Below are 72,089 nucleotides of genomic sequence, written 5' to 3'. Positions count from 1 at the left end.
CATCCTGTTTGTAGAGGTCCCACCTACACCAGAAAGAGCCTCAATTATCCAAGAATCCAGAACCCTCTCTGCTGCACCATTCCTGTAGTCATGTGTTCAACTCGTCTCTCTCTCTCTCTCTCTCTCTCTATTCCTTGCCTTGCTAGCGTGTGATATGGGCAACAAACCAGAGATAACAATTCTGTTTGTTCTAGCTCAAAGCTTCCACCCTAGCTCCCCTAATTTCTGCTTTAAACCCCATCTCTCGTCCTACCTATGTCGTTGGTGCCTATGTGGACCACAACTTGGGGCTGCTCCCCCTCAAGGATCCTGAAAACAAAATCAGAAACATCACGAACCCTGGCACCTGGGAGGCAACACACCAACCGCTGAGTCTGTCTCATTCCCACAGAACCTCCTATTTGTCCCCCTAACTATGGAGTCCCCAATGACTAATGCTCTGTTCCTCTTCCCTTCTGAGCAACAGGAACAGACTCTGTGCCAGAGACTTGTTCCCCATTGCTTACCCTGATAAGTTGTTTCACCCCAAACAGTATACTTGTTGTTGAGAGGAACCGGCAGACAGTGCAGAATTCCCAATGGCTGTTCCTCTCCGATGGGTAGGTAAATTGTAAACGATGTAAACGCTGAACTCCTGAAGCAAGCTTTTACATCGTTTACAATTTACCTACCCATCGGTCCTTTGGTCCTCACTGTCGCTCCTCCCACTCCAACTGCTGCCGAAAAGTTAAACAAGATTTATCCTTAACAAATCCATGATGATTTTGTATATAACTAATATTTTACAGACAGAATTAATTTGTTTCAGATTATTATTTCTGAAAATTTCCCCACCATTGAAATCAGCTTGACTGGCATCTAGTTAGTAGATTTCTATCTGTCTTCCTTTTTTGAACAGTACAAGTAGTTTTCCTATAATACCGAAGTTACATTCCAGTGAAACCTCACTTAATAGTAAATCACTTAATAAAATTAATGGGGCCTCTGGGAAAAGTGGGGTGAGGGAGTGCATTGGAGTGCATCTGGGAAAATTAACAAACAGTGAAGTTCACGACAAATCTTGGAGGAACTTGTTTGGGAGAAGTCACAGCACAGAAACAGAAGTGAATATTTAAGCATGGTGTGGCAGCAAGTCTGCAGTAGTGAGTAGAGTGGGTTCTTTCTTGATTATATGTTTTATTGAAATATGTCTCTTGATTAAACTTAAAATATAAGTCATAACTATTAATTTAACCTGGGGCAGTGTTTTGTAGAGGAATAAGATGGTGCTATTTTCTTGGTCTGTAGATTGTGAAGGAGCAAATATATGCTCTTCTTGTCGGATGTGGGAGTTTAGGGAGAATTTACGAGTTACTGAGGATTATATTTGCAATAAATGCCGTTGGTTGTGAATCCTATCAGACCTAATGGATCGGTTGGAGAGACAGTTAGAGGCAATGAGGAATTTACAAGTGCAAGAGGATGTGATGGATGGCAGTTATAGGAAGGGGGAAAAGTCGCAGATACAGTCACATAGATGGGTTAACTCCAGGAAAGGTAAGAGAGTTAGGCAGTTAATGGAAGTGTCTTCTGTGGCTATCCCCATTTCATACAAGTATGCTGTTTTGGAAAATGTAGGGGATGATGGATTCTCAGGGGAACGTAGCACAAACAGCCAAGTTTCTGGTATTGAGACTGGCTCTAACGTAATGACAGGTACATCGGGTTCCAAGAGATCAATTGTGTTAAGGGCCTCTCTAGTCCGAGGCATAGACAGACGTTTCTGTGGCCAACAGCGAAAAATCAGAATGGTGTGTTGCTTCCCTGGTGCCAGGATCAAGGATGTCTCAGAGCGGGTGCAGAATATTCTCAAGGGGGAGAGGAGTCAGCAGGAGGTCATTGTACACATCGGAACCAACAATATAGGAAGGAAAAGGTTGAGATTCTGAATGGAGACTACAGAGAGTTATGCAGGAATTTAAAAGGTCCTCAAGAGTAGTAATATTTGGATTACTCCGGTGCTACGAGCTAGTCAGGGCAGGAATAGGAGGATAGAGCAGATGAATGCATGGCTGAGGAGCTGGTGTATGAGAGAAGGATTCACATTTTTGGATCATTGGAATCTCTTTTGGGGTAGAAGTGACCTGTACAAGGAGGACGGATTGCACCTGCATTGGAAGGGGGCTAATATACTGGCAGGGAGATTTGCTAGAGCTGCTTGGGAGGATTTAAACTAGTAAGGTTGGGTGGGGGGGGGCGGGGAACCCAGGGAAATAGTGAGGAAAGAGATCAATCTGAGACTGGTATAGTTGAGAAAAGAAGTGAGTCAGTCAGGTCAGGCAGGGACAAAGCAAGGAAGGACTGATAAATTAAACTGCATTTATTTCAATGTAAGGGTCCTAACAGGCAAGGCAGATGAACTCAGGGCATGGTTAGGAAATGGGACTGGGCTATCATAGCAATTACAGAAACATGGCTCAGGGGTGGACAGGACTGGCAGCTTAATGTTCCAGGATACAAATGGTACAGGAAGGATAGAAAGGGAGACAAGAGAGGAGAGGGAGTGGCGCTTTTGATAAGGGATAGCATTACAACTGTACTAAGGGAGGATATTCCCGGAAATACATCCAGGGAAGTTATTTGGGTGGAACTGAGAAATAAGACAGGGATGATCACCTTATTGGGATTGTGTTATAGAAACAAATTTGTAAGGAGATCTCAGTTATCTGTAAGAATAATAGGGTGGTTATGATAGGGGATTTTAATTTTCCAAACATAGATTAGGACTGCCACAGTGTTAAGGGTTTAGATGGAGAGGAATTTGTTAAGTGTGTACAAGGAAATTTTCTGATTCAGTGTGTGGATGTACCTACTAGAGAAGGTGCAAGACTTGACCTACTCTTGGGTAATATGGCAGGGCAGGTGACTGAGGTGTCAGTGGGGGAGCACTTTGGGGCCAGCGATCATAATTCTATTAGATTTAAAATAGTGATGGAAAAGGATAGACCAGATCTAAAAGTTGAAGTTACAAATTGGAGAAAGGCCAATTTTGATGGTATTAGGCAAGAACTTTCCAAAGCTGATTGGGGGCAAAAATTCGCAGGTAAAGGGATGGCTGGAAAATGGGAAGCCTTCAGAAATGAGATAACGAGAGTCCAGACAAAATATATTCCTGTTAGGATGAAAGGGAAGGCTGGTAGGTATAGGGAATGCTGGATGACGAAAGAAATTGACGGTTTGGTTAAGAAAAAGAAGGAAGCATATGTCAGGCAGCATCGATCGAGTGAATCCTTGGAAGAGTATAAAGGCAGTAGGAGTATACTTAAGAGGGAAATGAGGAGGGCAAAGAGGGGGATATGAGATAACTTTGGCAAATAGAATTAAGGAGAATCCAAAGGACAAAAGGGTAACCAGGGAGAGAATAGGGCCCCTCAAAGATCAGAAAGGCAGCCTTTATAGATCACAGAACATGGAACAACACAGCGCAGAACAGGCCCTTCGACCCTCAATATTGCACTGACCTGTGAACAATTCTCAGCTCGTCCCCCTACATTATCCCATTATCTTCCCTGTGCTTATCCAAAGATTGTTTAAATCTCCTTCATGTGGCTGAGTTAACTACATTGGCAGGTAGGGCATTCCACACCCTTATCACTCTCTGAGTAAAGAACCTGCCTCTGACATCTGTCTTAAATCTATTACCCCTCAATTTGTAGTTATGCCCCCTTGTACTTTCATTGTCTACCCTATCTAATCCTCTGATCATCTTGTGTGTCTCTTTCAAATCCCCTCTTAGCCTTTTTCTTTCCAATGAGAACAGACCCAACTCTCTCAGCCTTTCCTCATAAGACCTTCCCTCCAGACTAGGCAACATCCTGGTAAATCTCCTCTGCACCTTTTCCAATGCTTCCACATCCTTCCTGAAATATGGCGACCAGAACTGTACGCAATATTCTAAGTGTGGCTGCAGTAGCATTTTGTATAGTTGCAGCATGATATTGCAACTCCAGAACTCAATCCCTCTACCAATGAAACCTAACACACCGTAAACCCTCGTAACAGCACTATCAGTCTGGGTGGCAACTTTCAGGGATCTATGTACATAGACTCCAAGATCACTCTGCACATCCACACTACCAAGAGTCTTACCATTGACTCAGTACTCTGCCTGCCTGTTATTCTTCCCAAAGTGCATCACCTCACATTTAGCTGCATTGAACTCCATCTGCCACCTCTCAGCCCAATACTGCAGTTTATCCAAGTCCCGCTGCAACCTGTAACATTCTTCCAAGTCCACTACTCCACTGACTTTAGTGTCATCTGCAAATTTACTAATCCATCCACCTATGCCTGCATCTAACTCATTTATAAAAATGGCAAAAAGCAGTGGTCCCAAAACAGATTCTTGTGGCACACCACTAATAACTGGACCCCAGGCTGAATATTTTCCATCAACCAACCACCCCTCACTGCCTTCTTTCAGAAAGCCAGTTTCTAATCCAAACTGCTAAATCACCCTCAATCCCTTGCCTCTGCATTTTCTTCAACAGCCTACCATGTGGAATCTTATCAAAGGCTTTACTGAAGTCCACATTTACCACATCAACTGCCCTACCCTCATCCACGTGCTTGGTCACCTTCTCAAAAACCCAATGAGGTTTATGTGGAGCTGCAGAAAATGGGGCAGATACAAAACGAGTATTTTGCATCAGTATTTACTATGGAAAAGGACATGGAAGATATAGAATGTAAGGAAATAGATGGTGACATCTTGAAAAATGTCCATATTACAGAGGAGGAAGTGCTGGATGTCTTGAAACGCATAAAGGTGGATAAATCCCCAGGACCTGATCAGGTATACTCTTGAACTCTGTGGGAGGCTAGAGAAGTGAAAGCTGGACCTCATACTGAAATAGTTGTATCATCCATAGTCACGGGTAAGATGCCAGAAGACTGGAGGTTGGCTAACGTGGCGCCACTGTTTAAGAAAGGTAGTAAGGAGAAGCCAGGGAACGATAGACCAGTGAGCCTGATGTCGGTGATGGGCAAGTTGTTGGAGGGAATCCTAAGGGACAGGATTTACATGTGTTTGGAAAGGCAAGGACTGATTAGGGATAGTCAACATGGCTTTGTGTGTGGGAAATCATGTCTCACAAACTTGATTGAGTTTTTTGAAGAAGTAACGAAGGGGATTGATGAGGGCAGAGCGGTAGATTTGATCTATATGGACTTCAGTAAGGTGCTCGACAAGGTTCCCCATGGGAGACTGGTTAGCAAGGTTAGATCTCACGGAGTACCGGGAGAACTAGCCATTTGGATACAGAACTGGCTCAAAGGTAGAACACAGAGGGTGGTGTTGGAGGATTGTTTTCCACACTGGAGGCCTGTGACCAGTGGAGTGCCACAAGGATCAGTGCTGGGTCCACTACTTTTCGTCATTTATATAAATGATTTTCGTACCACCCTCTGCGTGAAAACATTGCCCCTTAGGTTTCTTTTATATCTTTCCCCTCCCATCCTAAACCTATGCCCTCTAGTTCTGAACTCCCTGACCCCAGGGAAAAGACTTTGTCCATTTATCCTATCTATGCCCCTCATAATTTTGTAAACCTCTATAAGGTCACCCCTCAGCCTCCGACGCTCCAGGGAAAACAGCCCCAGCCTGTTCAGCCTCTCCTTATAGCTCAAATCCTCCAACCCTGGCAACATCCTTGTAAATCTTTTCTGAACTTAAAATATAAATATGAAGTATTTTTCATAGCTCGGTTCTTGTTGTAGTCACTCTCAGAAGACCATTCCACCCAGACCCACCCTATCCCTGTAACCCTGCATGTTTTTGGACACTGTGGGCAATTTAGCTTGACAAATCCACCTAACCTGCATATTTTTGGGAGGAAACCAAAGCATCTGGAGACGACACAGGAAGAGCGTGCAAACTCCGTACAGACTGGCCTAAAGGTGGAATTGAAGCTGGGTCTCTGGAGCTGTTAGGCAGCAGTGCTAACCATTGACCCACTTTGCCGACTAATTACATTGCTGTTTGAAGAATCTTGCTGAGCATGTTGGCAGCTGCTTTAATCTGTGCAATGACAGAATATTTCAAACTGGATTTGAATGCCTTGGAATTAGAGTGCAATATAAATGGAAGTTATTTCTTTTAAATATTTTCCTTGCATTAAGTTAATCTCTATCATTTGATCATTTTAAAATTTGCAAATTGACTTTTGATTCAATCAGAAGTTCATATAAAATTATGTACCCATGTTCTGAGTTAATTATTTATGGTTCCTCTGAAATTAATAAAACCAGTTGTAAAATTTCTTTTTCTAAATAGTTTGAATCCTCCTTTTTATAGTGTGTACGTCATCTTCATGACAAGCATTGATACTTTGTTCCACTACGGACAACTGGCTCAAAGGTAGAAGACATCCTTGGAAATCTTTTCTGAACCCTTTCAAGTTTCACAACATCTTTCCAATAGGAAGGAGACCAGAATTGCACTGTCAATATTTCAACAGTGGCCTAACCAATGTCCTGTACAGCTGCAACATGACCTCCCAACTCCTGTACTCAATACTCTGACCAATAAAGGAAAGCATACCAAATGCCTTCTTCACTATCCTATCTACCTGCAATTCCACTTTCAAGGTGCTATGAACCTGCACTCCAAGGTCTCTTTGTTCAGCAACATTCCCTAGGACCTTACCATTAAGTGTATAAGTCCTGCAATGATTTGCTTTCCCAAAATGCAGCACCTTGCATTTATCTGAATTAAACTCCATCTGCCACTTCTCAGCCCATGTGATGGAGGCTGGTACAATTGCAACATTTAAGAGGCATTTGGATGGGTATATGAAGGGTTTGGAGGAATATGGGCCGGGTGCTGGCAGTTGGGACTAGATTGGGTTGGGATATCTGGTCGGCATGGATGGGTTCGACCTAAGGGTCTGTTTCCATGCTGTACATCTCTATGACTCTATGATTTTGATGTGAGCATAAGATGTATAATTAGTAAGTTTGCAGATGACACCAAAATAGGAGGTGTAGTGAACAGCGAAGAAGATTACCTCAGATTACAACAGGATCTTGATCAGATGGGCCAATGGGCTGAGAAGAGGCAGAGTTTAATTCAGATAAACACGAGATGCTGCATTTTGGGAAAGCAAATCATTGCAGAGCTTATACAATTAATGGTAAGGTCCTTGGGAGTGTTGCTGAACAAAGAGACCTTGGAGTGCAGGTTCATAGCTCCTTGAAAGTGGAGTCACAGATAGATAGGATAGTGAAGGCGGCGTTTGGTATGCTTTCCTTTATTGGTCAGAGTATTGAATACAGGAGTTGGGAGGTCATGTTGCAGCTGTTGTGAAACTTCTAAGGGTTCAGAAAAGATTTCCAAGGATGTTGCCAGGGTTGGAGGATTTGAGCTATAGGGAGAGGCTGAACAGTTTGGGGCTGTTTTCCCTGGAGCGTCGGAGGCTGAGGGGTGAGCTTATAGAGGTTTACAAAATCATGAAGGGCATGGACAGGATAAATAGACAAAGTCTTTTCCTTGGGTGGGGAGCCCAGAACCAAAGGGTATAGGTTTAGGGTGAGAGGGGAAAGATATAAAAGAGACCTAAGGGGCCAATGTTTCATGCAGAGGGTGGTACATGTATGGAATGAGCTGCCAAAGGAAGTGGTGGAGGCTAGTGAAATTGCAACATTTATGAGGTATCTGGATGGGTATATGAATAGGAACGGTTTGGAGGGATATGGGCCAGGTGCTGGCAGGTAGGACTAGATTGTTTTGGGATATCTGGTCATCATGGACAGATTGGACCAAAGGGTCTGTTTCCGTGCTGTACATCTCTATGACTCTATAACTGAACTGATACTTCATCCACAAATATCCACTCCTTCGATCACTGATACTCAGTAGCAGTAGTTGTGTACCATCTGCAAGATGCACTGCAGAAATTCACCAAATAATCTTTTGACAGCACTTTTCATATTCAAAATCATTTATTTATTTCATTCAAGGTTCTTTTCTGTCAAAACAAAAACCTGACCTCAGCTTAAAATATAGGCAGATTTGGAGTGGGACCTCACACCTAAACTGCACTGTCTAACTTGAGATGTACATTGATAAAATCTTCAATTTTCTAGGGACAAAGACTTGAAAGTAATTTGGATTTTACATTTTAATCAGCAGTCTACCTCCTGACTGATTAAAGGATTCAACAAGAGCAACTAGTTTTAAAGTTGGTCACTACTGATTTACAAATACTGTGTCTTATTGCTCTCCATCATACCATACCTGAGGAATGAGCTGAGCTCCAAAACCTTGCAATTTCAAATAAACCTGTTGGACTATAACCTGGTGTCATTTGATTTTTGTCCTTGTCCACCCCAATCAAACTCCAGCATCTCCACATCATCACTACCATCTGGAAGGACATGGGCAGCGGATGCATGTAAACGCTGCCACCTACAGGATCCTGTCAAAGTCATTCGCCATCCTGACTTGGAAATAAATCACCATTCCTTCACTGTCACTGGGTCAAAATCCTGAATTCCCTCCCAAACAGCTTTATGAGTGTACCTACAGTTCATGGATTACAGTGGTTCAAGAAGGCAGTTCACCATCACGTTCTCAAGGGAAACTAGGGAAAGCCAATAAATGTTGGTCCAGACAGCCATGCCGATGTCTTGAGTGAATTAAAACAAAATGAATTTGTTGCATCAACAATTTATCGTGAAATTTCCTCTTATATGTGAAATATCCATCCTCTATTAATCAATTATGAATTATGTTGGTTTTAATTGGTTTGTTACTCTAGGTTTTCAAAAAATGAAAATTTGTTTAGCAGTTTTCTCTCCACTGATGCTGTGAAAATTTGTTTCTTCCCAGAAGTTCTTCATGGGGATAGTAATATACACTGAACCCACAGTGCACTCGTGGTAGAGGGAGTAAATGTTTAAGATTGTGGCCAAGTTCTGATTAAGAGGGCTGCTGTGTACTGGTAGAAAGTGAGGACTGCAGATACTGGAGATCAGAGTCGAGTGTGTGATGCTGGAAAAGCACAGCTGGTCAAGCAGCATCCGAGGAGTGGAAGAATCGATGTTTTGAGCATAAGCTCTTCATCAGGAACTAAATGGTGTCAAGCTATTTTAATGTTGTTGAACCTGCAGTCTTCCAGACAAGAAGTTAGTTTTCAACACACTTTTGACTTGTATTTTGTATTTGGTGGAAAGACTCTGGGAGTCGGGTTGAATCAGTTGTTGCACAATTCCCAGCCTATAATTCTTTTTGCAGCCACATTGTTTATGGGTCTGGCCCAGTTATATTTCTTGTCAGTCAAAACAAGTGTTTAGAATTACTCTTGTTGAGATGGTCATTGACTACAACTTTTGTGGTGGAAAAGTTACTTGTAACATATCTACTCAAACATATGTGTTAGGAATCTTACTGCATGCAGACATAGATTGCTTCATTACCCAGTGTTTGATTCAGATTGTAAAATAATTTTCAAAATGGAATTGGAATACTTGAAGGAGGGAAATTTTGAGAGGTATGGGAAAAAGGCAAGCAATGGGACTATTTGGAAAGCTCTATCATAAAGCCAGCACAAGCATGATGGTCTGAGTGGCCTCCTTCTGTACTACGTCACGTCATGCTTACATTAGAGGTTGCTGGGTTTCAACCTGAAATCTCATGCACTGCAAGGAACTTAGATTATTCAATGACTTTAATCATAAACCTTAATTGAGCATTTTATAAGGCTTATTTTGAGCTATCAGCTTTTCTGTGTTTTACAGTTTTGCACGTATGTAGTTCTTTGGCAATAAGAATCCCCAGAGAAAACATTCTATCTGGATCTATCTCAGCTTGGTACTGGAATTGCTCTGCCCAGGACCGCAAAAAACTATGAAGAGTTGGTGAACACAGCTCAGTCCATCATGCAAGCCAACCTTCCATCCATTGACTCCATCTACACAACCCACCTTCAGAAAGGCAGCCAACGTCATCAAACACCTCTCCCACCCCAGTTCTAAACTCTTTCAACTTCTTACAGAAGCAGAAGATAGAAATGGTTAAACACACGTACCAACAGGTTCAAGGACAGCATCTTACCCATAGTTATTAGACTTTTGAATGGACCTCTCAAGTTACAAACCTGATATTGATCTTGCTTTTTGTACACCTTTTTTGCAGCCATAACATTGTACTCCTTGCTCTGTTCTACCACCCTCTGATCTCTGTATGGTATGATCTGCCTGTACTACACGCAAAACAAACCTTTTCATTGTACATGTGACAAAAATAAATCAAATAATCTCTGTGGCCCTTATTTATGCTGCATCCAAGGTGTGGATACCTACTTTGCAGTTTGGTGATCAGAACTGAATGGAGAATGAGGTCATACCAGAGCTTAGAGCACAGTGTAGTATAAGACATATGCTCTACTTAGTTATTATTCAGTTGAGCAATCTGTGCTTGTCTGGAATAACTGAACATGGTTATGATTGAAAGTACGATAATTGCTGGAGAAATTCAACAGGTCTGGCAGCACCTGTGGAGAGAAAGCAGTCAACATTTCATGTCCAGTGACCCTACTTCAGTTCTGACTTTGCTTTCTCTTCACAGATGCTGCAAGATCTGCTGAGTTTTTCCAGCAAGTTCTGTTTTTGTTTCTGATTTCCAGCATCCGCAGTTTTTTGTTTACTATAATTCTTAGATCAGTCTCATACCAAGCCAAGTCTAAGCTAGGAAAATCATTTTATATTTGGGAAAATTAGTTTCTTTTCAAAAATGAAATGGCTTCCCTGCTTGGAGAATCTCAAACAGGCAATCAAGGAGAAGTAGCAAAGAGCGGGAAGGGATACCCAATTCCACTAATGAAGAATGCTTCCCTTTATTGGTCAGAGCATCAAGTATAGAAGTTGGGAGGCCATGTTGCAGCTGTACGGGACATTGGTTAGACCATTATTGAAATATTATGTGCAATTCTGGTCTCCCTCCTATTGGAAGAATGTTGTGAAACTTGAGACGGTTCAGAAAAGATTTACAAGGATGTTGCCAGGATTGGAGGGTTTGAGTTATAGGGACAGGCTGAATAGGCTGGGGCTGTTTTCCCTGGAGTGTGGGAAGCTGAGGGGTGACCTTAAAGAGATTTATAAAATCATGAGGGACACAGAAAGGGTAAATAGTCAAGGTCTGGAGGAGTCCAGAACTAGAGGTTATAGGTTTAGGGTGAGAGAGGAAAAATTTAAAAGGGATTAGATTAGATTCCCTACAGTGCGGAAACAGGCCCTTCGGCCCAACAAGTCCACACTGACCCTCTGAAGAGTAACCCACCCAGATCCATTTCCCACTGACGAATGCACCTAACACTATGGGCAATTTAACATGGCCAATTCACCTGACCTGCTCATCTTTGGACTGTGGGAGGAAACCGGAGCACCCAGACATTTCAAATTTGATGCATTAGTTACAAAAGTTTTAAATACCAGTTGACTTATATCTCTAAGCTTGAAACCTAATTCATGAAATAAACATAAGGATGTAAGATGTTGTGATTGTGAGAGTTGGTGGTCACCAGAGTGAATCATGGCTTACGGAACTTTGAATCCCACTTGATGAGTGGGAGGCTGAGCTTCAGACACCTCGCTGCATCAAGGAGTAGAAAGATTATGTGGACATTTCGTTCATCTTAAGGTAGATTCTTCTGATTTGGTCCATAGTCAGGGATATGAGGGCATAATTGCATGTGAAGCAGGTATAGGAGCCCAAAAGATAACATTGGAGGATGCTTAGCCAATGCAATTGTCAAACAGATTTGAGGTTCTTTCAGTTTGTATGGATGAGAGCAGGGACTACAACAGGATGTGTAATATGATTAAGAACTCTTGGTGTAGGGCCCCATTCAGAAAGGGGTAGTAAAACGGAATGTAGTCATAGTGGGGACAGATTAGTTAGGATAGCTAAATAAGGGGGATAGATACTGTTCTCTGAAACGGAGAGGGTGAGTCCTAAGACTGTCCAGTGGCAGGGTTAAGGACATCTCATCCAAACTGAAGAAAAACTTAAAAGTGGGAGGGGAAGGATCCAGTTGTTCTGGTTCATGTGGATACCAACGATACAGGGATCTAAGGGGCAACTTTTTCACACAGAGCATGGTGCATGCATGGAATGAGCTGCTAGAGGAAGCTGGCATGATTACAACATTTAAAAGGCATGTGGTTGGATATATGAATAAGAAGGATTTAGAGGGTTATGGGCCAAGTGCTAGCAAGTGAGACTAGATTATTTTAGGGTATCTAGTAGGGATAGAGGTGTTGAACAGAAGGGTCTGTTCCGTGCTGTACATCTGTATGACTATATGACATGCATCCCTTTACTAGCTCAAGTTATGGCAGTTACCTAATGTGGAAAATATGTCTAAGTGTTGCTTCTGCAGAAGTCAGGTACTCAGAAGTCATAAAGACTCAGTGTGCAGAAGTGGTAAGACCCAGTGTTGCATCATCAAAAGTAATAAGACTCAGCTATCAAGGGGAGTTGCACGCTAACAACAGGCCACAGACAGATGTGGTAAGCCGATTAGATTAGCAGCTGCACAGAGCAATACAACTGTCACATACGAGGTAAAAGGGGAGGTACAGGGAGCCTCATAGAAAACTGTATAAATGTGAAATAATATTATTCAGAAGTGTGCCGACTTTGTGGTCACCCGGGCTTGCAAGAACGTATGAATAAAGACTACTTCGGAATTTGACTCGGACTAAAATTATTTGGCAGTGAACTTCGTTTCTCACACCTAATTCAGACAGTGTTAGGGGAGAAAGTGAGGACTGCAGATGCTGGAGATCAGAGTCAAAAAGTGTGGTGCTGGAAAAGCACAGCCGGTCAGGCAGCATCTGAGGAGCAGGATAGTCAACGTTTGGAGCATAAACTGGAATATGATTCCGGATGAAGAATTTATGCTCGAAACGTCGACTCTCCTGCTACCTGACCAGCTGTGCTTTTCCAGCGCCACACTTTTTGACTCATCAAGCCTTACAGCAGATATTTGAATGCACAACCTCTCAGGTGAATGTAAAAGATCGTGTGGAACTACAGGTATTTAGAAGAGCAGAGTTATTATTACTGCCTGGTCCAATATTTGTCTACCAATTCCAAAACACAGCAGAAACAGATTTTCTGGCACTATAGTATTTTCGTTTGTGAGAGCTTACTGTGTTCAGATTGGATGCTCTATTTCTTATACCACCACAGTGACAAACCTCAAAAGTACTTGCTCATTGGCTTATAAAGTGATTTGGAAACGCTTGCTGGTCGTGAAAGGCGCCACATAAACGTGTGTTGTCACCTTTCGCAGCTGTTAAAATCTAATTTTAAATACGTACGAATATTCCTTGCGCTGACTCAAAACTCGTGGCAATATTACGTAATTGAAAAGGGGGTGGGGAGAAGATTTTTCGCTGCGTGTACACTTCGTTACATCGAAAAATTCCGTCGGCTAAATTCTGTCTAGCGGATTGGCCGTTTTCCAGAAGCTGTTGCGCCTTTAACAGAAGCGGTTGGAGTCGCTTGGAAGCGCAAATGACGCCTTCAAACAAAACCGGGGTAAAGGGAGGAGGAGGAGGAGGAGAGACCGTGGGACAAATGAAGTCTAAACCCTACAAGGTGTGGTCGCTGATGTGTGTGGGTTGGAGTCAGGCGGCTGTGAAGTGTTGGACGGTGTGAGCAAAGGGAAAAAGAGACACAGGAGAGTGGATGCGCTCTATTACCATGGCGAGGGGATTGCTTTCCTGGGCCTCTTTGAGGAAGATCTGTGGCAGCCACTACTACATTCAGGTAAGGTTAGACCGACGTATATGAACAACATATCCCCGAATTACATGCTTAAATGGAAAGCGCAAGCTGAATCTGGGAAAGTGGAAGTCTTGAAAAAAAACCTACTGGTCGTTTTTTTTTGAAAATGTGAAAACGGTCAAGCGGCACAATCACGTGACCTGCCTCTATCCCGCCGGCGGCTCGCGCTCTCCATGGAGACCCCTGGAGTCAGTGAATGAATGAATGAACGAACGGCTGTGGCGCAGTGGGAGGAGAGCAACCTTCACATACTCTCACCTTTGCGATGGATTGACAATGTGTTCTTTGCACACTTGGTGTGTGCAGAGAAAATACCCTTGGTGTGCGCGCATCACCGGTGTGACCAGTCTCAAGTGTCCCTGTTTACATGAATTTATGTATGAAAATGTTAGTTATCTTTGCACCTTTTCTTGACATAAGAATTTTCTCTCTCTATTAAAAGTCTGTGAATTTTCATTTTCCTGCGGTAGGTATATAATGCATGAATGAATGAATATGGATTTGTGCTGAAAATAATGTGGCTTGCGGTCTTTGCAGTTAGATTGCAGCACACTCCATTTTATGGAGTCTACTGATGATCTGTGTGAAATTAACCTAGATTTTTCTGTTTTACGACTTGTCTTCGATTTCCTTAAAATATACTTCGTTTCTTTAATTTCATTTAGTTGTTAGCGAGTTCATTTGGTTATTTCTTTGAACTGGTTAGACGCCAGATTGCATTAAAGTGCGATGTTTCCCCAAAAAGGGATTTGAATCATTATGGCACAATGTTGTAAACCCTGAAGGGGTGACGCACTTCTAACTATGAAATGTTCGTAGCAAAGATAGGTCTCTGTTGCTATGCCGTGATTTAATTTTTCTGTCAGTTCATTTTGCAAAAAATATTCAAACAGATTGTAGAATGATAATCCACATTGGTCTTGCCTTAAGCCAAAGGGGAAAAAAAGGGCTAGGATTGAACCTGAAATCTTGTTTCCCGTTCACGGTCCCAGCCTGTGGAGGAAACCTCAGATTTAGTTTGAGCCCCGGACCGTGCTTCAGATACAATACCAGAAAAGTCCTGAATGGCCCTCTTTCAGTTAAATTCTTTTTACTTGGATTCCTGTTGCTGATGAAGCATTACTGGGTTTTTTTTTGTTTGCAAATGTGCATTTACTGGTAAATATAAAATTGGACTCATCTGTGGGGTGAATAGAGTGGTAATATTTACAGTTACGCTGACCTATAAATAATGACCAATAAACAAGTGTGGCGCTGGAAAAGCATAGCCAGTCAGGCAGCATCCTATGAGCAGGAGAGTCAAGCATCAATAATGTGGGCAGGCCCGAGGGGGCTGAGAGATAAATGGGAGGGGAGTTGGGCTGGGAAAAGGTAGCTGGGAATGCAATAGGTAGCTTGAGGTGGGGGCTGATAAGGTGGAGTGGATAGATGGGCAGGAAAATGGACAGTTCAAGTGTGTGGTACTGAGTTGGAGGATTGGATCTGGGATAAGGTGAGAAGAGATGAGGAAACTGGTGAAAATGACACTGATTCCGTGTGGTTGGAGGGTCCCAAGGTGGAAGATGAGGCGTTCTTCCTCCAGGTGTCGGGTGGCTAGAGTTTGGTGTTGGAGGAGGCCAAAGACTTGCATGTCCTTGATGGAGGGGGAGTTGAAGTGGTCGGCCACAGGACAGAGGGGTTGTTTAGTGCGTGTGTCCTGGAGATGTTCTCTGAAAGTTGGCATTCAACAAGTTGGTGTCCTGTCTCCTGAATGTCAAGGAGGCCACATCAAGAGCAATGGGTAAATAATAAAAATTATTATTATTATATTATTATTATTTAAAAATTGGCTGCTGCATTACTACAGTTCAATGGTGATTATGTTTCAAAAGTATTTTATCTGACTATAAAGTGCCTTGGGACATCCTGAGGTGTATGAAAAATGCCATGTAAAAGCATTCTGTTCCAATCTGAGGCCAATACCGTTTTTAAAAGTAAACTCAAATTTCCAGTTCATAGCTGAAAGGATAGCATGTCAATGTTCTATATGCTTACTGTAACCAAAAATGAAAAGCACTATTGACTAAACACTGCCTTTGGAGGCAACTAACTAAAAACTTTGAATACAGAATGCAACATCTACCCACTCTGGCAGAACCGAAAAACACATTTCCCAGGCGTATGTTATTCTGTACTTTAAGAGACATTGAATTGTTAATTCAGGCCAAAGTCATTGTTGAATCTCAAGGATTTATTTCTGTTCTTTTAATTTTCTCAACCTATTTCTAACTGTAAGTGTCTTGCACTCAGAAATTATCGCAGACTTTCCTAATGCAAGCTAGGCAACTCTTCCAAGTTGATTCTAAATCCTCAGAATTCTTGATTATAAGGCAAGAGAAATGGAAGGTACAAAGTGAAAAGTTCATTTAGAGAGTTGATGCAGACACAATGGGCTGAAGGGCTTCCTTTTACACAGTAGTAATTCTATGATTCTGGGTTTTTTTTCCCCTCTCTCTGTTTAGCATTTGTCTTTACACTCATTCCAGTGCAGTGAGCTATGAGGTTTTTAGTCTCTGGTTGCTCTTTTAATTTCGGTACCTTGGCAGACTAACATCTTTGAGTTTTCAGGGTTGTTTTCTTCCCCTCTTAAATTCAATTTCTATAACTTTGTGTATTCAGGTAGAGATTCTGTCTAGCTATCTTTTGAAAATGCAATTATTTCAGCTTGTATCTAAATGGATAGTTTAAAGCACAATCCAACATTCTTAACACTTTCATTTGGTAGTTTGGTTATGTGGATGATTCAACTTTATTAATTTTTGTGGGCATTATTTTGAAATATTGTGACGATGCCTGGTTTATTTATCTAATTTCATGGTTAATGAGGAAAAGGCACCATGGGGGGGGAATTGAAACTTCTTTTTGAACTATCTTTGCAGTTGTTTTGTATTTGGATTTTTTTTTAATTTGGAGAAAACCTGCTATATTACAAGCTGCTTAGTTCACGCATCTACTTCTGAAACATGTTTGCTTCAAGATCAGGTGCAATGTAATTGTTCCTTTGGAAGAGTTACTGAAAATTTTTTTCAGTAACTTGTACTTCTTGACTAGACTGTGGGTGTGCTAAGATCCCAGAGATAACCATGCATGATTATTGACCTGGCCACATTTATCTTTAAGAATAACCACAATTGGCCAGAAAGTATATGTTGAGAGACCTTAGGGCAGATACTTGTTATCCTATATTAAATTCACAAGAGAATATGGATCCAGATCCCACCAAGGCAGTTGATGAACTTAATAAATCTCGTCATGACTCACTAGCACCCTGGAAATCAACTCCGTGTTTCCAAAGCCATTATGAAAGTTAGTTTGTAAAAGAAACATACAGAACACCCAAACTACCAGATTTTTCAGACCCAGGTTTCTGTACTTTGCAGACCGATTGATGGTTCTTCTGGTCTGACCAGCTTCTCATTGTCTTGCGTACAGTCCAATCTAGTCAACTACCTGACATTTAATCATGTAGTGATTGACAAAGATCCTCTGCCTGTCAATGAGAATTGCTTCCTCATCCTCAATCCAATCACCTTCACTCGTACACAAACTCTCTGCTCTAGTTTGTTTGTGTAGCTGCAATGTGTCCTCCATAGGTATCAAATACTTCACCCCTAGGTTTCAAAATAGTTTGTCTTCTTTTCTGTCTACAGTCCAAAATCACAAATAAAAGACGCTATCTTTCATTTCTAGAATAGAAAGCTGACCTGGGGTGAATCTGTGATCATTGATTTGTGTTTTTTTTTAAAAAACCATGTGGTTCATGAGCATCCTTTTTTTTGGGGGAAGGAATTGAGCTATCCTTACCTCGTCTGGCCTACAAATGTCACCAGATGCACTGCAACTTACTTGGCTGTTAGACATCTTCGCTGAGCAAGTCATTCATTTAAAAGATAATTATAGATAAGCAACAATCTGGTCTTTATAAAATGCAACCTTTTAAACTCATAATTTTAACTAAATATTTTCTTAAAACCCAGTCATGAGATATCTGTAATCTTGAGCTCTGTGACCTGTAGTTAAAGTTTATGGTAGTAGGGCATGATGGTTTGGGTGGCAATGTCAGAAAGTCCTATTGATTATAAGTATAGCAGCCACACCACACCAGTAGGGGAGGAGTGGAATCTTAAGTGTGTCAATAGGACTTTCTTTCTTTGTTGTTTGGCTGGATAGACCAGAGTTGCAATATGAAAAAAATGGAAGTCTAAATGTTTTGTAAGTCCACGTAATTGTGATTATGACATTAATGTATCTTTTGAATGTCATTTTGTATTTTAACTGTTTGTGATTCACCAGATCGTAACGAATAAAGAGTTAGAGGACAATCTGGCACAAAATCTGTTGTGGGGCAACATGCTGCAAAACATGGTGTTAAGGAATACTGAATGAAATTAATCAGTGCTACAGGCTCCTTCGTATATTGAAAGGGCTGCTTGGAAACCCATTTCTGTCCCAGCATTCAAACTGTTTGTATTTTCCAACAAATACATTAAGGACAAAAGGGTAACTAGGGAGAGAATAGGGCCCCTCAAAGATCAGTATTTTGCATCAGTATTTACTGTGGAAAAGGATATGGAAGATATAGAATGGAGGGAAATAGATGGTGACATCCTGCAAAATGTCCAGATTACAGAGGAGGAAGTGATGGATGTCTTGAAACGGTTAAAGGTGGATAAATCCCCAGGACCTGATCAGGTGTACCCTAGAACTCTGTGGGAAGCGAGAGAAGTGATTGCTGGGCCTCTTGCTGAGCTATTTGTATTATCGATAGTCCCAGGTGAGGTGCTGGAAGACTAGAGGTTGGCTAACATGGTGCCACTGTTTAAGAAGGGTGGTAAGGACAGCCCCGGGAACTATAGACCATTGAGCCTGACGTCAGTGGTGGGCAAGTTGTTGGAGGGAATCCTGAGAGACACGATGTACATGTATTTGGAAAGACAAGGACTGATTTTAGGATAGTCAATATGGCTTTGTGCATGGAAAATCATGTCTCACAAACTTGATTGAGTGTTTTGAAGAAAGTACCAAAGAAGATTGAGGGCAGAGCAGTAGATGTGATCTATATGGACTTCAGTAAGGTGTTTGACAAGGTTCCCCATGGGAGACTGGTTAGCAAGGTTAGATCTCACGGAATACAGGGAGAACTAGCCATTTGGATACAGAACTGGCTCAAAGGTAGAAGACAGAGGGTGGTGGTGGAGGGTTGTTTTTCAGACTGGAGGCCTGTGACCAGTGGAGTGCCACAAGGATCGGTGCTGGGTCCACTACTTTTTGTCATTTACACAAATTATTTGGATGTGAGCATAAGAGGTACAGTTAGTAAGTTTGCAGATGACACCAAAATTGGAGGTGTAGTGGACAGCGAAGAGGGTTACCTCAGATTACAACAGGATCTGGACCAGATGGGCCAATGGGCTGAGAAGTGGCAGATGGAGTTTAATTCAGATAAATGCGAGGTGTTGCATTTTGGGAAAGCAAATCTTAGCAGGGCTTATACACTTAATGGTAAGGTCCTAGGGAGTGTTGCTGAACAAGAGACTTTGGAGTGCAGGTTCATAGCTCCTTGAAAGTGGAGTCACAGGTAGATAGGATAGTGAAGAAGGCGTTTGGTATGCTTTCCTTTATTGGTTAGAGTATTGAATACAGGAGTTGGGAGGTCATGTTGTGGCTGTATAGGACATCGGTAAGGCCACTGTTGGAATATTGCGTGCAGTTCTGGTCTCCTTCCTACCAGAAAGATGTTATGAAACTTGAAAGGGTTCAGAAAAGATTTCCAATAATGTAGCCAGGGTTGGAGGATCTGAGCTACTGGGAGAGGCTGAACAAGCTGGGGCTGTTTTCCCTGGAGCGTCGGAGGCTGAGGGGTGACCTTTAGAGGTTTACAAAATTGAGGGGCATAATAGGATACATAGACAACGTCTTTTCACTGGGGTGGGGGAGTCCCGAACTAGAGGGCATAGGTTTCGGGTGGGAGGGGAAAGATATAAAGAGACCTAAGGGGCAACTTTTTCACGCAGAGGGTGGTACGTGTATGGAATAAGCTGCCAGAGGATGTGGTGGAGGCTGGTACAATTGCAACATTTAAGAGACATTTGGATAAGTATACGAATAGGAAGGGTTTGAAGGGATATGGGCCGGGTGCTGGCAGGTGGGACTAGATTGGGTTTGGATATCTGGTCGGCATGGACGGGTTGAACCGAAGGGTCTGTTTCCATGCTGTACATCTGACGTTAAGCATATGCATGTAAAACTTAAAAATGCATCAATTTGTTTATGTGCAAATAACCATCTCAATTTTTCAACTTGTCTTAGGAAGACATTGTGGGAAGTGAAGGAATAGATAGAAAGCAACTCTTGACATTGGGAAGTAGGATAAAATTTAGAGCAGCGGAGTTGGAAAATATTTCTAGCTACCTGTGTAGTGGTAGAAACTCTTCAAATAGCAGTTTATAGTTGATTTGGTTGTAAATTTCAAATGAGATGTGTGAACAAAAAGGTTTTGAGAGATATTGAGTTCAGCGTACGTGGAGTCAATCATTAACTAGCCATCATTTAAGTGAATATTGGAATAGGCTTTTGGGGCTAAATAGTCTTTGTTCCTAATGCACTGGATCATTTAGTACTGGTCAAATATTTGTATTCAAGTCTTCAGTATTTTATTTAAATTGAGACCACTGTCTTAGAATTATTTTTTGTACTAGAGCTTTTAACTAGAACCTGTAAAATATCAATATTAATCAGTAGTACTGTTGCCTTTTCTATGGATTTGATTTTGTAGTAACAAGGACAAATCTGAAAATAACAGACTGCAATAAATTTGTATTTTTTAATTTGTTCACAGCATGTGAACATCACTTGCTAGGCCAGCATTTATTGCCTAAAGGATAGATTAGGGTACTTCAATAATATAAAGTTTATACTTGCTATCTGAAAAAGAATGATACTTAGCTGATGTGCATGATTATAAACTGGACTTAATTGCAATCATATCTTACATGTAACAAAACTCAAAGAGCAGCTGAAATGAAAAACAGATTGGAGATGCTGAAGAAGGGTCACTGGACCCAAAAGGTTGACTCTGCTTTCCCTGCAAATGCTGCCAGACGTGCAGAATTTCTCTAGCATTTTGTTTTTGCTCTACTTTATTTGCTCTGACCTGGTTATTAATTATCAATGAACCCAGTTTCTAATTGAGACTTCTACTTTCCATTCCATTTTACTTGCCTAGCAATAGCTATATCTTAAAAATAACTGGGCTGTGAAGTGATTTTTGGGGTGTCTTCTGCACGCTGAGTTATTTTGTTCTCTAGTCAGTGTCCTTTCTCTTTTATTTTGTTTCTGTCCTCACGATTGATATAGACAGCATCTGGGAGAATTTCAATTTTGGTCAGGTATTTGTGACAGGGTAAGTAAGTCTTTTTCACCCATATCATTCCTGAATGGTATGCACCAGCACACAGTACCAGAAATCATTTGTACAATGCTGATGCTCCTTGGAAAGAGGAAGTTAGTGTAAATGACTAAGCGCTGCAATAAGGAGTATATTTAACTATATATCAGATCAAGTTTATTGTATCATAAAATCCCTAGAGTATTGAAATAGGCCATTCATCCCATTTGAGTCCACCCCTAGAGCATCCTACCCAGAGTCAGTCACCCATCACTTCCTCTCCCCTCCCCTTAACTTGTCTTTGTAATCCTGCACTTCCCAAGGCTAATCCACCTAGCCTGCACATCTTTGGACTATGGGAGGAAACTGTTCGGGTATTCCCCAGGAGCTTAGTTATCAGAGGATGGAATCGAACCCAGGTCCCTGGTGCTGTGAGACAGCAGTGCTAATTACTGAACCACCATGCCCCATATATATCATACTTTGGGAAGGATCTGAATGCAGATGAGATTCAAAAATGGTTCTAGGGATGATGAACTTCACTTGTGACAATAGCTTGGAAGGCTGAGAATGTTTTCCTTGGGAGAAGAGAGCTGAAGGGAGGGTTTTTTAAATAGAAGATTTCAAAATCGATACAGGTCTGAACACAATGGATTAAAGAAACTGTTCCTGCTCAAAATAGAATAAAAAATCAGAGGGTCTATGTTCTACAGACACACTTTTAAAATCTTTGGCAAAAAAAAGCAAATGTGAGAACTTTGACACCACATGGTTCAGGTTTGCAATGCACTACCTGGAATCGTGGCGGAAGAAAGTTTGTTTTTATTGAAGCATTCAAGAGGACATTGTGTCAATTTAAGTAATCATCTCGTGCAGGATTATGAAAGAAGGCAGGAGTTTTGTATTAAGTCAAAATCCACCATGCAAAATGATGGACAGATGGTCTTCTGAACAGTAATAATCTGATTCTGAAACTTTTTTACAGATGAACAGCATACATGTTTTATAGTAACTTCAGCTGATTTTAATAAATGCAGCTTTTTGAGAACTATTGTGACAATTTCTAGTTGATCCTGGTAATATAGATTTGTAAATATCTATATTAAGTTGAGCCTTCTCTCAGACATCTGGTTTAAACTACAATAAAATTCCCTTCAGGATAAAGGATCATTTTGTTGATTGAATTATATGCCCATAAGTTTTAAATAGCACCATTCAAGTTCATGTACAATCCTTGCCATGTTTCTCGGAGAACATGCAGTGCCTTGACTTGTATTACGATACATTCTTCCGTTTAGGACATGTACGTTATGTGACACATTTTTAGCAAATTCTATTGTATGCTGTGAATCTCTGTAGACTGAAAAGAAGTGAATTGGAGTACAATAAGTTTGACAATTTACTATTCAGCCCAAGAGACCTGAGTGCTCTGGAAATTAAATAATAGGCAGTTGGTTACTGAGAGCAAGTGAAAATAAGTGATCCTGTAGCAATCTACAGCCACAATTCAAATTGGGTTTGTCAGGCAAGTGGGATTCCATCAGATGGTTGAGAGAGTGATATTGTCAGGGAATGATGCATGCTTCACTAACTGATCAATTGTTTTTAATTAGGTTTTGGTTACAGTGTTAATCAACAGATTATTTATTGCTTTATCCTTGCTGTATGCTTTGTATATTTGCAAAGCTCCAATAGTACTTCCAAGGAAGTAATAGTTGTAAAATACTTTGAGGAAGTAATACACCACTTGTGTTTCCCTTGAAGTTGTGTACACACATCAAGCATCATGATTTCTACTTCCAGAAAACCCCAGCGCACAGGGATCTCATGAGTTTTGCACAGGATGAAAAAATGTTCAAGGGGATGCTGCCATGCCCAGTGTATAGTACCTGATCAACAGAAGCCAATCTGGTGCCATGGAAAAACTTGGCAACCACAGAAGTAACTTCCTCTGCCTCCACACTTAATTCCAATTTGTTCACAAGGTATGAGCATTTATTACCCGTCCCTAATTGCCCAAAGGGCAGCTGAGAGTCAACCACGTTACAGTGAATCTCGAGTCATGTCAGCCAGACCAGATAAGGATGTTAAGCTTGAAATGTGTTGCTGGAAAAGCGCAGCAGGTCAGGCAGCATCCAAGGAGCAGGAGAATCGACGTTTCGAGCATGAGCCCTTCTCCTGTTCCTTGGATGCTGCCTGACCTGTGCTTTTCCAGCAACACATTTTCAGCTCTGATCTCCAGCACCTGCAGTCCTCACCTTTCTCCAAGAAGAATGTTAAGCTTCTTTCCTTTAAAGACAGTGAACTGGGTGGGACTTCTTTCCCCTGACAAATCAACAACAGTTTTGTGGTCGTTATTTAACTCTTAATTCCAGCTTTTTTTTAAAATTGAATTCAGATTCCACCATCTGCTGTAGGATGATTTGAACCTGGGTTCCCAGAACGTTACCTGGATTTCTGCATTAATATTCTAGCAATAATATCACAAGACCATCCCCATCCCGCTTGAAAGAAGCTAACAACATCCTGGATTTTCCAGCGGCATGGATTTACAGGCCTACTTGCAGCCTCACCAGTAGCAAAATGACATCCCATACTATAAGATGAAACGAGTACAGGGTGAAACTGCTTCCAGGCCCACATTTTAAACTCCTGATGGTTGCAAGTGCAGAATTTAAGTTTGAGTTCAACTGATGGTTAAAATTGTTTTTAAAAAAGAAAACATTCCATTTGGTGCCTTACCATGTACAGTGCACATCTCTAACTGAATGTACGTTCACAGTTGTACCTAGTTGCTCATTTTTGTATTTTACATTTTTTTTTAAAATACATCCCTGACTCGCGATTAATGAGTGGTGAATCTGGATCTCGTGTAAGAAACTGAAAAAATATTACTTCCACACAAAATGGGGAAATTAATTTCTGTTCACAATTATAAAAATATTTGCCTTGTTTGTCACAAGAGTATTGATAAGGGGAATTTGTAATGACACCACTCAACAATAAATAGTATATTCAGTGATTTGTTTTTCCTTTAACATGCAACTGATTTGTTGGCATGCTTTGCAGAAAAGTTTTGAGAAGCTGAAAGATATTTTGAAAGCAGTTTTTTATTCACACTAGCAAAAAAAGTAAGGCCTGCACATGAGTATCATTTTTGAATTTGCCATCTCTGGAAAAGAACAAGAAATCACTCAGATGGTCAAGTAGTTAAAGAATCAATGACTGTAGCCACTGTTTGATTTGAAGATTTTTAGAACAAAGAAAGAATAATAGCAATGGAACGTTTGTGACTTGATGCTTCCACAATAACAAAAATAGGATCTCTGTCCAAAGATGGCCTTCAGCAAGTATAGTAGGACCTGAAAGGCTGAATGCTTCTCAGCAGTTCAGGGAGCATCCAAGGAGCAGCGAAATCGACGTTTCAGCCAAAAGCCCTTCATCAGGAATAAAAAGCACAGGATGATAGAAGCAGCTACTTTTCCTGTTTGTATTCCCAAAATCACTGTTCCACAGCTGTAATTTCAGTTCAATATGATTTTGCCGAAAGATTATTACCATCATCAACTCCATTAATTTGTAAATCAAACACCTGATAGAATTTGATAGTCAACCCACCAATACCTATTGTAAGAATTTGATTTTAGACAAACACAATGATTTGTTCTATCAGATTTAATTTCTGAAATTTCCTGCTGAATTCCTCAGTCAGCTTCCTCAGGATTCTGGGTGGGAGCATCTTGGTCTTTGATTCTTCTTATAATTTTTTCCCAGACATCAAGTGTTGGAGCATTTTGGTTTTGAATGAGACGACTACTTCAATTTCAATTTGAACACATTCGCAGCACTGATCAGACATGTTAAATTCATCCTTTCCCTGCATTTTACTGTTAATGTTTGACAATGGATCTCTTACAAAGTTGAGCAACCATGTTTTGCCGAATAGTTCACTGCATACTTCATTCCTTGATTCAATAAAAATGATAATTTCAGGAATAAGATTTAAAAATCTCCGCAGAACTTTCCCTTGACTTGACTTCATATCAGCACAAAGGATTAGTTTACCGTAGGTAGCATTAAGTTTGTCAAGTAAAGATTTAAACAAGTAAGGTTCTTGCTTGAATTGAGCTTACATTCCTAACGAGAAATTTCAATACAGTAGAGATTCCATAACTTCATTTGCTGATACTTGCTGGTGGACTATTGTCAGAGAAGGGAAATCAGGAACATACTTGCAAAAGCCCAGATTTGCACTAAATGTGGGGTGGTGCACAACCAGTTTCTTGACTTAGTTTTTTCTCAAGCACATATCTCTTGATTTCATTGTAAATATTCTCACATCTCGTTCGTTATCGAGAGAAAAGATGAGAAAACCCACTTTAATTGTTGTTAATGTCCTTAAACGCCATGCGCAAAAAGGAAAATTAAAAAAAAGCAAAAACACAGCAGGGCTGCATAGTCATGTCAACAGATTCATCAAGCTGCACTGAGAAGCATTCAGGTGGTAAAAACAATGACTGCAGATGCTGGAAACCAGATTCTGGATTAGTGGTATTGGAAGAGCACAGCAGTTCAGGCAGCAGCCAAGGAGCAGCGAAATCGACGTTTCGGGCAAAAGCCTTTCTTCAGGAATAAAGGCAGTGAGCGTGGAGAGATAAGCTGGTGGGGGTGGGGAGAAAGTAGCATAGAGTACAATAGGTGAGTGGGGGAGGGGATAAAGGTGATAGGTCAGGGAGGAGAGGGTGGAGTGGATAGGTGGAAAAGGAGATAGGCAGGTAGGACAAGTTATGGGGACAGTGCTGAGCTGGAAGTTTGGAACTAGGGTGAGGTGGGGGAAGGGGTTGAAGGGTTCTGAGGCGGAAGATGAGGCGTTCTTCCTCCAGGCGTCTGGTGGTGAGGGAGCGGCGGTGGAGGAGGCCCAGGTCCTCCATGTCCTCGCCAGAGTGGGAGGGGGAGTTGAAATGTTGGGCCACGGGGCATTGTGGTTGATTGGTGCGGGTGTCCCGGAGATGTTCCCTAAAGCGCTCTGCTAGGAGGCGCCCAGTCTCCCCAATGTAGAGGAGACCGCATCGGGAGCAACGGATACAATAAATGATATTAGTGGATGTGCAAGTAAAACTTTGGATGTGGAAGGCTCCTTTAGGGCCTTGGATAGAGGTGAGGGAGGAGGTGTGGGCAGAAATGTCAGTTGCTAGAGGATGTTGCTGTTTGGGGAAAGGGTAAGTTTAAAGGAAACATGACAGGTGGGATTTTTATACAGAAAGTGGTAAGTGCCTGGAATGTGCTACCCGTGCTGGTGGTGGAGGCGGATACAATAGCAACAGTTTAAGAGGCATCTGGTAGGTCTGTGAGTCGGCAGGGAATAGAGTGATCCGCACAGCATAGAGGCAAAAGGTTTTAGTTTCGACAGGCAGTATGTGTCGGTGCAGTCTTAGTGGGCCAAAGGGCCTGTTCCTGTGCTGTATTGTTCTTTGTTCCTTTTTAACAATGCTGTGGAATGTAGTAAATCTTCTGGTTAGAATGTGACTGAAAAGGATTTGCTAAAAGGTCATTCGTGAAGGTTGAATAGTGGAACTGGATGCACTTGAATAGGAATCATTTTGTCCTAGTAGATGTTCTTTTTTTAAAATAATGACAAAGCCTGGTTCAGAATTTAGTTTTCATTAATTGTAACATTTATGCAGATAACTATTCTAGTCATTCACAATTAGACCTTCTAAACAAGGGATCACCACGTACTCTTGAATTCTCGAACAAAATCAACAAGAACCATACCAACAAAAAGATGTCTAAAAGCTGTAAACAATGTTCTGTTCACTGATACCAAAACAGAAATTGCAGCATAAGCTCAGCAAATCTGGACTAAGACCAGAGGCCTGACAATGTCTAAATGTTGCCCCTCACTCCCCCCAATCTACACCCCATCCTGACTTGACACTACATTTCCATTCCTTCACTGTTGCTGCTTCAAACCCAGTAACTCCCTACCTAACCGCACTGTGGGTGTACCTGTACCACAGTAGCAGTTCAAAAAGACAGATCACTGTCACCACCATACCAAGGTCACTTAAGGCTGGGCAACAAATTGATCCAAAGAATCACTCTTTACAATAAAATGTTGAAGAACACAGCATTTTTAAAAACTTAAAATGAAGTTGCAATAATTAAATTCTTCTTCAAGAATATGGTTCTTGTAGTGTTAGTTCAGGGGACAAATATGCAAATCTGAGTGGTATAAGATGTGAGGATGAATACATATATTCTGACATTTTTCATTGTCCTTGGTGTTCAGATTAGAACTCTCTCTCAGGAAATTGTTTTTTCCTCTAAATGCTATGTATTCAAAAGTTTCAGTGTCCTTCTCACATTCAGTGCTTCCTGCTGGAGTGTGCTGGTTTACTTTTCATAATAGATGTAAGTGTAACTACTTCGATTGGCAAGTCAATATGATTTTAAAAATAGAACTCACCAGATAACAGGATCTTCACTCCAAAATCTGTAACAGATGTTTTGCTTCAACTTCACTTGAATAGTTTGTCATTTTGAACCCCAAGAATGTTCTGCAGTTTCATTTTTGTGTGACTGGGACATATGTCATTCAGTGCAGTATTTAATAATGAATAAAATGCCCATGTAAATTTTCCCAAATGCTGTACAGATTCTGACAATGGTTTTGATAATCATCGAATCAGAGAATGTTAATAATGCAGAAGGTGCCCATTTTGCCCTTTTGAATCGGTGCTGGCATGTGGAAAGAGCAGTTCACCTGGTGCCACTCCTATGCCTCTTTTCCCATGGTTGAAAATCCCACACCACCAGATTATAGTCCAGGTCGCTGGAATCGATTGGTTTCAGGGGGCAAACACTCCACTGGTTAGTCATACCTGGCCCAAAGGAAGATGGTTATGGAGGGTCAGTCATTTTAGCTGCAGGATACCTCTGCAGAGGTCCCTCAGGGTAGTGTCCTTGGCCCAACAGTCTTCAACTGCTTCATTAATGACCTTCGCTCTGTCATCAGGTCATAACTGGGGATATGCACCGATGATTGCACAGTGTTCAGCACCATTCGTGATGACTCAGATACTGAAGCAGTCTGTGCTGAAATGCAACAAGATCTGGACAATATCCTGGCTTGGGCCAACAAGTGACAAGTAACATTCACGCTACACAAATGCCAGACAATGACCACCACCAATAAGAGGCACTCTAACCACTGCCCTTGATATTCAATGGTATTACCATCACTGAATCCCACACTGAACATCCTTGGGGGTTACCATTTACCAGAAACTCAACTGGACTCACTATGTAAACACTGGCTATAAAAGCAGATCCGAGATTGCAGAGAGTAAGTCTCCTCCTGACTCCCAAAAGCCTGTCCACCATTTACAAGGCTCGAGTCAGGAGTGTGATAGAATACTTCTCACTTGCCTGGATGGGTGCAGCTCCAACAACACTCTAAGCTTTGACACCATCGTGATCGGCACCACATCTACAAACATTCAATCCCTTCACCATCAGTGCTTAGTAGCAGCAGTGTGTACTACCTACAGGATGCACTGCAGAAATTCACCAAAGATCCTTGGACAGCACCTTCTAAACCCATGATCACTTCCATCTGGAAGGACAAGGGCAGCAGGTACTTAGGAACGCCACCACCTGCAAGCCACTCACCGCCTTGACGAGGGAAATGCTGCTGTTCCTTCACAGTTGTTGGGTCAAAGTCCTTGAATTCCCTCCTTACCAGCATTTGTGGGTCAACCCACAGCAAGTGGACTGCAGTGGTTCATGAAGGCAGCTCGCCACCACTTTCTCAAGGGCAAATAGGGATGGACTATCAATGCTGGCCAGCCAGTGACACCCAAGTCCCACAGATGAACTTAAAAAGTTTATATTTTAACCTGGTATCATGTGATTTTTCAACTTTGTCCACCCCAGTCCAACCGGCACCTCCATATCATTTTTTTTTCCCATGGCCCTGCAAAGTTGTTTTTTTTTCCCAGCTAATGAACTAATTCTGCCTTGAAGATTTGACCCTGACTTCCCCCACATGCAATGCATTCAGATCCTAATCGCTCTCTGCGCTAAAGTCTTTTTTTCCCTCCTACTTTGCCATTTACCTTAAGTATATGCCCTCTGCTTCTCAATCCATTCGCCTGATGTTTCTCCTTATCTATTTGTGTTCAGATACCTCTTCTTTTTTTTTTCCTCCACACCCCTCTCCCATTTTGAATACCTCTATCAAATCTTCTCTCAGCCTTTTCCATGGAAAACAGTCCCAGCCTCTCCAGTCTCTCTTGTTATTACCAGGGATAAGGAATTTCATTCTTGAAACTGTGTTTTCTAAAGCCTGCCTGTTGATATCCTTCCCAAGGTGTAATACTTCGAACTGGATAAAATACTTCAGATGAGGCAGAACCAAAATTTTATACAATTTTAATGTAACTTCTTAGCTTTAGTACTCTATAGTCCTATTGATAAGGCCCAGGATGATGCATTCTTTCTTAATGACTCTCTTAACTTGGCTTGCCATCTTCAATAATTTATACATAAGTACAATTTGGTCCCTCTGCTTCTGCATCCCCTTTTAAGATTGTGCCCTCTCTTTTGTATTGACTGTCTGCACTCTTCTTAACATCAAGTAACAACCTGTTAATGCACCCTCCATGGTTCTACTCATCATTCTGTTGTTTCCATTATATTGTTTTAATGTTAAATTCTGAAACTGTGCCCTTGTACACAATGGCCTAGGTCATGAATGTAAATGGGAAAGAGTAGAGGTCGCCCAATCTAGGGATTTTCACTATAATTCATCATCCAGTCTAAAGACAACTGTTCATTCGTCAACCCATTGTCAGCCATGAATTGTCTTCATGAGCAGCTATTCATTCTCCCAGACACAGCAGAAATGCCAAATTCTTCCCAGCTGCAATCATTTGTGAAGAAGGGTCACTGGGGCGAAATCACTAACTCTGCTTTCTCCCAGCCTCTTCCCGTAGGAGCGCCCTGGCCTAGCATGGTGTGGTAGCCTCCCGGCCTGGCGTGGCGGCCGCCTGTAGGTGCCTCCTGGCCTGGCATGGCGGCCTTCTGGCCTCCTGCAGTGGCCTGCTCCCGTACGGGCCAGCTGACATAGTGTGGAGTCGGAGCTTGGTACAGACTGGAAGCTAAGTGCCAGCATGTATACTGTACTGTTTTCTGTAATGCTTGACGTTTTATTTCTCTAACAAATCTTTTAACAAAAGCGGTACTTTTGTATCTGCGTTAGCGCTGTAATAGGCAACGTATAAACAGTACTCATTGAGTATATGTGACAATAAAGACTAATCTATTCTCTTCAGATGCTACCAGATCTCCTGAGTCTTTCCAGCATTTTCTGTTTTTGTTCCTGATTTCCAGCATCTGCAGTTTTTGTTCGTTCATCACTGCTTTGTTTCCTGTCACAGTCAACTTCATAACCGAAAGGCTAGTCCCTTTTTATTTTCTCTCTGGTCTTGAGCAACATTTTATTGAATGGTTGAGAATGATTGATTGTTTTTAAATGACTTGAGGGATTTTAATTATGCCATCAGCTGCAAGCTATTTAAATCTCCTCATAGAGGGAGCTCATGGAAAGTTTATGATAAAGTCAAGAAAAGAAATAAAGCTTTGAAATAAGGAATTTAGTTCACGTGGTTCTTTTTATTTAAATCCGTTAACTGAACTTTTTTAAAATTGTTGAAGTTTTCAGGTGTCTTTTTGGATCCGCAAGAGAGATTAACTCAATGCTATTCAACCTGATGTGATCTTGCTTAGCATTGCACAATGAGCAGTTATCTTGTGCAATTGATGATCCTGTCAACCATGTTACAATGAATCCTGGGTGAGAAGGTTGTGGGTTCAAGCTTGGTTTCAGAACTTGGGCCATAATCCACACTCTTGTTTCTCTTCCGCTTTAAAAGACCATTATTCTGTGCAATTTTAGCTTCCTTGCTTTTCTACTCTGTACTCTTACTGATAAAGCTCTGGATAGCGTGCTTTATTAGTGACTGTCTTAACCTGTCTTGCCATCTTCAATTGGAAGGTGCTGGAAATGTTAGGATGAGACATTTAACTCCAGGTGGTCTCTGTCAAATGGACATGATAAATGTTTTGACCTTTTTCATATTTAAAGAAGAGCAGTATAGTTTTGTTAGTGGAATGGCGATTAGTAATCCTTCAACTAATGCTCCTGGTCACTTATTTCATAGCTATTTCTCTGCAGGTCACATGTTGTCTTGTGTTTTGTTACAGTGATGTGAGAAATGTGTAATTTACCTGTTGATTGTCAGTATAAAGTTACTACTGCAGTATACCTGTATACTTTTTTTTTTGCTGTGTATCTTCACATCTGTCCACTTCCTTCACTTTCTTTATTCCAAAGATGTTTGCAATCTCCTTACACATACACTTGATGTATCTATCAACATCCAGTGCATAAGCTGATGGTAGAATAAGCGCTTGATTTGGAAAACAATGAGTGCAACCCTTTGAGGCAGCAAAAGCAAGTAAAGAAGAAGGAACAAGATAAATCTTTGGAACATCATTTTCAATTGTCAGCCTTGGGTAGTGGTCAAAATGCAAAAAAGTGGATGAAAAGATCAAGTAAAAAGTTGAAGTTGTCTTCGTAAAGAATTGAAGTTTTGATATTTTAGCCCCATTTGTTAGATTATTTTCAACCAATGCTTTTTGCTGCTTTATTTTCAACAAAAATGCACATGTTGATTTTTGAATGATGTGCACAAAAATGTAGGTAGATGCATCACTGGTGAAATTCTAAGTCTGATCAGCATTATAGCTCATGAAATATATATTTATAATGGCATTAAACAGATCATTGATTCCTATTTTCAATTGGGAGGGCTGTGTAGCAGCCTTACAGAGACGGTCTTTGATTTGGAACTAAATCTCATTTTCGAAAAAAAAACAGGCTGGTTTTCTAATAGGTAAGTGAACTTCAGCTGACCGATACTACCCAGTAAAGTAGTAATTTAATCATCCTATTACTTTAGTTCAAAACTGGGCTCACATTTAAACCCTAAGTGATTTTAGGATATAAATCATCTATTAGGATCATCAGTTTTATTTGCATGATTTATTGTTGCAATGAGCACTTTAACCCCCATTATATATTTCGCTTGGTCAGTGTTTTCTACACCATGTTTAAAAGGGATGTCACGGATATATATTTACATTTTAGATTTGTAGAGATTTACACTATTTTTGTCAGGTTTTCTGCAGCTACTCCACTGACTGAACACTTGGATGCAAGTTTCCATTGGAAACTTGCATCCTAATCATTTGCCCACATCTAATATTAGATTAATTGATTTGATAGTTATTTGGCTTACCTTTCACTCCCTTCTTAAACAAGATTGTTATGTTGCTGTTTTTTGTCTTCCACCTGTGTGGTGTGTAAGACATGACATTTTGTATTCACATTTGCAGAACCATGTACAGGTACTTTGTCACAAACAAAAAGCCAAAAGAAGAATCAGAGAGACAATTTTAAAAATTTTAAATGTCTATAATCTCCAACAACTTCAATCTGAAGGAATGAAATTCCATGCATCTCTAATACCAAATAACTCTATTTAAGATTCATAATGTTTCTACCATGTCACTTATACTGTCATGGATAAGACCACTTTTTGGACTATGTAGTGGGTATCTAGTAAGGATCCATTCCCCGAGTTGGTGCTGATTCTCTCAGCCAAATAATAAGATCGTAAGGCATAGGAGCAGAAATTTAGGCCATTCAGCCCATCGAGTTTGCTCTTCCACTCGATCATGGCTGATAACTTTCTCAGTCCTATTCTCCCGCTTTCTCCCCATAACCCTTGATACTCAACAACCTGTCTATCTCTGTCTTAAATATACTCATGACCTGGTCTCCATAGCCTTCTGTGGTAGTGAATTCCATATATTCTCCACTCTCTGGCTGAAGAAGTTTCTCCTTATCCACGTTCTAAAAGGTCTTCCTTGTACTCTAAGGCTGTGTGCTGGCGGGTCCTAGTCTCTTCTCCCAATGGAAACATCTTCCCAATATCCACTCTGTCTAGGCCATTCAGTATTCTGTATGTTTCTTTAGATTTCACCCCCCCCCCCCATTCTTCTAAATTCCATAGAGTATAAATAGCATCATGAATCTTCTAATGTGGGAGAGTAACTTAGACATGATTCATGATTTCAGAGTGTCCCTCAAATATGCACTCACCAGAAGTTGATGTCTGATTTCCCAAGTTTTGCCTAAAGCAAAATTAAAACCTATTCCTCCATAGTTATGAATGCTTTTAACATTTTGTATTTTGAATGATTTGTGCAATCGCTTCCATGCAACTTGCTCATGATCCAAATTTTCTTTGCAGATTGTTTACCTTTGATTTTTTTTTCACCTGGATTTTTGATTTATTTTTTTTCCAATCGTTGTCTAGAACAATTTTTATCCACAAAGCATGACATGGGCTTCAAATTTCAGTTTTGATTTCACTTTTCTCACTGATCATTAATGAGTTTTAATCAAACAATTTTTAGTTTCACATTAACACACTAGCTAATGTTGCAGTTTTGCTTTATTTACACTCTTTGATTTCAGCTAATGTGATAAAACCCCAATCTCGCTCTCTTGCACATTCTCATGCGCACATGCACACATTGCATCCATATCTGCGGTTATGGTGATGTGGATAACTTTAAACAAGTGGAACATAAACTTCCAACAACATCAATAGTTTTAAATGCCAGTAATGACTGGGCTTACAAAATGCAATTTCTTCTGCAGTCTTCAGTTTGTTAACATTGAGGGCAAGAACATTTGAGCCATTTGTACTACACGGACGCTTTCAGAAATATTATCCCTTCTACCTGAATGTTATGGTTTCTGACATTTATTTCACTGCAGTGAATTATTCAGGGAATGTTATAGGACCATACACACTTTAAATCAAGTTCTATACTTTGACTATGCCATTTAAAAGAAAAATCAGCTAAGATGCCTGAATGACTACCACTTGGTGGCCCTGACATCCATCATTATGAAATGCTTAGAGGGGTTAGTAATGGCACACACCACCTCCAGCCTCCCAGTTTGCCTTGATCCATTAGAATTTGCCTACTGTTGCAACTGGTCCGTGGCAGACGACATCTCCCCGGCTCTACACTCATCCCTGGAACATCTTATTAACAGAGACACTCCTTTTGATTGTGGACTTTAGCTCTGCCTTCATCCTAATTCCAGTCAAACTCCTCTCCAAACTCTGAGACCTAGGACTCTGCCTCTGCCTCTCCCTCAGCATCTGGGTCCTTGATTTCCTGACCTGCAGACGACAACTAGTAAGGGCAGGCAACAACACCTTCACAACAATCCTTCAATTCTGGTGCCCCCCAAGGCTGCGTACTCAGCCCCTCACTATACTCCTTATACTCGCTCAATTGTGTGGCTCAATTCAACTCCAATTCCATTTAATAAATTTCCTGATGACACCACCATAGTGATTTGGATCTCAAACAAACTACAAGACGGACTACAGGAAAGAGACAGCTCAGTGGTATGGTGTAAAGACAATAATCCCTCCCTCAATATCACCAAAATGAAAGAGCTGGTCATCTCCATCAGGAAGTGGAGTGGACGACACTTGCCTGTCTGTATCAGTGGTACTGAGGTGGTCAAGAGTTTGAGGACCCTAGAAGTAAATATCACCAACAATCTATTCTGATCCATCCATCCATCCATCCATCCACATCAACATTTCATTCAAGAAAGCGCACTGACATCTCTACTGCCTCAGGAGGCTCAGGAAATTCAGCATGGCCACAATGACTCTTGGCATTTTCACCGAGGAGAAAGTGAGGACTGTAGATGTTGGAGATCAGAGTTGAAGAGTGTGGTGCTGGAAAAGCACAGTCAGTCAGGCAGCATCCGAGGAGTAGGAGAATCGACGTTTCAAACTTAAACTCTTCAGCAATTAGGAGGTGGCCCAAGGGGGCTAAGAGAGAAATGGGAGAGGAGTGGGGCTGGGAGGAAGGTAGCTGGGAATGCAATAGATAGGAAGGAAGATGGTCAGGTCAAGAGGGCGGTGCCGGTTGGATCTGGGGTAAGGTGGGGGGGGGAGAGGAAACTGGTGAAATCCACATTGATCTTGTGTGGTTGGAGCCTTCCAAGGTGGAAGATGAGGTGTTCTTCCTCCAGATGTCGGGTGGCTAGGATTTGGTGGTGGAGACGGCCCAGGACCTGCATGTCATTGGCAGAGTGGGAGAGGGAGTTGAAGTGTTCAGTCACACAGTGTAGTGTGGTTGATTAGTGCGTGTGTCCCAGAGATGTTCTCTGAAATGTTCTGCAAGTTGGCATCCTGTCTCCCCAATGTAGAGGAGACCAATCGAGAGCAACAGACACCGTAGATGACATGTGTGGAAGTACAGGTAAATCTGTCAGATGTGCAAGGATAGGTAAAAATAATGACTGCAGATGCTGGAAGCCAGAGTCTAGATTAGAGTGGTGCTGGAAAAGCACAGCAGTTCAGGCAGCATCTGAGGAGCAGTAAAATCGATGTTTCAGGCAAAAGCCCTTCAGGTAAAAACGTCGATTTTTATTGCTCCTCGGATGCTGCCTGAACTGCCGCGCTTTTCCAGTACCGCTCTAATCTAGACCCTAGATGTGGAAGGATCCTTTGTGGCTATGGACAAAGGTGAGGGCGGAGGTGTGAGTGCAGGTTTTGCACTTGTGACAGGGGAGGTGGATTGGTAGGGCACATGGACCTAACAAGGGAGTCATGGAGGGAATAGTCCATCTGGAACGCACACATGAGTGAGAAGGGAAATATATCCCTGGTGGTGGGGTTTGTTTGGAGGCGGTGGAAGTGTAGGAGGATGATGCAATGTATCTGGTGAGGTGGAAGGTGAGGACCAGAGGGCTTCTGTCCTTGTTGAGATTGGAACACATGGGTTCCTCTCCCACGTAGTCAACTATGCCCTCCAGTGCATCTCCTCCACTTCCCACAGCTCCACCCTTGAACCACCCCTCCAATCACCTTGGGGAGACAGGGCGCTAACTTGCAAAAAGTTTCAGACCACATTTCCGGGACACACTTACGAAACAATCCCACTGCCCTGTGACTGAGCACTTCAACTCCCTCTCCCACTCTGCCAAGGACATGTAGGTCCTGGGCCACCTCCACCACCAAATCTTAGCCACCCGACACCTGGAACAGCACCTCATCTTCTGTCTTGGGGCCCTCCAACCACATGGCATCAGTGTGGATTTTGCCAGTTTTCTCATTTCTCCTTTTCCCCCCCAACACCTTATCCCAGATCCACCTTTCAACTTGGCACTGGTCCTACCTGTTTATCTTCCTTCCCACCTATCCGCTCCACCCTCCTCTCCAATCTATCACCTTCACCCCTACCGTAATCTACCTTGCACATTCCCAGCTACCTTTCCCCAGCCCCACCCCCTACCATTTATCTCTCAGCCCCCTTGGACCACCCCTCATTCCTGATGAAGAGCTTAAGCTCGAATTGTTGACTCTTCTGTTCTATAAATGTACCATAGTCTGTATCAATTTCAGCTGCTTGGTATGGCAACTGTTCTGCCCAAGACTGCAAGAAATTAGAGTTGTGAACACAGCCCAGCCCATCTCTCAACCCAGCCTTCCTTCCGTTGACTCTGTACTTATCGCTGCCTTGGGAAAGCAGCCAACATAATCCAAGACCCCTCCCACCCTCCTCTTCCACCCTCTTTCATCAGGCAGAAATTGCAAAGTTTGAAAACCCTATTCAAGAACAGCTTCTTTTTCTGGATTAGTGGTGCTGGAAGAGCACAGCAGTTCAGGCAGCATCCAAGGAGCAGCAAAATCGACGTTTCGGGCAAAAGCGCAAGAACAGCTTCTTCCCCACTGTTATCAGACTTTTGAATGGACTTGTCATAGAGTTTGTCTTTCTCTGCACCTTCTCTGTAACACTACATTCTGCATTCTATTACCCTGATGTACTTAAGAGTATGATTTAAAATCCCTGTAGTGTGGAAGCAAGTCATTCAGCCCATCGGGTCCATAGTGACCCTCTGAAGAGCATCCCACACAGATCCATTTCATCGCTGTAACCCTGCATTTCCTATACCTAACCACCTAGCCTGCACATCCCTGGATGCTATGGGCAATTTAGCATAACCAATCCACCTAACCTGTACCTCTTTGGATTGTGGGAGGAAACTTGCGCAGGCACCATGAGAATGTGTAAACTCTATTGGAAACCTAACAGTATAACAGATACAGTAATTATTACAAATTAACTATTCCAATATAATAAACGTCCCATAAACATGCTCCTTGGCAAGAAGGAAAAGTCAGACACCGATTCTCACATGCAGTTCTCCTGTCCTGGAAGGAAAAAAGCACAAAGAATATTCAGTGAGAGTAGCAGCCAGGAGATCTTCACAGAAGGTTCCAACGCTGCGACATAAATAGTTTTTGAGGCTACTAACAAAGTCAAAACCCAGAGATCTAGATATGAGAGAGCTAGCCACACCTAATCAGTCTGCATTTTTTTTAAAAACGCAAGGCCTCCCAAGCTGTTTACATTACCCTAGATTGTTGCATACCTCTGCCTCCCAACCTCTCTTCAAAAGAAACCAGAACAAAATGACCTTTTAAAGCTACATGATGGTATGTCACACTTACCTGTTTTTTGCCATCCTCTTGCATTTGTGGTAGATTGTCTGAAAATATTTTGTAGTATGTCATGCATTTATGTGACCCCTCTTTCTGGTGCCCTCCACTTTGTTCTTGAAGAGATCTCTGTCGATGTTTAGTCCTGGTCAAACAGATAAAATGTTAACAACAGTTGTCACTTTTTACATGTGTTCTTACTCTTGCAAATTTGAGCACCCCTTTTGTTTTATGGTCTGCATTTGCAATTTGAAGCTCATGCCTTAGCTAAAATAAAATGGTAATTTCAGCTTGAGCATTAATCTTGCATTTAAGCAGCCAAAAGTGGCACAAAGCACAAGTCAGCTTCCCACAACATGTTCCGCTGAGGCAAGTGTATTAAAACTTTGCAGCATTATCTGGAAAGAATTATGTTCAGGGCGCCTTGTTGTGTCCTTTGCCTTGGCTGGATTTTGTTCACCATCACCATAATTTGCATTGGCTATTCAGATAATTGATCCTGATTTCCCTCCGCGTATGTACGTATAAGTAAGTTTGAAGCAAAGTACGAAATACCATTTCCACAATGTAGTATAAAAGTACCACTGTCATAAATATACGCAGGAGCTCGCCATTTTTCAAAGATGAAAATTTGACATTAAATGCTAAGTCTACTTTAACATACATAAATTCAAAAATCTGCATATTGGCTTTACACTGGGCTTTCATTTTGTGCGTTGGCATAATTCTGCCTTGTGTTCCCTGATCAGTGTTTAACCTACTCTGTCACGAATTTCGAGCAGCTAACCAAGTGTGTGAAACACCACTGGCTGACTAGTTTATGCTGAAGTATTATTTAAGAAAATAAATTCTCCTATTGCTATTGATACATTTTGGATATTATGAACCAAGATGATGTCAATGTAATCCCTTCTGAAAACAGCTTATGAGTCTTAGTTACAGAATTAAAAAGGACATGAGGGACAACTATTTTAGGCAGAATGGTGAGTGTAGAATGAACTGCCAGAGGAAGTGGTGGATGCAGGTAGAATTCACATACTTAAAAGATGTTTGGATTTATACCTGAATAGGAAAGGCTTGGAGGGATATGGGCTGAACGCAGGCAGGTGGGAACATGGTCGCTATGGACTAGTTGAACCGAAGGGTCTGTTTCTATTCTATATGATTATGTATCTATTTTCCCCACTGACCTTTAATTAAAGTTGCATATGTAGGATATTCAGCACAGAAGCAGAATACTTTAGCCCAGCCAATTGAGTTGGCAGTCAAGAGTGTGCAGCTGGAAAAGCGCAGCCAGTTCAGGCAGCATCCGAGGAGTAGCAGAATCAACGTCTGGACCATAAACTCTTTTTTTCAGGAATGGGGTTTGCGGGCCAAGGGGGCTGAGAGATAAATGGGAGGGGGGAAGGAAGCTGGGAATGCAATAGGTATATGAAGGTGGGGGTGAAGGGGATAGGTCGGAGAGGAGGGTGCAGTGGATAGATGGGAAGGAAGATAGACAGGTCACGAGGGCAGTGCCGAGTTGGAATAAGGTGGGGGGTGGGGGGGGGGAAGAAGGGGGAAATGAGGAAACTGAAATCCATATTGATCCCTTGTGGTTGGAGAGTCCCAAGGCAGAAGATGAGGTGTTCCTCCTGCCAGGCGTCAGGTGGTAAAAGTTTGGTAATGGAGGAGGCCCAGGGCCTGCATGTCTTTGGGAGAGTGAGAGGGGGCGTTCAAGTGTTCAGCCACGGAGTGGTGGGGTTTTGTGTGTTTTGTCCCGGAGCTGTTCTCTGAAGTGCTTTGCAAGGAGGCGTCCTGCCTCCCCAAAGTAGAGGAGACCACATCAGAAGCAACTGATACAGTAAACGATGTGTGGAAGTGCAAGTAAATCTCTGGTGGATGTGGAAGACTCCTTTGGGGCCTTGGACAGAGGTAAAGGGGGAGGTGTGGGTGCAGATTTTGCAATTCTTGCATCGGCAGGAGATTGTGCCGGGAGGGGAGGGTAGCCTGACCAGCTGTGCTTTTCCAGCACCACACTCCACTCTGATCACCACCGTCTGCAGTTCTCGCTCTGTCAGCCGAGTCAACATTCCAGCCTCCTCCCTGTTTGCTTTTTCCTTCTATGTGATTGTCTAGACTTTTGACTTAAATTCACGGGTCATTTTAATACCAAGTTCCACATTACCGCCATTACTTAGGTAAGGAAGTTTATACTGTTAACGGCCTATAGCAATGCTCTCCTGCAAAAGGAACCATTCTTTCTGTATCCTCTGGTACCATCATTGTAAATATTTTCTGCATCCTCTCCAGTATCTCTCACAATATAATTGCATGTAGCATTTTGTTCAGCCGATGGAAGGTTCTTTTGCAGGTTTAGAATTATATCTTCTAGTTCTTGTTTCTAGTATTTTTCCCCTCCCTTTTTAGTAGGGAATTTCATTTTTAACCATCACTGATGTTATGCTGGCAGGTCTACATTTCATTGGATATGTACATGAGAAAAAAGTGCCTTCCACAATTTCAGTTCTCTGTATAAAAACCTTTTTTATTTCCTGCTCTTAATTTGATGCCATATCTAAGTCCCTCATTCTAGAATGCTCAACCATTGGAACAGTGACCTATCTCTTCAGGATTCTAAATACATATAGATATGGAGCACTTGGACTGCCAAAGGGCTTTCGATGAGGTGACTTCCAAGTGGTTTATATCCAGGATAAGGGCTCTGGAGTAGGAGTTGATATTGATGATTGATTAGCATGATTGATGATTGGTTAATGAATAAGAAGCCAAGATTGGAATATTTATTTTCTAATCAACCAGTTCAGAGACATTGTTACACACCTTAGGAGCAGGTGGGATTTGAACCAGGGAAGTATTCGCCCAACAGCAGGGACACTGGCACTACACTCGTATAGTATTGAGCTTTTTCAAGCTGTCAGGCTGTGACTATTGGAGTGCTACAAGGAGCAAAGTTGGTGCCTCAGTTATTTATAATCTTGATTAATTGTGTACATGAAATAAAAAATACATATTCAAGTTTGCACATGATACAAAACTAGATACAAATACAAGCTGTGAGGCTGCACAGCAGCTATAAAAGAGGTATAGACAGATTAATTGAGTAGGCAACAAGGCAGCAGATGGAGGAAAATATGCCTAAATGAGGTTATTCTCTTGTTGCAAAGAGTAGAAACGTAAAATAATTTTTAAAACTGTGAAACTTCTGAATAATTATGCTCAGAAATACTTGGGTACTTAAAAGTTTAACATGCAGATACAATAAACAATTAGGAAGATAAATGACATGTTGACCTTTTATTCCAAGGAGATTGAATTGCACAAGTAAGGTTTTGCTACAATTATGCAGGGCTTTGGTGTGGTCATTTCTCAACTACAGTTCAATATTTTAAAGCAAGAATTTACTTGCATTGGAGACAGTTCAGCAAGAGTTCATTAGATTGGTCCATGGGAGGAGAGTTGTTTTATGTTGCAAGGCTAAGTAAATTTGAGTTTGTATTATTTTGCCCTTAGAGGAATCAGTGGTGATATCATTCAAAAATGCAGTATTTTAAAGGGACATGACAGGCTGGGCACTGAATGGTTGGGGAATCTGGAAGAAGGGACATAGGTTCAGGATAACAGAAATTCTCTATTGCACAGGGCTGCAGATTGTTTTAAAAAATTTTCCTGCTGTGTTGAATATAACTAAGGCTATGTTAGATACCTGTGTGAAAGGTCCAGTACAATGCTGTGGAAACACAACTTCAAATCCGACTGTGGTAGCTGGTGGAATTTAAATTCAACAAACAAATGTGGAGTTCAAAGCTAATATTGTTATGGTGGCCGTGAAACCATTGTAGATTGTCATTCCCATCCAGTTCACTAATTCCTTTAGGAAAGGAAATCTGTTATTCTCACTTGGCCTGGCTTACAAGTGATTTGCACCTTGTGCAATGTAGTTGACTTTTAACTGCTTTCTGCCTTCCTATGAATTAGGTGCAGAAGTGTGCCATTCTCCCCTTCAAGCCTATTCCACCATTGAATAAGTTTATGGTTGGTCTGTTTTTGTGTCCCAAAGTTCACATTCCCATTTACCTCCCAGTTTAACCTTGAAGTCTCTTAACTGAAAAGAACTCTCCTTTTAAAACTATTTAATGGCCCTGCATCTAATGCCTTGTGAGGCACAGTCTTCTGAGGGGGAAAATAGTACCTCTCTGAGAGTGAATCTTAATTTTTGAAACAATGCCAAGTAGTTCTCTAAAAGATAAAGGTAAGGTAAATTCACCATTATCTCACCAGACATTAGGGCTGTGCACTCATTATGGAGAGAGGAGACTGTTGGTGGCTTATCCTGCGGGTCACCATGCCTCAAGAGGGAAGAGGTTGGAAAGGATTGTCCTTAATCATAACCTCAGCTGGTGCGGGAATTGAACCCGTGCAGTTGGTATCATTCTACATTGTAAATTAGATGTCCAGCTAACTGAGGTAGGTGACCCCAAATAGTCTGTACATTCTGACAATAGATGACACCCTTTTCATGTCCATTTTGTCAAGACCATTCAAGATATTACACACTTCAGTCAAGTCAGCACTCTGTGTTCTAAGCTCTAAAAGAAGCAAGCCCAATCTGTTCACACTTTGCTCCTCAGGTAACTCCTGCATTCTGGGTATGAATGCAGTAATCTTGTCTCAACTATCTCCAATGAATTTACATTGTTCCTTAAAGGGAGCAAAACTGGTCACCATATTCAAGATGTGACTTCATCAATTTCCTGTCTAAATTAAAATTATTATCCTTACGTTTTTGTTCAGTTAGTCATAATGAAGGATAGCATTCCATTAGCCAGCTCAATCACTTGCTATACCTTGCTATACCTGTGTTGGGAAGTTGGGTAGAGTAATTGTAGATTGGGAGGCAGAAAGTTAGAATTTAGTGTTTGTAAAATGGGGAAAGCATTGCTTGGTCTCTTTAAAAGATGGTGTTCTTTTCTGCGCTTAGAGATTAAAATGGATGTCTATGAGCAGCTTTGGGGTTTGCAAGTGCACAGGGAACGCAAACTGAAACATTTGTATCAAAAGGTACAGTTAGCTGGCCAAGTAGCAGTTTTTATCAAGACAAAAGGTTTTGAATTCAGCCAGTCAATTTTAACCAAGCATTTAGATGCCAAAAATCTATTCAACTTAAATCTGGTTTTGACAACATAGGACCAATCCTATGTAAGGAATATTGTTACATCGTCATGAGTATAAAAAAAGGGGGCAGTTGGACAAATATCCCAGAGCTAACAGCGCTCTGTTCTCTTGAGAGAAATTGACACTCTCATTCATCTAGGTATTACAGAAAACGTTACCTAAATAATAACGAAACCAACCTTGAAGAATCAGAGGAAAAGGTGTTTCTGACAGAAGAATCTGAGAAAGCGTTCCTAATAGAAGGACTCAACAGAGGAAGGCACAGAACATTCCAGAAGACATGTTACCTGGCTGGAATTTTGAGACACTAAATTCTTAATTTTGTTATAAGTGGGATTTTTATTTATTGAAACAGCATACCATTAGAATCTTGTTTTATTTTGGAATAGTTAGTAATTAGAAGGGATTTATCTGATTTGTTAATAGCTTAATTAATTTGTTCACTGTTAGTTAGCTAAATTGTAACTTGTTAACTTTAAGGTGAATATCAGCAATTTACTTTATTTAACTACTAGAGGTTGCTGAAAAGCAGGTTACACAACTTTTCACATTCTCTTTACACATTGTAGGGTGAGGTGCTCCTCTTTAAGTGTTTCAGTTTTAGGTCTGAGGGGAGTCAACCTCCACTTTATAACACCAGCAAACCTCCACTTTATAACACCAGCATACAAACATTTTGTAAATTATGCATTAAACATCTCGATCCCTCTGTGTGTCAGAATTGTGCAGTTATTAATTAATATTCTGCTTTTATTTTCTTCCTGCCAAAGTAAATAACTTCACATTTTCCCACATTATACTGTACCTATATTAGTCTGCGTCCTTGTAATGTTTTCTTCACAAAATACTTAGCTATCTATCTTAGCATCTGCACATTTGCTATCATGCCAATCCCTTGGATGAGGCTATGAGAATGTACATCAATCTGAAGAAGACCCATTTATGTATACTGTGCTTTCTGCCAGCCAATCCATCTTCCATCCATGTTAACATGTTAATTTATTATTTCCTGCACCAAAGAATCCTACTTTGCACCTTTTCATGTGCTTTCTGGAAATCTAAACACTGTACACCAATGAGCTCCCCTTTATCCATAGTCCATGTAATTCCTTGAAAACATTTGTAAAAATAGTTAAACATGGTTTTCCGTTTATCAAAACTAGATTGACTTTTCCCAATTATTTTTGAGATTTTCTTTGAATCCAATTTATAACCGTCTGATTCTAATACCTTCCTGATGAAGGGCTTATGCTCGAAGCGATTCTCCTGCTCCTCAGATGCTGCCTGACCTGCTGTGTTTTTCCAGCACCACGCTCTCGACTCCAGCATCTGTCGTCCTCACTTTCTCCTGATACCTTCCCCACAACAGATCAGTCCTAGCAACTTGCTAATTTAAAGAGCACTTGGGGATGGAGAACAAATTCAAGTCTTGCTAGTGATACCCTCCCTTCAGGAGAAAATAAGTGAACAAGAAGCCGGCGCAACATGTCATCCCATTCATGTCTCAGTCAAAGTAAAATGCTCAGATGCAGTCTAGTTTTACCTCCTACAACTTTATTCTGGGTCTAGAGGGAGACTGAATGAATGCCCATGTGCACAGAGACATGAGTTCTCAGTCTTCTCTTGAACAGCAAATTCTTAATGAAATTCATAGTCACCTTGCAGGGAGGAGCATCCAGATAAGGCAACATGCATATTGATTGGGTGACCATTACAATCAGCAAGTGTCAGGAGTAAAGATTAAGCCTTCTGCTGTTACACAATGAATGTTTTAACCTTGTTAACTGGCACTACAGAATGAATACTTTTGACTTTGTTAACAGACTTTACATACTGAATGTTTCTTCATCTTGTTAAATGGTTTTACATAACGAATGTTTTTCCACCTTGTTAACCCACTACCCTTGCCTCCAGCACCTCATTGTTCACTGTAAATTCTTATCTGAACTGAGTCATGCTAATTGAACCTTTTTTTGTTTCACAAAACTCAAAACTTAACTCTTTCCCAACCTGCTCAGACCCTATACACATTCTCAAACAGTCGATATGGTCATCGTCATTTCCTATTTCTAGATTATTTTTAAATTTCTATTAATCTGATATCTATTGAACTCCAAACCATTGGATACCTGTGATACTGAATTAGTTTGTATGTTTTTAAAAGGAAATCTGTTTTAGGATGTTGAAGCATGCATAATTTGTTTTGAGGTTAATAATTATGCAACATATGCCATTTTTTGTCCCCACAGGCCCGCTTGCCATGTGTACGTGTCAAATACCTCTTCTTTTCATGGCTTGCAGTATTTGTTGGGAGTTGGGTAATATATGTCCAGTATTCTACTCATACAGAATTGTGTCGGGCCCATGACTGCAAGAAAATAATTGTAAGTATTTCTGTTCTATAGCATCTGCTGTTTGGTTTAAATGTATTAACTGTATCACATTGTCACATCTAAAAGGTAAATTAATATTTTGTCCCTTTTTATGGTTTAATCATTCTGTATTAATTCAAATGCTAAATGAAAGATGTCTCCTAGTAATAGAAAAAAGTTTGCTTTATAATTAGCATCTTCATAGTGAAATGTAAAGATAGTGAAATTTTTGTGTGAATTATGCAGTAGTTCTTTCTCTGCCTGTCATTAAATTTAAAACATGGATTTATGAAATAAATTTGTTTCTAAAATATGTTTTTAGTCTTGTAGAGTTAACAGCCACATAGTCTCTTACTGCTTTTCAGTTGTATGTTCATCAGTACTTATTATAGATGTTTCAGGTCCTTGTAAACACATACGCCCTACAAAAACCCATATTATAATATGGACAGAATGCATTACTTGGAACAGCAAAAATTGTATGAAAATTACGTAGAGGTTTTGTTTAAGTAGGTGCTTTACCTGGAATTAGTTGAAGTGCTGAAATTACTTCTATGACCATTGTTGCATCATATTATTCACTGAATCTGAAGGCTTCCTTTCTTGTCTTCCCCATGCTTCTGCATATAAAAAATCAAGCCAACAAAGCCATTGTTGTAACCTGTACAACAAAAAACTTTCAAATAGAACGCTGCATCAATTTCTTCAAATAAATTATGGTTTTTGAACTTTTGTGTATATTTATTGTTACTAAAGTCTCTGCAGCAATTTATATGTATACCTGTGCTGTGTGGTCAATCTGCTGAGTAGCAGACTTGACAACAATGTGTGCTAAGTTACCAAGTTTCTGTTTCATTTGAGAAAAGGCTGTATCAAAGCTTTCTCTGGAAAAAGTACAACTTCAGTGAAGTGTAGACATCTGTTGGTGAGTGTTGTTTTAACAATACCAGTTCAAAGAAGAGTAAGACAGACCACACCTCTCTGTCCCTATGGAGAAAGTATGTGAGCACACTTATTCCTCAGCATTTTTGAGAGTGCTCTTGATAAATCTTGAATTGTTCTCATTTCTCTCTTCAGTGTCTTTGTGTGTTAGCATTATAACATAATTTTATTTATGATTTTGTTTATTAAGGTTTTTCCATGTTTAGATTTTTTTTTCCTATTCTCATTGGTTCACAACAGTCTGGTTCTACATCAAATTTGGATGTATTATCCAGTTGTTCAGGTAAGTTTGTTACATCATTTTCTTTACCTATCCCATTGCTTGCATGTTATTTCTTGGAATTATTTTTTTAAAAATGAATTTGAGAGAACCTATTAATCAATGAGAAAACTTGCAATAATGTCCCAATTTTTTGCCATTTTTCATTTAGCTAAGCGCTTTGATTCTGCACACATGAACACAGTAAATATTCTTTTATGTATGCTAGTTAGGTTATTAAAATATGAAATAATATCCTTGACTTTATTTTAACAAGGAGTCTTGTATATTTATGTATATATTCTGTCTCTATCTCAAGGTTAATCAGCATGATATTGCCACCACCTGGGAACCATCTGGAGTGATCAGGAAGTGCTATCTGCTTGATATTTGTCTTTGGGGTATGGATCAGCATGCATTTGCTGTGCACAATGGCATTTTTATTTAGAATTTGCCAGCACATGTCTGTGTAGATATATCTCTGTGTGCAACAGGCCTGCATCAACCAGGTTTTATAAAGGAAGCACTGACACTGAATGTAGCTTGCAGCAAGGACGAAGAGCCACAAATAGCACGGTTGGTGGTTTACCCACCAAAACATGCCCTGCAGTTGTTCATGTCTGTTTCAATGCAAAGCTACATGAGTACTTATGAAAGGAATCATCAGCCACAGCTGCTCAAATCTATTGAAAGTGGAAGACCATAAGGATGGTAGCACTGGATTGGTTACATGGCCATACAGGAAATGGAAACCATATTTTTAAAAGAAAAAGAAATTGTCCTGCACTAAATTCCAGATTTTTAGCAAGACACCATGTTCACAGCAAACCGTTTGCATACTAACCATAATGTGTTAATTTACCTGACCCAAAATATCATTAATTATGTCCAAAGGGAACTATATTTATGCATTTATTTTTATTTATGTATGTATGCCACATATTACATAGGAGACAGACCACCTCAGATTGCACTATGGAAAGTAAGAGTAAAACGTTCCCATGCAGTCATGTAATGGAGTGAATTGTAGGAACGTTGTGACAGATATGAAATAATGTTGCATTTAAATTCAAGTGATACTATGCTCAACTGACCGATATGTTGGTCAGCCACTCTATGTTGCTGTTTAAAGTATAAGTCTTTAGATCTCCGGCATGTGATACAAGGAAAGATGAACAAGTCTCTTTATGAACGCTATTGATGACATCCAAGCAAGAGTTATGTGCCTCGGTGTGTGCTGGTATTAAGTCTATACAAAAAGCCACTGGCCTTATCACGAGATCCCCAGTCTCTTGTCCTGTTGTTTCCTAAAGGGAGCAGATTTGCCCTGAGGAGGGGTGAGGAAGAATTGAAGCTTTGGCCATAGATTGTTCCACCAACTAAATAGTGTACTTGCATGAGGCAAGGGAACAGTGGTTACTGTTGAGTCCTTCCCTCCAAATGTGTCTTCAGTGGCCCTTCTGTTACTGAATAGAAACAACTCATCTTTCAAAAATTATTGGCCTGTCTCTGCTGGCAGTCCCCTGAGGTTCAGTGTTTTCAGTGAAACAATGCAGGAAAATTTTCAGTCACCACCAGCTCCACTGTCATTTTAGCATGTAATAAGTATGCAGCAGATGACCATTGCTACCTTAGTCACCAAAAGTTAATCTCAAATGCACTCTAGTAACGAGCATTCAAGGTGCTCTTGCCTGGAGAATGTCAAATATTCACAACGTTCTTGTGAAGGAATTTCTCCACCTGTCAGTCCTAAATGCCCCCTTATCCCAAATGATGATCCCGATCTCTGGACTTGTTAGCCAGGAGAAATGATCTCAAAGCAGTGTTAGTGTGTATTTTACTGGATCATGTAAACAAAACCTTGGAATGTGAATGTTCTTCATGCCAAATCCCTGCCCAGATCTTGTTTTAGCGTCCATCAGTGAATAAGGAAAGATTTAAGAAGATTGATATACAAGTTCAGACATGAGCTGCTTGAATAGTGGAGCAGGCTCCTTGAGCCACTGAACAACTCAAGGTGTGTGCTGACGAAAAGCATCGAGAGAAAATAGAGGAACCGAGAACATCACACACCAGAAATTGACAACTAAGTGCTCTGTCAAAGCAATTATGCTATTTGCTGCTAAGAAAATTAGGGAGGCCCACATTAATGTCATGCGCAATTCGAACCAATTTGTATTGTTTGTACAATTTTGACATCGATTTATGAATAAGTTGTCAAAGATACCATTCTAGTGGAATATTTGTATTAAGCATACTAAGCTAAATGCTGAAATGTTCTAATTATTTGATTGTATAGAAATGGATTGATCATAAAGGAGATAATAAAGGGAAAACTAATGTTTCTACCAACTCGAAGTCTGTTGATTCCATCTATTTGAAATGACCAAAAATAATTTGAATTCACTGCAGACCGTAAAAGTGCTGGAACTACATAATTTCTTGTCACCAAAAAGTTTCAGATCTTTTTTCCTTCAGCTTTTACTTCTGTAAGTGATTCACAGCACCAAACAAGCGTGCAGAGCTCTGGAAATCTTCTCTGCCACTCCACTAGAGCTGCAAGATAAAATCTAATGTTTGTACAGGATGTAAAAGTACACATTATAGCTTTACATCAAGAATGTCTTGTACTTTTGAAATCCCATCGGCAGCCATTTCTGTGGCAGTAGATGATATGTTGCCTTCCTGGTGTCAGTCATGGGTGTGTAGAATTGTTGCACTGAAGGAAGTCATTTAGCCCATCATGCCTGTACTGTCTCCCAAGGAGCTACCCAGCTTGTCCCATTCTCCAGCCCTATCTCCATAGCCCCCGTCAATTCATCGCTTTCAAATACTTACCTCTGAAATCTCCAATGGAGTCCCCCTCCACTCTCCCAGGTAGCACATTCCAAATCCTAACAACTGAGTAAAGAAATTTCTCCTCCACTTACTCCTAGCTCTCTCGTTGGCAAGCTTGAAATTGTGGTTCTTAGTTACTGACTTACAAACTAGTGGAAACAAAATATCCTCTTTAACCCTGTCAAAATTGTTCATAACTTTGAACACTTCAGTAAGATCACTTCTTATTCGCCTTGGAACACAGAAGATTAAGCTGAATTTCTCAAATCTTTCCTTGTATTGAAAATCCATAATTCCTGGTTTCATTCTAGTAAATCTCCTGTGAACCATCTCCAGGGATTCAACATTCTTCTTTAAATAGGTGCTCAGAACTGAAAGCAATACTCTAAATGTTTGACCAATGATTTGTGCAGGTGAGCCATCACTGCCTTGCTTTTATACTCTGTATCTCTATTCATAAACCCAAGGATCCTGTAAGCCGCCTTAACAACTGTTGCACCTTGCCTAGTCACCTTTAGAGAATTATGCATGTGAACCCTAAGTGTCACTCTGCTCCTGTACTCCCCTTGAAGTTGTACCATTTGAGCCTATATTGGTTTGTTTTTCAACCAAAATGCATCACCTCATATTTGTCTGCAATGAAGTTCATCTGTCAGGTATCTGCCTATTTGACCAACTTGTCAATGTCCCTCAAGTTGCTCAGCATCATCCTCGCAATTCGCTATTCTCCCTTGCTTAGTATCATCTATACATTTAAGGGATTTTGCTCACAACATCCATCTCCAAATCATTTTATATAAAGCAAAAATAAAGCAAGGGTCTCAACACCAATCCATTGGTACATCATTTTCGATTCATTTCCAGTCTGAGAAATACCCATCTATACCTTCCCTCTTGCTGCCAAGGACCCATTAATCCCAAACATTTCCAACTTGCAAATGAACCTACCAGGCACTGTAAGAAAGCATTTGATAAAGTCCAAACCACAACCGTACCATCATCCACTGCATGTGTCACCTCCTCAAAGAACTCCATTAAAGTTGTCAAACATGACCTACCCTTGATAAAGCCGTGTTGACTGTCTAGTATTACCTTATTGAAGTGTATGTTTATCTTAGCCTATATTATGACCTCCATCAGTTTATGCACTGTTGGCGTCAAACTAATAGGTCTATAATTTGTGAGCTATCCTTTTCCTCTCTCTTAATCAATAGTGTCAAATTTGCAATCCTCCAGTCCCCAGGGACTAATCCTGTGTTCAAAGAGACCTGTAGAATTTCTGTCAATGACTCCATAATTCACCTTCTTACCTCCGATAGGATGCTTTCCATCCAGGCCTGGTGACATCTACAACTAGAGTCTTGCCAGCCCTTTTAGCACCTCTTTATCTTTCATTATACTGTTCAGTTGCTCAATACCCACATTTTCTAATTTGGTTAAGACAGGCAAAATATTCACTTAGTACCTCTGTCATGCCTTTGCGACAGTGAGCAGTTTACCCTGCTTGTTTCTTTGGGACCCACTCTATCCTTAGCTAATTTTTTACTGTTAATATGTTTGAAGAACAGTGTAGAATTTGTTTTAATGCAACCTTGCCATCCTTTCCTCGTGCTTCCTCTTAGTCTTCCTTTTTCCAGCCTTGGCCTCTCTCTAGCATTTTGAGATCCTCTTTCTGATTTATACTGCTAACATTATTATTTCAGTATGCATTATCTGTCTCCTTTTACTCATTTTCTCATCAATATCATTTGTCATTCAGGATATTCTAGCTAAGGGTACCCTGTATTTATTTTATGGGTATGTACTTACCTTGGACTCGATTCATCTCTCTCCTTTTGAAAGTCTCTCATTTTTCATCTACTTCATCCATCAAAATGCGTTTTGAATCAACTTCCTCCAGTTCAACTTTGACCCCTGAAATCTGTTTTCCAGTGGGGCTCTTAATCCTTGACTGATTTGATTTTTTTCCAACTTAATATTTAATTTTATTATTATTGCTATTTCTGAAATGCACACCCATGTGGATGTGCTCTGCTTGACCTGCCTGATTTTCTAGGGCAAGATCCAGTACAGCTTCCTCCCTGGTAGGGCAGAAATGCACTATTCCATAAAGTTCTCCTGCACATATTGCAGGGATTTCTTCCTTCCATGTCCCATTTTACCTTATTCCTAGTTGACCCTAGGGTAATTGAAATCACCAATTATCGCAACCTGACCTGTCCTGCAGGTTTCCATAATCTGCCTACAAATACTGTCGTCTTGTTCCCACTTTGGAGGTCCGTAATAAATATCCAATAAAGTCACCGCTCCCTTCCTGTACCTCTGACCATATAGTTTCTAATGCAGGAGTTCTATCTTGAACAAGATACCATGCTTTTTTCACTCGCCCTGTTTCTACTAAAAACCAGTATCCAGTTCTTTTCTGGCATGAGCCTGTTTCTGTCAATGCTGTTTTGTCAAATACACATCGAGCAGTTTCTGCTTCCAGTTCCCCAAGTTTGTTCTCCATGCATTTCAATACATAAATTTAACCCTGCCTTTATCTATTTATTGCTCATTAGGAGTTGACCATTTCTTTGGTTGATTCTCAACACTTAAACCTTTCCTCATCCTTCTGTCCGCTCACCATCCCTCTTTTGCTCTCACTAGTACTTTGAAAACTAAGCCCAGTTATCAATGCACCCTCTACCTTACAAGTTCATATCTATCCTCACTACGCTGTTTACACACACAACCAAAAGAATAGTTCCATTTAGGCTCAGGTGAAGCCAGTCTCTTCCGAACAGCTTTCTCGTTTTTCGAAACTGATTGCCATGTCCCAAAAATCTGAAACCCTCCCCGTATCATCAATTCGTGAGTTCATGGACACAGGATTTTAAATTCCTAGTTGCACCAAAAACTAACAAATGTCAGTATTCATAGACAAAAATTGAGTTTCAATTATATTTTTAACCGTTTTAACTTATTTTTAATGAACTCCATTCTTTTGAATTTCATCATACATGGGAGTTCTTAGAAATGGAAGGCTTATGGAAATGGAGGAATGCGTGTACATCATCCCTCAAGCCACACATTTCCCTTTGCCTGAATGATGTGGAGATTCTGGTGTTAGACTGGGGTGGACAAGGTCAAACTCGCACAATATCAGGTTATGGTCCAACAGGTTTATTTGTTTGAGACTGGTCTACTAGTTTGAGGATGCTATCCTTGCTGATGGAGTTGCTGCTGTCAGGTGTTTGTGTCTTTGGCTCTTCTAGCAGTGAGGCCAGTGTTTCTTCTGCTAGGGTGGTGCTTATTGATGTGAATAGGACCATCACGTCGAAGGAAACTCTGACCTTCTCTTCCTCTACCTTGATCAGGAATTCCTGGGTGGAGTGGATAAAGTTGCTTGAGTCTTCTACTAGGTATTTCAGTTTACGTTGCAGTTCCCTTGCTAGTCTGTATGTCGGTGTACCGGGAAGTGAGACTGTGGGGTCTGAGAGGGGGGGCCCCTTGTTTATGTACCTTTGGTAATCCGTAGCGATATTGGATCCTTCAGGTTTCGTTATTTGAGGGTCTGTCTTGTTAACTTCACCTGTCTTGTGAAGTTTCCTCGGGTTGCTGTAATACGGTTTTCTTGCTGTGGAGTCTGGTCCATCGCCACCTGTTGGTAGATGTTGGTACCTATGAGTAGTGTGTTTGCTTTTTCAGTGTACTGTGTTCTGTTCAGGATGACAGTCATGTGCCCTTTGTCTGTCTGTTTGAGCGCATTGCACATGTAGAAGATTTGTAGCTCAGGTTGTGGATCAGGTTGTAACTTTGCTTCATGTTAATATGTGAGTTGGAGTAACGGAGCAAGTTAAGTCTGAATCAAGATTACTGTGCATTTATATGAATGCACGGAGTGTGATAATTAAGATTGAGAACTAACAGACACAGTTTGCCATGTGGAAACATGATGCCATGGTAATAACAGAAGTCTGGTTCAAGGAATGTCTGGACTGAGTGTTAAATATTCCGCAGTACTCGGTGTTCAGAAAAGCAAAAAAAAAAAGAAGTGGTGACAATATTAGTTAGGGACAGCATTGCACTACAGGAGAGAAAACATGTCCCAGTGCATTCATGAGCAGAATCAATTAATCTGAAGCTAGGGAACAAAAGGAGTGCAATAATATTGTATAGTGTAGCCTATAGGCCACCAGTTAGTGGGAAGAATGAAAATCACATCTTGAGGGAAATTAGAAGGAGATGCAAACATCATGAAATAGGGATAATTGGCTTTAATTTTTTTCAGTGTTCACTGGAATATTGATAGTGTAAGGGGCAGGGACAGCAAGATTGTGTTCAGAAGAATTTCTGACAGCTGTATGTGTCTAGTTCAACAAGGAAAGATACACAGTTGGACCTGGATTTTGGAAATGAGTTGGACCAAGTAGATCAAGTATCATTGGAAAATATTTAGGAGACAGTGGTCATTATATCTAAAGGTTTGGGACAATGGTCAATCAGAGTAAGAAAAATCAACTGGTCAAGAGTGGACCTTCGATGAGGCAAAAATAACTTGGCTGGAATGACAGGTTGGTGGGAATGGGTTACCTTTTAAAGAGAAAATGGGTTTGAATACAATAGAAGTGTGTTCCCTCATATGGGAAAGGCAGGAAAAAAAACAAATCTAGAGTTGTTTCTAGAGCCAGAACCTCAACCTGAGCTACAAATCTTCTCAAAACATGCCAAATCTGGAGCTCCTTGAATGACGCAGAAGATAGAAATTAAGGGAAAAAAGAACAAGTGTGCATCTGGGAAGCCAGGGAGGAGATTGCTGAGCCTTGGCTTTGATCTTTGTCATCTTCATGTCGACAGGAATAGTACCAGAATACTGGAGTATAGCAAATGTTTCTTTGTTCAAGAAGAGAAGTAGAGACAACCCTGGTAATTATGGACCAGTGAGCCTTGCTTCAGTTGTGGGTGAAGTGTTGGAAAAGTTTATAAGAGAGGATTTATAATCATCTAGAAAAGAAAAAGTTGATTAGGGATAGTCAACACTGTTTTGTGAAAAGTAGGTCATGCTTCTCAAACCTTATTGAGTTCTTGGAGTTGTGGATAGTGAATAAGGATGTTGTAGGTTACAGAAGACTTAGATAAGCTGCAGAGCTGGGCTGAGAGGTAGCAAATAGAATTTAATTCTGAAGAGTGTGAGGTGATTCACTTTGGAAGAAGTAACAGGAATGCAGAGTAAGATTCTTTGTGGTGTAGGCGCAAGTGAGGACTGTAGATGCTGGAGGTCAGTGTCTAGATTGAGTGGTATTGGAAAAGCACAGCAGGTCAGGCAGCATCCAAGGAGCAGGAAAATTGACGTTCCTGGTAGAAGCCTTTCATCAGGGCTGATGAAGGGCTTTTGCCAGAAGTGTCGATTTTCCTACTCCTTGGATGCTCCCTGACCATCTCGGTAGTGTAGATAAGCAGAGAGATCTTTGTGTCCAGCTACATAGATCCTTAAAAGTTGCCACCCGGGTTGATGGGGTTATTAAGAAGGCATATATGTCTTAGTTTTTGTTGGTAGAGGATTGAGCTTCGGAACAATGAGGTCATGCTGCAGCTGTACAAAACTCTGGTGCAGCCACATTTGGAGTATTGCATACAGTTCTGGTCACCGCATTATAGGAAGGATGTGGAAGCTTTGGAAAGGGTTCAGAGGAAATTTACTCGGATGTTGCCTGGTATGGAGGGAAGGTCTTGTAAAGAAAGGCAGAGGGACCTGGGGGTGTTTTTGTTAGAGAGAAGAAGGTTGAGAGGCGACTTAATTGAGACATATCTAACTCTCTGATTATCTTATGTTGAACAGTGAGAGCCTTTTCTCCCAGATGGTGATGGCTAGCACAAGGGGACATAGCCTTAAATTGGGGGGTGATAGATATAGGATGGATGTCAGAGGTAGTTAGTTTACTCAGTAGTAGGGGCATGGAACGCACTGCCTGCAACTGTAGTAGACTCGCCAACTTTAAGGGCATTTAATTGGTCATTGGCTAGGCACATGGATGAGAATGGAATAGTGTAGGTTAGATGAGCTTCAGATTGGTTCCACAGGTCGGCGCAACATTGACGGCCAAAAGGCCTGTACTGCACTGTAATGTTCTGTGTTCTATGACAGGTGTCAGGTAGGAAGTGCAACGGAGAACGAAGGAATATAGAAGGACCATAAAGGAGAAATTGTAAAAGATCAGCTGATCCTCAGCCATGTAAAGTTAATTATTAAAAAATCAAGATTGCATAAAAGGTGCACCTTAAAATTTTATGATTATAGTATTGCAAAGTTCATTGTAACCAACTGAGTACTTTTTAAAGTATAGTTATTTGATGTGGTAAAGATTATCAGAGAAAATGTCAATTACAGATTGTTGAAATTTTAGCAGACCTGGTGTTAATATTTGTTATGGAGGGAGATGGTAGCTAAGGGGACAGCAGTAATACAATTTTTGAATAATCAGAAACAATGGAAGAAACATAATGTTTCCTAAAGCATGGTAAAAAGACGATATTAATAATAGTGTGATTATACACAGAATGGTTTGCCGGAGAAAATGATTTTTCCTTGAGATCTGCAAACCCATCTGATTCACAAATGTGCCTTAGGGAAAGAAATCTGCAGTCTGGTCTGGCTAACCATGATTCTATTTAATGGCAGGCTTGAAAGGCAAATGTCCCATTCCTGTTCCTATTTCTTACAGTCTTATGTGTTACACCCAGTATACATTAAGGTGGTTGACTCTAAAATAGCCCAGCAAAGGGAAATTAAGGCTGGTCTTGCCATCCTTTATCTAGTGTGTGTAAAATTGAGAATCTCCTTTTTTGTGAATACACTTCTGAAAGGATCTTACAGTCTTGTGCTATTTCTCTTCTAGTGTGATAAATACAAGAAGGGAATTATTGATGGATCAGCATGTGGCAGCTTGTGTGATAAGGGCACTCTTTATTTTGGCAAGTGCCTCTCTAATAAACCTAACAATCAGGTAAGAGCATGGCAAGAAATCTGTCATTTTAATTGTTAAAGATTGCACACTGCTAATTTTTAAAATGTTTTAAGGAATGTATTGCAAATACTACGTTTTGGAGCAATAAGGTCATGTTAGTTGACTGCATCACTGATTGACATGTTTTAGCATTATGGAAGATGGTTGTTTAACTGGTTGTCAAGAACTGGACTGTAGAACATTTTTTTTTACATTTAATCTGTCTTTTACTTTATTATTATACACAATGACAAGTTTACATGTACAACAAAAACATTAAAGCAAAAAAAGTCATTGCTTTTGCTGTAATGTTTCAAATCACATGATTTTACATGATTTTTCCTGTGAAATCTGAACTTTTAATTCATGATTTACTGTCAGATTCAGCAAACTGTACAGTATCATACAAACTTAAACTCTAAGATATGGACTTTGGATGTCATCAAAAATTCACATCTTTGTTACTCTGTCACTAAACATGGCCATTTTAGCTCTTAGCTCTGCTTTAAATGCAAACAAATTTAAATTTGAATGTTGTTTTACTCTCTATTTAGAGGTGTGAGCAATTCCAGCAGATCAGAAATATGATCAATTATTACCTAAACATTGCAGTCATTTTTTTTGTCTATTATGTTGTATTTGGTCTTAATTACTGAAGAGCAGGTTGTTGAAGAATGTGTACCTGTGTTAGAGAAACTACTCCTCCGCTCAGAGTTAAAAATCACACAACATCAGGTTATAGTCCAACAGGACTATTGAGCTATAACCTGGTGTTGAGAGATTTTTAACTTTGTCCACCCCAGTCCAACACTGGCACCTCCATATCCTCCACTCAAGACAGCTGTTGACTTCTCAGGCTATACAGTAAAACCTTGATTATCTTAACAAGATCTCAAGATCCCAATGCTTGGGTAAACTGTGTTATCCAAGCATTCGATTGTCTAAACAAAATATTGCCCGCCCGAGTCGATCAGACAATGGAGATTGCCCTGTATTGAGAATTCAGGGCTAGAGGTATGCCACAACACCATCTGCTGGCCTTGTCGCTCCATGTATCAACCTGAACAGAACCATGATTTAGATCCTGGAATTTGAAATTATTGGCTATTCATAGATCAGGGAGAACACTGATCAAAAGTGCCAATATTACATGGAAGAAAGATTTTTCAAAATGTGGTAATTTTGAAACCATGTTTTCTTCTATGTAGTTGGGTTACTGTTTGTCCAAGAGAATGGTTTTCAGTATATTGATCTCCTCCAGAGGATTTTGGAAGTGACCTCAGGACGTCTACATTTGTTTGTGTCTGAATAAATGGTTGAGATTGTGGACTTTGCGTCGAGGAGTGCAGTAGTAAACTTACAGACAGCTTTGTTGTTTGATTTTCTCCCCTCGCTGATTTTAAAGTATTGACCAAATTGTGATTTTATTTTGTTTCTAACTTAAATTTTCAACACTTCTACTTGGTGAGAAAATGCCTGTTAGGAATGGATATCTTTTTTTTATTGATTTAGTGCTTAGTGCATACCTGTTTTTGCATCATGGACACATTTGCATGCTAGGAGAAAGTGAGGACTGCAAATGCAAGAGATCACAGTCAAAAAGTGTGGTGCTGGAAAAGCACAGCAGGTCAGGCAGCATCCGAGGAGCAGGAGAGCCTGTATTTCGAGCATCAATTCTTTGTCTGGAATGTCACCAAATCTTCATCCACCTTTGCATACGACTTTTACTTCATCGAATCCCCACGGTGTGGGGGCAGCTCATCGCATCCATACCAACCCTACAAAGAGCATCCCACCTAGAACCACCTCCCTACCCTATCCCTGTAATCCTTCATTTCCCATGTCCAATCCACCTAACCTACACATCCCTGAACACTACAGACAATTTAGCATGGCCAACCCACCTGACCTGCACATCTTTGGACTGAGAGAGGAAACTGGAGCACCTGGAGGAAACCCACGCAGACAGAGGATGTATGTGCAAATTCCACACAGACTGTCGCCTGAGGGTGGAGCCGAACCAGTATCTCTGGATTTTGAGGCAGCAGTGATAAGCCATGAGCCACCATGCCTTCTGCATTTTAAATCCACTTGACTCTCTGAGGAGCCTATGTACAGGCAGAAAATAAGAGTAGGAGGGAGCAAAGGAGTGGGAAGGGAGTGAAGAGCTAAAGATAGAGGCAAGCACAATGGAGTGAGGAGGACAGGAGAGCGAAGCAGCAAAAGGGACAGAGTGTGAGAAACATTACATGGGATAGAGCGAGGGGTTTCAGAAAGCTGGTGAATGAGAAGCAACATGTAAGAGGTAAGTGATAAACCAGTTAGTTTCGAGGCAATCAATAAGTTTTTTTTAACTTAAGAGGTTAAAGGCCAGGCACATGACTCTGTGCTGTGGAGGTGCTGGTGTTCGACTGGAATGGACAAAGTTAAAAATCACACAACACCAGGTTATAGTCCAGTAGGTTTATTTGGAAGAACAAGCTTCCGGAGTGCTGCTCCTTTGTCAGGTAGTTAGTGGAGCTGAATCATTGAACACAGAATTTATAGGCACGGTGGCTCAGTGGTTAGCACTGCTACCTCACAGCGCTGGGGCCTGGGTTTGATTCCAGCCTCTGGCAACTGTCTGCATGGAGTTGGTGCATTCTCCCAGTGTCTGCATGGGTTTCCTCTGGATGCTCCGGTTACCTCCCACAGTCCAATGCTAAATTGCCCATAGTGATAGGTGCATTAGTAGGGAGTAGGGGAATGGGTCTGGGTGGGTTACTTTTTGGAGGATTGGTGTGAAGTAGTTGGGCCAAAGGGCCTGTTTCCACACTGTAGGGAATCTAATCTAATCTAGCAAAAGGTTATAGTGTCATACAACTGATGCAATATATTGAACAAACCTAGATTGCTGTTAAGTCTTTCATCTTTTAGAATGGGTTGCAAGTTTTGATTCCTTAAAATGCAAGTCCCAGAACTTCTTTCAAGTCACATTCCTGAGGTAACTTAAGGTTTTATTCTTTTAAAAAAGTGACATTCCAGCTCAGACAAAGCAGACACTACAACAACAGATGGATGGACACCACGCAACAGTCACCAAACAGGGATGTTCCCTCCCAGTCGGGGAACTCTTCAGTGGTCCGGGACATTTGGCCTCGGATCTTCAGGTGACTGTCCTCTAAGGTGGATTTTTGGGTATGCAATAACACAGAGTGGATGAGCAGAGGCTGATAGTCAAGTTCGGGTACCCATGGGGATGGCCTCAACTGGGACCTTGGGTTCATGTCGCACCACAGGTGACCCCCAATACACGATAGACTCTTTCACACGCTCTTACATGCTCATGCAGACCATCTCTCATATACACACACTCACGCGCTATCTCTCTCACGCGCTGTGTCTCTCACTCTCTCATGTTGTCTTTCTCTCTGGCGCTGTCATACAAACCCACCCCCCCATACACACATACACCCCCCACTCTCTTCTTCTCCCCCTATCTCGACTTGTAGCTGTAGATACATTCTATTTTGTTCAAAAAGCACACAATCTGTAGGCAATCCGTGTGATACTTTATAAACTCCTACTTTGGAAATAGAACTAGTCTGACTCATGACTAGGATGGAGACAGACTCTAACCTCCCCTTTAATGCAGTGTCTGAGCTGAGACGTCACCTTTTTTTAGTAAAACCTTAAGTTATCTCAGGAATGTGAGTTGAAAGAAGTTCTGGGAATTAGGTATAAATTAATGGAATGGGAGAAAGTGAGGACTGTAGGTGCTGGAGATCAGAGTCAAAATGTGTGTTGCTGGAAAAGCACAACCAGTCAGGCAGCATCTGAGGAGCAGAAGAGTTAACATTTAGAGTATAAACTATTCCTCAGGAAGGTCATGATGAAGAGCTTATGCTCGAAACGTCAACTCTCCTGCTCCTCAGTTGCTGCCTGACTGGCTGTGCTTTTCCAGCAACACACTTTTTGACTCTTGACACAAATGAATCAAACCTGCAACCCAGTTTAAAAGATGAAAGACTTAACAGCAACATAGATTTGTTCAATATACTGCATCAGTTATATGACTCTATGATCTTTTGTTATAAATTCTGTGTCCTATGACACTGCCCCATTAGCTACCTGATGAAGGAAAAGCTCTCCGAAAGCTTGTACCTCCAAATAAACCTGTTGGACTATAACCTGGTGTTGTGATTTTTATCTTCATCCACCCTTAGCATGTGCTTTCTTGTAAGAGTTTCTTTTAAAGAACATGTTAGGAGCGCCAAATAAAGGATGATGCCAATCTCTAGTCATAATGACAAAAAATTTATGGTAGAAATGGAAAATAGTTCAGATCAGTGACAGTTAATTTACACATTGTGTATGTTTGAAGGTACAAGTATTCTGCTATAATGTGAACTTTCTACTGAACGGGTACAGCGATTTTCTAGCGTGGGTTTTCATAGTGCGATATTATTCAGCGTGAGATTGCAGAGGAACACAACTGTCGCGTTATAGCAGAACCACCCGTAAGATGATGGTCAAGGGCACTCATTTAAAACAGATGAGGCAACAGTTTTCTGAGGGCTCTGAGCCTTTAGAATGCCCTTCCTTAAAAGGCAATGGAAGCAGAAACTTTAAATATTTTTAATGCAGAGATAGATAGTTCCTTGATTACCAAACAGATGAAAGATATGCAGGAATGTAAAGTTGAAGTTGAAATCCGGTTCACTCTGATCTTGTTGAAAGGTAGAGCAGGCTTGAAGAAGACAGTGGCTTCTTCTTGTTTCTTGCTCATATGTTAGTTTTTATCAACAACATATTGATTGTGTTGAGTAAGTCAATGAGCTATGATCCAATTAAGTCTATCGTATTCAGTTGTTCCTGCACATTTTTAAGTAATTGACAACATATTAGCACAAGTAGAAAAGCAAGTTCCCTTGTTCCTTTTATCTGGGAGGAAGAGCTTTTGCAAAAGGACATCTAAAAATTAGTGAAAATTAATTTCAGTAATGTCATGATTAGATCTTGACTAGATTTTAGATTACATCCCCTACAGTGTGGAAACAGGCCCTTCGGCCCAACAAGCCCACACCGACTCTCCGAAGAGTAACCCACCCAGATACATTTCCCTCTGACTAATGCACCTAACACTATGGGCAATTGAGCATGGCCAATTCACCTGACCTACACATCTTTGGACTGTGGGAGGAAACCGGAGCACCCGGAGGAAACCCATGCAGACACGGGGAGAATGTGCACAGACAGTCACCCGAGGCTGGAATCGAACCTGGGACCCTGGTGCTGTGAGGCAGCAATGCTAACCACTTAGCCACCGTGCCGCCCAAATGCAAAGTGATGGGCTGTCAGAATATTTAGATCGCTGGCAGCGGTGGGATGTGCGATTATTTGCAAAATATTTAAAAAGTAGAAATCAAAAACTATTGTATGATATAATCAAAATTTTCTAATCTGTTCACGACTTAAATATTCTATATATAAGCCAGTTGTAATTTTGGTTGTAAAATAAGTTCTAAATGGTTTTCCAACATTCTTAAAAATCCTTATTTATGCCAAAATACTTTCGAAACTTTAATTTTGATGTTTTGTTTAGCAACTTTGACTTTTCTATTTCATTAATATAGAGAATAGGAACAAGAATGGGCCATTTGACCCTTCCAGCCTGCTCCATCATTCGGTATGATTGTGGTTGATCACTCAACTCAGTCCCCATTCCCACTTGCACCCCAAAGCCCTAAAAATAAATCTAACTGCTTGAAGATATACAATGTTTTGGTCTCAACCACTTTTTGTGGTAGAGAATTCTACAGGCTCACCAATCCCTGGGTGAAGACATTTTTCCTCATCTCCGTTGTAAATCGCCTACCCTGTATCCTTGGACTATGATCCCTGGTTCTGGACTACTCAATCATTAGGAACATCTCTCCTGCGGCACGGTGGCACAGTGGTTAGCACTGCTGCCTCACAGCGCCAGAGACCCGGGTTCAATTCCCGCCTCAGGCGACTGACTGTGTGGAGTTTGCACATTCTCCCCGTGTCTGTGTGGGTTTCCTCCGGATGCTCCGGTTTCCTCCCACAGTCCAAAAGATGTGCAGGTCAGGTGAATTGGCCATGTTAAATTGCCCGTAGTGTTAGGTAAGGGGTAAATGTAGGGGTATGGGTGGGTTACGCTTCGGCGAGTCGGTGTGGACTTGTTGGGCCGAAGGGCCTGTTTCCACACTGTAATATAATGTAATGTAATGTAATCTAATCTAATCCTATTAGGATTTCTGAGATCTCCTCTCATTCTTCTAACCTCTCGTGGATATAGCCCTAACTGATCCAGTCTCTCTTCATATGTCAGTCTTGCTATCCCAGGAATCAGTCTGGTAAATCTTTCTTGCATTCCCATCACAGCCAGAAAATCCATTCGTGGAAGACCGAAACTGCACACAATACTGCAGGTCTGGTCTAACCAAGGCCCGTTCAATTTCAGCAAAGCATCCATGCTTCTGTACCCAAATGCTCTTGTTAAGAAGGCCAACATACCATTTGTTGTCTTCACCACCTGCTGCATCTGCATGCTTACTTTCAGCGACTGATGTACAAGGACATCAGTCTTTTTACATCTCCCCCTTTCCCAAACTATCGCCATTCAGATAATAATCCACCTTCTTGGTTTTGCTACCAAATTGGATAACCTCACATTTATTGACGGTATGCCTGATTTGCCATGCATTTTCTTCATCGCTCAACTTGTCCAAATCATACTGAAGCATGTCTGCGTCCTCCACAGTTCACCCTCCCACCTAGCTTTGTGTAGCCTGCAACCTTGGAAGTATAAAATTTAGTTCACTCATCTAAATCATGAATAAATATTGTGACTAGCTGGGGTCCCAGCACTGATCCCTGCACTACCCCACTGATCATTGGCTGCCACTCACAACCTAACTTGTTTTATTTCTACTCTCTTTCCTGTCTGTTGGCCAGTTCTGTTCATGCCAGTACATTTCCCCCGATCCCACGTGCTTTAACTTTACATGTTCATTTATGTGGGGACCTTAACAAATGATTTCTGAAGGTCCATGTATACCTCAACCACTGGTTCCCAGTGATTAACTCTACTAGTTACAACCTCTCAAAATTCCAATAGATCTGTCAAGCATGATTTCCCTTTTGTAAATCTGCTGGTTCTGTCACTGTTTTCCAAATTGTCTGCTATTAAACCTTTTATGAAGGACTCCAGACTTTTCCCTACTATCAGTGTGTTGTACCTGCCACACAGTGTGTTTAAGTTCTTATAATCAGCAAAAGAACTGTGAGTCGACTCTTATAAACAATAATATTTGTTTAATGAACAAAATTAATTAGAACAATAAAGTATACTATAAACTAACAAGAAACACTACAAACTATTTTATCCTTTAACTTAACTTTGTATGCTCATATACCACTTCACCAGAACTTAGCTGAGCTCCACATAGTGATGTCGTCTTCTTCCAATGGTCTTGGACATGTCTTCTCTCTGTTATTATAGAGTTACTGCTCCGAGCTGGGTTTTGCAACAATTCTTATCCTTCCAAGTTTCCAAGTCTTCGCGCCCTTTGAGGATCTGCTAATGGTTTGATTGCCCTGATCAATCAGACCCAACCAGGTGTTGGCACATTGATGGCAGGGTGGCCCCTAGGTGTCCATTATGGTAGGTTCTGGGTGCACATAGCCTCTTCTAAATAAGGGTGCTAGGCACCTTCGTGACAAGTGAAAGACTGTCTCTGCTCCCACATGTCCCAAGGGCAACTTTCCATTGTCCCATTCATGTCCAACTTCAGGTGTGTGTTGCAGGGTCTGCAGCTGTGCGGTTTGTTGGCAAACCGACTGTGGGAAGCTGCAGCTTGTCTGGATTCTGCAGCATTTGGATTGACACAGTCACTTTGGTCAAGGCTGGGTTCTGTTTCCCAGCATGCTTTAATCATTGTCCATCTTTTGTAACTCCATGGTAAGTTTATTATTGTCCATCATGAGTTCATTATTTTGGATGACTGATCCGGCCACAAATGTAATTCCTTGTTTTCTCTCTCTACCTTCTTTTTGAAATAGTGGGGGTATGTTCGCTACCCTCCATTTTCATAGGAACTGTTCCAAAATCTTTTGAATTTTGAACGATGACCTCCAATACATCCACTATTTCTAGGGCCACTTCCTTAAGTACTTTGGGACATGGATTATCGGGCCCTGGAAATTTGTCAGCCTTTAATCCTATCAATTTCCTCTACTATTTCCCTACTGATTTCCTTCATTTCCCCTCTCACTAATCCATGTGAGACATCATTTGTGTGCTCCTTTGTGTAGACAGAACCAAAATATGTATTTAATTAAAATGCTATCTTTGTTACCCATTATAACTTCACCTATTTCTGATTGTAAGGACCTGTGTTTATCTTCATCAGTCTTCTCTTCACACACCCATAGACACTTTCACAATCAGTTTGTATATTCTCTGCAAGCTCACTCTTGTTCTCTCTTTTTCCTTCCTTAAATAATCTCTTTGTCCTCCTTTGCTAGAATCTAACCTGCTCCGAATCCTTGAGTTTGCTGCTGTTTTCTGGCTAATTTGTATGCCCCATCCTTGATCTAATACCATCCCTAATTTCCATTCTTAGCCATAATTGGGCCACCTTCTCCATTTTACCTCTGTGCCAGACAGGAATGAATGATTGTTGCTGTTCCTCCATGCAATCTTTAAATGTTTGCCTTTGCTGATCCACTGTCACCCCCTCAAGTAACCTTCCCCAGTTTATCATTGCCAGTTCACATCTCATACTATCATAGTTTCCTTTATTTAGATTCAGGACCTTTGTCTCAGAATCAACTATGTCACTTTTTTTTATAATTCTGTCATAGAGTACTAACAGTTCCCCAAGAAGCCTCCCATGGTTAGATTGCCAATTATTCCTTACTCTTTATATAATACCCCAGTCTAGGATGGCCTGGCCTCTAGTTGGTTTCTCAATAGATTAATCAGAAAGCCATCTTGCACACAATTTGGATTTGATTTGACCAATCTATATTCAGATTAAAGTTGCCCATAATTGCATCTGTGCCTTTATTGCTTGTGACTCTAATTTTGTGTTTAATGCCAACATCACCACTACAGTTTGGGCATCTTTATACAACATCCGCTATCATTTTCTGGTCCTTGGTGCCTCAAAGCTCTGCTCATATAGATTCCACCTCACTGGAGCTAATATCCGTCCTCACAATTACATTGATGAGCTCTCTAACCAGCAAAGCTACTCCACTTCCTTTTCCTCTTTGTGTATCCTTCCTAAAAACTGAATATCCCTGGATTTTCAGCTTTCATTCTCAGTCATCCTGCAGCCATGTCTCAGTAATCCCACTACCTTGCATCCATTTGTATCTATTTTCACGACTAATTCATCCACATTATTTCAAATTTTCTGCAAATTAAGACCCAGTGCCTTAAACCTTCTCGTTTTAACATTTTTAGCCCTGTTCGCATTACTGAGCATTGTCGCATGAATTTGCTACCCAATCAATTTTCTTAGTTCCAATTCTAGCTGTTCATTTTGTCCTTGTTTCCCTCTCAATTGTCTTCCCTCTTTAGGTTCCCATGCCCCCTGCCATTTAATTTAAATCCTCCCCAACTGCATTAACAAATAGTCTCCATAGGACATCAGTTCTGATTCTGTCCAGGTGCAACCTGTCCAGTTTGTACTGGCTCCCCTTTCCCCAGAATCTGAAACCCTCTCCCTTGCCCATATTCATTTGATCTATCCTGTTTTTATTACTGTAACACATGGCATTGATAGCACATCTGAGATCACTATTTTTGAGGTCCTACTTTTAAATTTGTTTCCTAACTCCCTATGTTGTGCTTTCAGGATCTCCTTCCTTTCCTTACCAATGTTGTTGTTACCAATATGTACCAAGGTCATGACTGTTCAGTCTCCCACTGAAATGTCATGTGGTCACTCCAAGACGTCCAATACCATAGTACCCAGGAGGCAGCATATCATCTTGTGGATTCACTTGTGGCCACAATCATTCATCTGTTCACCTTATAATTGGATCCCCATAATTAGCTCCAAATCTCTTACTATTTTCAAGGTTTACAGGGGAATGTGGGATGAATCACAAGTCATCTTAAAATGCAGACTTGAAGAACCATTCCACTTCGATTTGGATTCTAACATGGAGCCAAGAAAGGAGATGGTGTTATTTGATAAACCAACAAAAGGAACTTCAATGGAGGAATTTCGAGAAATGGTGTACAGCCTTTTAAAGGTAGGTCTTTGTTGACATTTTCAAATTGGTACAAACATTACTTTGAGAACATACAATATAATTATCTTTTCCTCAGGCAAAGCTTGGTGATCAGACAAACCTTCAAAAGCTGCTCAAGTTGGTTGTGACTGTAGCAGATGGAAATAAAGATGGTCATGTCTCTCTCGCAGAAGCAAAGTCTACATGGGCATTACTGCAACTTAATGAGTTTCTGATCACAGTAATCCTCCAGGACAAGGAACATACACCAAAACTTCTAGGATTCTGTGGAGATCTTTATGTAACAGAAAAGGTCCACTATAGTTACCTGTATGGACTCACTATTCCTTGGGTTTTGGAGTTTTTCATTCCTTCTGGGCTGAGGCGTAGTATGGACCAGTGGTTTACTCCCTCCTGGCCCAGAAAAGCTAAGATCTCGATAGGCCTGTTAGAATTTGTTGAGGATGTCTTTCATGGAACATTTGGTAACTTCCTTATGTGTGACGTGAGTGCAAATAACATTGGTTACAATGTTAAACATGATTTAAAAATGATAGACATGAGAAAAGTTGTACCGGAAGTTAGTTTCAAACAATTAATTGGAGGCCGCCACTGTGAGACTGATGTGGATTGTGTCTATGGCACAGACTGTAGAACAACTTGCCATCAAAGCAAAAAGCAGTGCTCCACGGAATTGGATCAGCCAAACTTGACCAAAGTTTGCACATTGCTGAAAGACTATCTTTTAAATGGTGCTCCTCCTGATGTGAGAGAAGAACTGGAAAAACAGCTTTACTCTTGTATAGCTCTCCGAGGAGTAGCAGGTCAAATGGAAATGGAACATTCCTTGATATTAAACAATCTTAAGACATTACTGTGGAAGAAAATTTCTCATACAAAAGATTCCTAAACACTAAAGGAAAATTCATATCAATTGAAAATCATTTGGGAAGTATTTTTTTTCGCAGATTGTTCTAGTTGGTTCAATTCGGCCATGTCGCACAGAACAGCATTATTAATAATATTTCTGTTTATTACTGTTAAACAAAAAAAAACCTAAAACCACTACAGAATTTGTTTTTTGTTTTGTGGTTATTAATGTTGCTGCTTTTCTTTTTGATGGGTTTTAAAAAAACATTTACACAGCATGAAAAGTTTTTAATGTCTTTTTTTAATCTATTGTTTGTAGCATGATTATTTATTTGCAGAAGAGATTGTTGGTTAAAATTGACAGTCTTTTTAGCTTAAATAAAATTACATATTAATATTGTAAACTGGAGAAAATCTAAATCAGGAAGAGATTGCCTTTACTTCTATTTTAGAATAGAAAGAATTTTGAAATGTTTTAGAATTTCAACTATATAATTAGATTACAAAATCTGGTTTACAAAAATAATTGTAATTGAGCACTTTATATTCATATTCATTTCATTAATCCTGTTGACTGTACAGTATTTAAAAATACCATGCCAGTTTTTATGTCTGTAAATGGCTATTAAAATTCTTTCTGCTCCTTTGTCCAAAAGCTATTTGATAAAGTACCACATAAAAGATTACCACACAGCTCATGATATTGAGGTAATATGTTTGTCTTGATAAAGGACGAGAGAACTATCAGGAAAGAAAGAGTCCTGACAAGTGGACCAGTTTGGCTAATAAAGTCCAGATCATTGACTTGGATGAAGGGACAAAATAAACTTGCTGATAATGATGCCAAGTGGGAGAGCAAAGTGTGAGGAGGGGACCAAAAGCCTACAAAGGGATTAGTTAGATTAATTGAGTGGACAAAAAATTGACTAGAGTCATAGAGATGTAGAGCATGGAAACAGACCCTTCGGTCCAACCCGTCCACGCCGACAAGATATCCCAACCCAATCTCGTCCCACCTGCCAGCACCCGGCCCATATCCCTCCAAACCCTTCCTATTCATATACCCATCCTAATGCCTCTTAAATGTTGCAATTGTACCAACCTCTACCACTTCCTCTGGCAGCTCATTCCATACCCATACCACCCTGTGTGTGAAAAGGTTGCCCCGTAGGTCTCTTTTATATCTTTCCCCCCTCATCCTAAACCTCTGCCCTCTAGTTCTGGACTCCCCCGACCCCAGGGAAAAGACTTTGCCTATTTATCCTATCCATGCCCCTCACAATTTTGTAAACCTCTATAAGGTCACCCCTCAGCCTCCAACGCTCCAGGGAAAACAGCCCCAGCCTGTTCAGCCTCTGCATATAGCTCAAATCCTCCAACCCTGGCAACATCCCTGTGAATCTTTTCTGAACCCTTTCAAGTTTCACAACATCTTTCCAAGAGACAGGAGACCAGAATTGCATGCAATATTCCAATAGTGGCCTAACCAATGTCCTGTACAGCTGCAACATGACCTCCCAACTCCTGTGCTTAATACTCTGACCAATAAAGGAAAGCATACCAAACACCTTCTTCACTATCCTATCTACCTGTGACTCCACTTTCAAGGAGCTATGAACCTGCACTCCAAGGTCTCTTTATTCAGCAACACTCCCTCGTACCTTACCATTAAGTGTATAAGTCCTTCTAAAATTTACTTTTCCAAAATGCAGCACCTCGCATTTATCTAAATTGGAGTACAAATGAGGGTAGATTAAGTTATCTAATGGAGAAAGGTTACAGAATGCTGCTATACAGCGGCATTTGGCAATCTTTGCACATGAAACACAAAAAGTTAGTTCACAGGTGCAGCAAATAATTAGGAAGGCAAAAAAAAATCCTATATCAGGAGAGCATGAAGTATAAAAATAGTCTTTCTACAGCTCTGAAGAATGTTCATGAGATCACACCTAGGGTACATACAATTCTGATCTCCACAGCTGTCATTGAAAGCAGTTCAAAGAACACTTGATAATTAATTCTTGGGATGAAGGGGTCGTCGTGAGGGAAGGTTAAGCAGATTAGGCCAATGTTGATTAGAATCTAGAAAAACAGGAGGGGATCTTATTGAAAAATATAAAATTCTGATGGGGCTCGATGTAACTAATAAGAGAATGCATTCCCCTTGTGAAGTAACTTTGAACTAAGGGACATGACTTCAGAATAAGGATTGTCTCATTTAAGACGGAGATGAAAAGGAATTTCTTCTCTGAAACTCATGTTACTTTGAAATTCTCCACCAAAGAGAGCTAGTAATCATTGCACATGTTCAAAGCTGAGATAGACATTCATGACCTGAAGAGGAGCCTTACCGAGTGAGGAAGGCAATGTTGAAACCAAACTCGGATCAGCCATTGAAAGAAGAAACAGGTTTGAGGAGCCTACTGCTCAATCCTGCTCCAATTTCCTTTGGTTCTTAAGAGCTAAGCTTTGGCGTTCTGTATCCCAGAGGCTGTGGATGCTGCATCAGTGAATACATTTAAGGTGAGTAATAGGTTTTTGACCTCGAAGAATCAAAATATATTGAGAGGGCAGAAGATCAGCCATGATTGTGTAGTCACCCTTACAGTCTTCTACTTCAATTTATGTTCTTCCTATCTGGTTGTGATCGCACTGTTGTTTGTCAGAGTTTGCTATAACCTATATTCGAGCATCTTAAAGCTGCTCTTTAGGACATGAAGGATACTTACACATGACTCTCCTTGAAGTCAGAGAGTCAAACTAAGCATTTGTTACTCCTTTGCAATCCTGCTAAGTACTGAAGTGTGTGTATCTTGGACTGTTTATGGCGGCAGTTTATTGATCCACACACTTCTCATTGGCGAAAGGGTGAGAAACAGGGGGCTTTTTTTTTGTTTTATCCCATGACAGACCCAGCGCCTTAAAGTTTTGCCTCAGTTGAGGTTATCAGCCAATTGATGATAAATATGACATCAAGTCTGGGATTTTAGTGGTCAAAATGATCTCCTTCATTGTCACTGCATGGTTGCCACTCGCTCAGAACTTGATGCCCAGAGGTATGTAATGCCAAAAAATGGCTTCTATCCTGCCGGTCCAAACTGCTATGTTGTTATAGACTGTCCCTACTGCCTGCCCGGACTGCCTACACTGCTATTTCAGTGGTCCATCCCATTGATTTAACTGTCTTTATTGCAATCATAGTGCTGTGATTGCCAAGATCATCAACAACATCTCCACCATTTTACTCTCGACTCACTAACATAATCTTCTCCAACGTCACTACTGCACTCTTCAACACCTGTGAAGTAGGCATTTCTTCTGATGATGTTTGCTGCATTTTAAAATTTTCTATAGCTGGATGATTGATTTAAAAAGGAAACATTTCTACCAACCAATGAGCAATGAGGGTGGGCGGCACGGTGGCACAGTGGTTAGCACTGCTGTCTCACAGCGCCAGAGACCCGGGTTCAATTCCCGACTCAGGCGACTGACTGTGTGGAGTTTGCACATTCTCCCCGTGTCTGCGTGGGTTTCCTCCGGGTGCTCCGGTTTCCTCCCACAGTCACAAAGATGTGCGGGTCAGGTGAATTGGCCATGCTAAAGTGCCCGTAGTGTTAGGTTAAAGGTAAATGTAGGGGTATGGGTGGGTTGCGCTTCGGCGGGTCGGTGTGGGCTTATTGGGCCGAAGGGCCTGTTTCCACACTGTCAATAATCTAATCTAATCTAATCTCTCAGCCTAGAAATCCAAAAGAAAACAGTGATTGAAAACCATTTTAAATGCTTAACTACATAAGTTGAAAAACAAACAGTCTGGGACTTTATAGGTTGGAAGATAAAAGTTTGTAGAAGGGATTCATAGAAGTAAGCTTCATGACAATGAACTTGTTAAATAATAAGCTGCATGATAGGACTTTCATATCCAGTCAGTGCACTCGTTATTGGAGACCTGTGTTCTGATATAGTTCACAGGTAAGGTGTTCTATAGAGAAAACTAAAAATCTTGGGCATCCTGTTCATAAGCTTGATATAATTAAACAGATACTGAACATAAATCCACGAACCACCATATTGCATATCTTTGAGTGTGAGCTACACTTTCAATAAAACTAATTTCCATTTTATTTACAGTATGGTCAATACATGCTGTGAGGTTAGGTTTAGTTGACAAGCCTATTGTAAATTAAACATAAAACGTTGAGTGATTGAACACCACAGTGATGGGAATATTGTGGTAAACAAAACATTTTATTTTCTTTTTAAACTGTTGCTTAATCATGAGATTTTAACAGGACGCACAATCATACAACTCAATTTGACGTATGTTTTTAACTTTTTTAGGGTCAACCAGTTCACTTATATGTAAGCATTATTTCAGACTTCCAGCATTTAGATATTTTTTAAAATTGCCATTAAATTCTTTGCATGCCTCCTACTTCAATACCTGTTTATCAAGTTGG

General features: G+C 40.8%; 1 protein-coding gene across 2 annotated transcripts; it reads left to right on the top strand.

Annotated features, from left to right (window-relative positions):
* Positions 1-13,291: 13,291 nt before the first annotated feature.
* LOC122554179 (divergent protein kinase domain 1A-like) lies at positions 13,292-68,321 on the top strand. Of its 2 annotated transcripts, none has more exons than XM_043698810.1 (5): positions 13,292-13,816; positions 45,361-45,495; positions 56,401-56,508; positions 66,607-66,783; positions 66,860-68,321. In XM_043698810.1, exons 1-5 carry the CDS (start codon positions 13,736-13,738, stop codon positions 67,670-67,672), a joined length of 1,314 nt encoding a protein of 437 aa, XP_043554745.1. In that variant the 5' UTR covers positions 13,292-13,735; the 3' UTR covers positions 67,673-68,321. The 2 variants fall into 2 exon arrangements, with proteins under 2 accessions (XP_043554745.1, XP_043554746.1); XM_043698811.1 differs by lacking the exon at positions 13,292-13,816 and adding an exon at positions 37,856-37,933.
* Positions 68,322-72,089: the final 3,768 nt, after the last annotated feature.

Source organism: Chiloscyllium plagiosum, chromosome 11, assembly GCF_004010195.1.
Source record: "Chiloscyllium plagiosum isolate BGI_BamShark_2017 chromosome 11, ASM401019v2, whole genome shotgun sequence".
NCBI lineage: Eukaryota > Metazoa > Chordata > Chondrichthyes > Orectolobiformes > Hemiscylliidae > Chiloscyllium > Chiloscyllium plagiosum.
This window is presented reverse-complemented; position numbering and strand designations above follow the sequence as displayed.

Coding starts and splice junctions, on each gene's coding strand:
- LOC122554179 (XM_043698810.1), top strand. CDS start 13,736: ATGCGCTCTATTACCATGGCGAGGGGATTGCTTTCCTGGGCCTCTTTG. Junction 56,509..66,606: donor CTAATAAACCTAACAATCAG/GTAAGAGCATGG, acceptor ACTATTTTCAAG/GTTTACAGGGGAATGTGGGA. Junction 66,784..66,859: donor TGGTGTACAGCCTTTTAAAG/GTAGGTCTTTGT, acceptor TCTTTTCCTCAG/GCAAAGCTTGGTGATCAGAC.